Consider the following 72089-nt stretch of genomic DNA (forward strand, 5'->3'; position numbering starts at 1 on the left):
TTTCGAAATAAAACTGCACTATTTGCAAGTGTTGTTCAGGCGTGAGTCTATTCATGATAAATTGCCAAACCAAACTGAGAATAAATCACTTGACAACTGTTAAATCGGCCTCCATTTTGAACAGTAATGCCAACTTAAAGTTATATATCTCGAAAAAAACACCCTATACATAATGGCAAAACGCTTCCCGGCCCAAAATTCGAAATAATACGTCTTTATGCTCGGAGAACGAGCGCTCAAAAATGTCCATACTACACTTAATACAAAAAAGAATTAGCTCATCACAATTTTTAATCAGTATCTAACATTTACAATTCTCCCATATAAGGAAACTGGATCAACCGATTACAACAAATCTGAATATAGCGTATTACAATCTATAGAGGTACAAAATTCTTGTGAAATAGCCAAAACTGATATCACATCTATGGCAGTAGAATGATTCACAATAAATTCGTCGGGGTAGTAGGTAAAAACAGAAATTAACGGGAAAAACTATCTCTTGAATGGTTTTGAATTGATTTTGTCAGGGTGTTTCGTGTTTTTTTTCTTCTTCGTCTCCGATTTGCTCTCCTTGTCGTCGCAACTGGCGTATGACTTCAACTTGGCAGTTTTTTTCGAAAAGTTGGAGACGACGTCGTTGAAACTTTGAGATTTTCGCACTGGTATGATCTTCTTGGGCGGAGGATGGAGGTCAATGGCTTGTTGTCTCTTCAAACTAATAGAAAATTTTGGTAATATAGAAATAAACGAGTTCAAGGCACTAGGAAAAAAGTTTTCCAATAAGAGATTTCATTTTGAATAGCCTTTTTCGTTCGTCATGAAGCACCTTCTCAGTCAGCAATAGTATACCTGGAGATATATTAGGCCAATTGAAAAGTCCCCGGTCTGATGCACAGATGGCGGTGCTAGTATTAAATCCATATGATTTTTTTGTTAGTACCAACCATCAAACGATACGTGTCAAAATTTGACAGCAGTCCGACCATTAGTTTGTGAGATATAGCGTTGTGAGTGTAGCTACTTTTGTTATTTGAAAAACGATGGAAAAAAAAGAATTTCGGGTGCAGATAAAATATTGCTTTTTGAAGGGAAAATACAGTTGAAGCAAAATCTTGGCTTGATGAAGAGTTTCCGGGGTCTGCACCAGATAAATCAACCATCATTGTTTCGTATGCTAAGTTCAAACGTGGTGAAATGAGCATCGAAGACGGCGAACGCAGTGGACGCCCAAAAGAGGCTGTCACCGACGAAAAAATCTGGTCCCCAGCGACTTTTTCCTGTTCTCAGACCTCAAAAAAAAAATGCCCACTGAAAAGAAATTTAGCGCCAATGAAGAGGTAATCGCCGAAACTGAGGCCTATTTTGAAGCGAAAGACAAATCGTACTACAAAAATGGTATCGAAAAGTTGGATGATCGCTTTAATCGCCCTCGAAGGCAACTATATTGAATAATAAAATCGAATTTGGCCAAAAAAATGTGTTTTACTATGGAAGACCGTGGACTTTTCAATTGGCCTGTTATACATCTGAACTACGTTAATTCTCAACAAGATGACAATATGATCACAATGAAACCTCTTATTGGAAAACCTTTTACACTGAAGAATCCATTATTAGTAAAGAAAATAATTTCTTGAAAAGGAAAAATAGGAAAACATTATATTATTCCTACAGTTAGTTTGTCTTAAATCAAAGACAATATTATTTGAAGTAATAAAAAATTTGTATAAAATCAGCACTACCTTATTCATACAGTATTCATATCAAAAATTTATATCATTTCGAAGAAAAGGACAGCATATTTCGATGAATTTCTAATTCCATCATTAGTCTTCAATCAATTGAGAAATAATTAATTTCAGAGAATTTTATCATTTTCTTGAGAGATTATATGCAATATTATAGAGAGTATTTCAGAATAACAAATTGAACTTTAAGAATATGAATCCTTTGGTGATTTTAAGGAAAATAGTTAACATAAACCTGTGTTATGAATCTCTTAACTTTCAAGCTACACAGTGTTGAAATTTGGACAAAAAGATGTTTTTCGTCATATCCTTAACTATTTTAGCCAATTCAATTCAAATCTTTCCATTTTATACAACATCAAGATATAGAATTCGCACTTGAACGCATGAGGATTCTAAATATAATATTTATTTTGAAAAAAATCTGTGATGAAAAAAGGTATGATAAAAACTTCATTTCTTGAAACTTCAAAACCCTGCAGCTCAAAGTTAAGAGGTCTAGGACAACGTTTTAAGAAACTCTTTTTCTTGAATGCACTTAAAGATTCATACCAAAGCATCTTATTCTGAAACACCAGGTGTTTTGCTTCTTGCAAGTATGAAACTACGATAGTACCTGGAGACCTTTTCTTCTAGGAGACTCTTGCATCTGACATGCTGTACCAATCAGGGCTAAACTGCATGGATGATATCAAAATTTCGAGTTTTGGTTCAGTTGGACGTGCAAGCAATACGTTCGATTAAGATTCTGAAATAAGTAATAGTTTGGAATCACACTGACCTATTCAAATTCTTCTTCGTTGAACATTTGAGCTTGACCTCTGCCTTCTGCTTTCCCTTGATGGTTCCTTTCCTCTGGAGTTTGGGTCGCTTCTTTTTTGGTACCTTTTTCGAATCCCTGTAATTGCAGAGAAATTGAGTTTCCATAGGGTAGAGTTTCATGAGAATCTCGAAGAAATTCGTTTTTTTCTTGTGTAACAAGATCTTTCAGATATCAGGTACCAAAAATAATGTGTGCTGTTTTTGGAAGTATCATGATTTCAAAAGGAATGTACAGAATAAAAATGAGGAAACTCATGAGCAATTGCACCCTTAGAGATAACATGTATATACTAATGTGGCCTCGTAAGATTCAATTGACGAATGACTGACCAGCACTCAAAAGCTCCTAACTTCACTTGAGTGCTTTCCTCATTTTTTTGTCTGAATATCTCTGCGTCTGATTTTGTCTTTGATTTTTAGATCACAGCTGGATTGAGTTCAGCTAAGAGCAATATTTTAGTTTTGTTTTAGCGAAATCGTATGATTGAGAAGTAAACTATTGCATGAAGAGCATTTTTCTGTATTCTATCAGTAAAGATCTCAGAAACGAACTACGTATTTTCACTATTCCAGAACTATTCAATAATCTATTAAAAAATGGGCAGTAGAATTGAATTTGAAGTTTGCTAAACGAAGCAGTTTTAGTTGGCATCAGCTCACTAATGATCTTCTTGCAAAATCTAAAACTCTTCCCTGTCTGGTGAACTTGAATCCTTTTGAAAGTTTATAAAAAAAGTAGTTATTTGTATCTCAACTCCTTCAAAATCATCGCTGTTAATGTTTTTTGGACTTTCAGTGCTGAAATTTTCATTGGAAAACTTTTTCAACTAACTCTGTCTGATATCTAAAAGAGTCTCCGAATGTGTAACATAATATATTTCTGGTCCTTTCAAACTATTCGCTAATTTTGTACTCATGAGTGAAAAACTTGATTTCAACGTTTTGTTCATGGTTATTTTAACTATCCAAAAAAAAATTATCAGAATTATTGTAAAATATCCTGAAGAGGACACTTTCTTAATCCACTTTTCTGCTGTTCAATCACTCAGATGTTTGTTTTGGTGTTTTTATACAGGGTGTTCGGTAATGATATGTTAAAAATTCAGGAGGTGATTTCATTAAAGGAAATCAAGAGACCAAAACACTTGCCAGAAAAGGAGCACTAACTCCTTTCATTGGCCCAGAATTTTTCTGTGGTATAGGTAAGTGTTCCTACAAGCCAGAATATCAGGAGAAGGAAATAACTGAAGGATAAACACTCTTGCGGAATCTTCTTGAGTTGGAACATTCCAAAAAGTTCCTTCGAAAATTTGATACGGCAAGATTTAAGAAGAATCTGATTCTTAGCAGGAATATTGTCTACATCTCTTCACTGGATTTCTTACAGAGCATTGCCTCCGCAGGAAGTACCCCATGAGAATGAGTCTAGCAGAAAACGGCAAGTGCAGATTCTGCAGGCAGAAGTAAGAAAATCTAGATCATCAAGTGAAGGCATGCCTCGCTATTGCTAGCCAACGCAAAAATGCTTAGGGCAAGAGACTTGTAGAAGTGAGGCAAAAATGTTTAGTGAAAGAGACTTGTAGAAGTGAGGCAAAAATGCTTAGGGCAAAAGACTTGTAGAAGTGAGGAAGTAACGTCCTTCATCTGAACTCTACAACTAGAGGGCAAGCTTTAGACTAGGACGACTAACGACAAGAACAGCTTTGATGGGAGCACAATAGACCATAAGGTGACCCCTTTAATATAAAACTAAGACCTGTTGGTCCCAAAAATGGTAAAATATGGTGGCGATTTGTAGAAACTATCCGATTAAACATAACCAAGAAAAAAAATTGAAACGTAAGAATTAGTCCGCATCTTTGAAGGGCTATAAACTTAATCAAGGACTTATGGCATATCTTCACCAAACACCCTAAACACAAGCTGTGTTACGGTTAACTATATTTTTCGAGCCTCTAAAAGTAACCATTCAGAATCAACATTCAGTGGTGCCCATTTCAAACTGTCAAAATAAACAAGTGTCGTAACATTTGTATGCATTTAATAAATCGAAATCCATACGAAAGTAAACAACATTATATAAATGAACAAGTAATATCAACAAATAACTAAATAAAAATCCATGTCAAATGAACCGCACGATTTTTTTTCGGTTACCTGACAATGATTATCTGAGCGTTAACCTACTTGTCTAGCCCATTCGTGCTCAAATCTGCTTGTGAGATGATGCCCCAAGTTATAGGCTGACCATCTCCGCTGCCGTACCAAACCTTATGCTTCAGAGCCATCAGCCTCTGCTGCACTATGTTCAGTTGCTCGTCAACGTCTAAACCATTGCGTCTTTCGTTGCATAATCTAAAAAAAAGGTAAAATTTGTTCAAATACTTCGATCAAGAATAATTGCTAAGTCTTTACTTGGGTTGTGGCGTTCGATCTTTTCGCCTAATCTCGGCATTTAAATCTTGTGGTGGAAGAATCTCTAAAGATGAAACACTTCTTACTTCCGGTACTTCAGATTTACATGTTTCCGATGGTTCTCTGGCCTGAAATGATATTTTTACGGTTGTTTTTTCTGAGAAAGGTGAAAATAATCAAATGGAAAAAGACCTCCAATCATTGTAAAGGGTGTTTTTTTTAGAGCTATAGAACTTTGAATTGCAATAAAACAACGATGGATTATTCGATTGACATGAATTTTATTTATCCGCAAGATAATCTTGTGGTATTACATTTTAAATATGATTTTTGGCATATGACCGCCACGGCTGGCTCGGATGTAGTCCAATTTTCGATGACTTTTTCCAACATTTGTGGCCGTATATCGGCAATAACACGGCGAATGTTGTCTTCCAAATGGTCAAGGGTTTGTGGCTTATCCGCATCGACCAATGACTTTACATAGCCCCACAGAAAGTAGTCTAGCGGTGTTAAATCACAAGATCTTGGAGGCCAATTCACGGGTCCAAAACGTCACCAAACGTGTCTTTCAATAAATCGATTGTGGTACGAGCTGTGTGACATGTTGCGCCGTCTTGTTGGAACCAAAGCTCCTGGACATCATGGTTGTTCATTTCAGGAATGAAAAAGTTAGTAATCATGTCCTTATACCGATCACCATTGACTGTAACGTTCTGGTCATCATCGTTTTTGAATAAGTACGGACCAATGATTCCACCAGCCCATAAAGCGCACCAAACAGTCAGTTTTTCAGGATGTAATGGTGTTTCGACATACACTCGAGGATTAGCTTCACTCCAAATGCGGCAGTTTTGTTTGTTGACGTAGCCATTCAAGCAGAAGTGCGCTTCATCGCTAAACAAAATGAAATGGACGTAGTGCGCGATACGTATTCCGCACAGAACCATTATTTTCGAAATAAAATTGCACTATTTGCAAGCGTTGTCCAGGCGTGAGTCTATTTATGATGAATTGCCAAACCAAACTGAGAATAAATCACTTGACAGCTGTTGAATCGGTCGCCATCTTGAACAGAAATGCCAACTTAAAGTGATATACCTCGAAAAAAACACCCGTTATATAATGGAATATTCGTTGTAGCCCCCCAATAATCTAATAATAAGTAGATAGCTCATAGAGAGAGAGAGGTGAATCGTCACTAACAGAAAAGTGAGACGCACAATGCTTACACCTCGTGACCAGAGGACCAAACAAACATGTTTTGATTGGTTGAACATATAGAACCAATCGATCATTGAACAATTTCAGTATCACGTGATTTGGCTTCCCTTATCATAGGTTGAAATTCAAACATCTTTATACTCCCCCTCGTGGTCATGTGACAAGAAGCTCATTCTTTCTCTCTCTAATGTTGAAGTCAATGATTTGATCCAAAGGCGCATGTATTTATTATTAGATAATGGTAGTGCCACATGGATGCATAGATAATTCCAACTAATTGAATAATTGAATTTTTTTCTTTTGTCAATTGCTGGAATCTAGCCTAAATGAAAAAAATGTTGATAATTATCAGAATTATTTACAGTGATACAGACAATAAACAACTATTTGTTCATTATTCCACCTCTGAAGGTTTTCAGTGTTTTTCGGAGTAAAAACATGACTGATGCGCAGAAGGGATACATTTCCAGGAAATTTAGTAGGAGAAAAAAAAATAGAAGACATGGGAGAAAATTTTATTGAATACAATAAAAAGATGACAATAATGATGAGCATCATTAAAAATACAAAGCATAAAAAATAGAGTGTACAATAATATAAAAATGGTGTTTACAATGTGTCTTCGAGATGTTGCTTGAAAATAACATTGAGAATATGGTTTTGGTTCATTCAGAGTATGATACATAAATAGTTATTTAAAACAAAAATTTATAGGAACATTTTGCCACAAAAAAACAGTACACACGATTGGTTGACAACCAAATTTATCTTAAAGATCCGATTATGTATATGTTATCATTCCAGGAATTTAATGTCGAAATGTTCACTTTCCGAGTCACTCAACAACGAGATTTTCTATAAGTCCATCCAGGAGGAATTCAAATAACGCATTTTTTCTCAGCACCTTATCCAAGTCTACGTTCAGTGATGAACTCAAGTACATTGTAGACTTATCCGAGTCGAATGTATCAACCTGCCATTTGTCTTTGTTATAACCTTCCAAATCCAACGTACTGAACCACTCATCGTGTTCAGTGTGGTGAGAAGATGGCGCCATCACCAAATTCTTCGACAAGATCTCTTTCAAATCTTTCAAAACATCATCTTGCCTATTCAAGGTAGAGGTCATCAGTACCACTTTGGACGCCACTATACTTGTCCTAATGAGAAGGTCAACGTTTTCGTGCTTCAACTCGTCCACCTCGAAGATCAAGTAGGTGATGTCCGACCAAGAGTTGGCCACCTCGTTCAGTATTCCTTTTAAACGTTGCTCAATGACTAAGTACTCTTGAGACATCAGCAACTGTGGAACCAAAATGTGTTAGGGCCAGATATCTGCTATTTTCAAAATTCAACTCAAATATCGGAACGAGGTGTGACACGACAGATGGTGAAGTGAAGTAGACACAGAGAAAGCTGGTGTCTTGTTTCTATGTCCTCTCTGAAATCATCCTAAAAAGGTGTGTTGACGTCTATGATGTTTTTTTTTATGTACAATCTCTATCGATTCTTCTCTATTTCTGTTCCAAAGAGATGTTTTGTGTGGTGACTGTTAGCAAGCGTGGTGGTGTATAAGTCAGGGACCAATGAGTTTGTCTTTCTGATGTTTCCAAGAGTCGTCCCGGGATGGGGCACAACAGGATTGCCCCAATGAAGGGCACACCATAAATATTGCCTGATAAGACCTTTCCAAAGTTGCATTGTTCTCCAATTGGTTTTCTTATCATATTTCCAGATAGAGCATAGACGATTATAGTACTTCAACTTCTGTCGTTCTACCTCACCTCAGCAATATTTGTTTTACATTAAAATTTCATATGAACACATCATAAGTAGACAGACATCATCAACCTATCACATTCTGGTTATTGCTAGTGGTTGCAGGTTAATTCAACACAGACACAAGCATTATTTTTCCAAAAAGCGATTTTCATTATTGCCTTTAAGCAATTTTTCAGGAAGTACGATATCATTTCTTTAATATAAAAGCTTCCGAAATGATTTAAAAAATGCTAGTGATATTCTGAAAGCCTATCCAGAAAATTTCGAGTCTCCGAGTTATTCCCTGACAAAGCTAACTCTAACCTCGTGGTTACTCCGCTTTTGTTGATAGAAAGTAGAAAATAGTGAAGAGTCAGATGAAAATATCCATTTTAGCTGAGCACCTACCTGGAGTTTTTTCTTGCCAATCTTTTTACTCTTCGAGAATTTCTTCTTGCCACTGATTGTCGTGAAATTGTCATCTTCGGAATCTGAAGTGCTCTGGGAGCCATACTGAGACTTGGACTCGGAGAACGAGAAATAAAAATTGGCCTTCCTGATCTGAAACAGTCGAAGGAATGATTACACTAACGGTCTCTTACTTCACCAACATAATTGTTTGAATTATTGTGAAATGGTGGCTTATTTACCGGTGCTATTTTCCTATTGGGCACATTGGGCTTGACGTGGTAAGTCTGCCTGTGTCGAGGAATACGAGATTTTCTGCGCACCTTGGCATTTGGTGCTGGATCTTGGTTCTCGTTGTGTATGATACGTGTTTCTGGTGTAGATGGTGGTACTAGGAGTCCACAATCTCCAATTTCTTCTGGGTCACTCGATGAGCCAGCATCGCTGTAAAAATTTGATATATTGCAAAGAGGTGCAGCATCAAATGTTGATTTTTTGGGATGTGCATGGTTCAATAAATGTCTTGATAAAGGTAAAACCATCAACGATGAATATTACATCACTTTATTGGATCGATTGAGTGCAGAAATAAAGAAAAATGTTGTCAAATGCAAAAGACAAAAATTCCGATCCACTAAGTCAATGCTCCTTGACACAAATCGAAGAATATCAGCTTTTCCAACTGCTGGATCACCCAGTTCATTCTCCAGACCTAGTTTCCAGTGATGACTAGATTTTTGCAGACCTCAAAAGTATGTTCCAGAGAATCTTCTCTGGAGCATTCTTCACTTTAATCTTAAGATGAAGATTTAATTAAGGAGGCTCTGTTTCACTGCGACCTAATGGTCAATCGTGCCCGCCATCAGAGCTATTCTCTCCATGACATGATTTACAGCTCGCCTTCCAGTTCCAAAGTTTTAATGAACTCCAATTTCTGGGATGGCTTCAAGAAGGCTGAATCCTCCCATTAAAAGTTTCTTGTCCAAAGCAGGTTTTGCGTTGGCTACCGATGGCGAGGCATTCCGTCATCAGGTGATTTGGAGTTTCTTCCTCCTCCCCACAGAATCTGCACTAGTCATTTTCTGTTAGACCTATTCTCATGAGATGTTTCCTTAGGCGACAATGCCCTGTGAGGAATCCAGTGAAGAGGTGTAGCATATTCTTGCTAAGATTCAGATACTTCTTGGATCTCGTAGAGTCAAAGTTTCGAAGAAGCTTTTTGGAGTGATCCAAACCAGGAAGATTCCGCCAGAGTATTTCTCTTTCGGTTTCTTCCTTCTCCTGAAACTCCTTCTTGTAGGTACATTTGTATAATGCTCCAGAGGAAGAAATTTGGCTCTAATGAAGAAGTAATTGCCGAGGTTGAAGCCTATTTTGAGACCTTATCTTTCTACAGAAAAGGTGTTGAAAAGTAAATATACAACTCACCTAGAATAATCGCTCAAGTCTATGTTGGTTGGTTCATCAGCACAAGATCCACCTTCATTCAGCCTGTTCAATATTTTGACTCTCAACTTTTCCTGAAACATAAAAAAACGTCAGTTGCTTTCCATTTCGCCCATTCGAATATCCAAACTTCTAAATCCCTAAGTCTCTAAACGAAAACACTGTTTGTTGAAGTAGACTTTATTGATACTGTACAAAGAATGCGATAGCCAACAAGAGAAGAACATTCAGGATCGTCAGTACAACATGCAATTTGGTACTTGCGTCCCACTTTTGCAAAGTCAGGCATTGCACGCTTTTGTGCTCTTTGGTTACGACTATTGTCGATTGGGAAGTACTTTCCACGAGTAATTTAGTTGCTGATTTTCTAACGATGGCTCGACGTACTTCCTTAATAGCCTTCAAGGCCCTTTGGATCCGTACCTTTCTGGGTTCTTCGTCGTAGAAGTCCAGCAGGGTCTGGCAGAAGCTCTTTCCCATCTGTTCGTAGTCTTGGGCGGAGAAGTGAGTTGAGTTTCTTGAGCCCATTGTCGAGCCGGCGAAGGAGGCTTCGAGGGTGTAGCTGTTGGTGATGCCCATCATCCACATCACTATCCTGCCCGTGCCTTCTTTGCCCTTCTGCACCCTGAAGGAGCAGTCTTCGAAGGAGAACTATAAATTTTGACGTTTTAGGATTTCAAATTAGTCAACTCTAAAAGCAATGCAATTGGATTTTCAGAATTAAAAAGATGATGTTCATTGTCTAGTATCTTCCATTCTTCAGATTCAATTTTTCTATTGAAGATGATTGAAAATGGAAAAATGAAAGACATAATTCAAATAAAACAGGCCAACAAAATGAAGATTAATCTATCGGCTATAGAGAGAAGTTTCTAACGGGTGTTTTTTTTCGAGGTATATAACTTTAAGTTTTGGCATTACTGTTCAAGATGGCGACCGATTTAACAGCTGTCAAGTGATTTATTCTCAGTTTGGTTTGGTAGTTCATCATGAATAGACTCACTCCTGAACAACGCTTGAAAATAGTGCAATTTTATTTCGAAAATAATGGTTCTGTGCGGAATACTTATCGCGCACTACGTCCATTTTATTTTGTTTAGCGATGAAGCGCACTTCTGGTTGAATGGCTAGGTCAACAAACAAAACTGCCGCATTTGGTGTGAAGCTAATCCTCAAGTGTATGTCGAAACACCGTTATATCCAGAAAAACTGACTGTTTGGTGCGCTTTATGGGCTGGAATCATTGGTCCGTGCTTCTTCAAAAACGATGATGGTCAGAACGTTACAGTCAATGGTGATCGGTATCGAGCCATGATTACTAACTTTTTCATCCCTGAATTGAACAACCATGATGTCCAGGAGATGTGATTCCAACAAGACGGCGCAACATGTCACACAGCTCGTGCCACAATCGATTTATTGAAAGACACGTCTGGTGACCGCCTAATTTCACGTTTTGGACCTGTGAATTGGCCTACAAGGTCTTGTGATTTAACACCGCTAGACTACTTTCTGTGAGGCTATGTAAAGTCATTGATCTATGCGGATAAGCCACAAACCCTTGGCCATTTGGAAGACATTCGCCGTGTTATTGCCGATATACGGCCACAAATGTTGGAAAAAGTAATCGAAAATGGGACGTCGAGATTGGACTACATCCGAGCCAGCCGTGGCGGTCATATGCCAGAAATCATATTTAACATGTAATGCCACAAGATTATCTTGAGAATAAATATAATTCATGACAATCGAATAATCCATCGTTGTTTTATTGCAATTTAAAGTTCTATAGCTCTAATAAAAACACTCTTTACTTAAAATTAGGATCTAATCAGCCAAATTTATACCAGAAATTGTACCTGAATCAAAATAATCTAGTATTCTGTTATAATGTAAAAGAACTCTCAGTTAAGTAGGTAGATAAGTAATATGGTTTCACCATGTCTTACCTTTTCTGACGAATTTTTGTGTAACATGAGAGGAAATATCTGCTCTTGTAGACGTTTCTCATTCTGTTTCCTGTTTTCACAACCATAAATGAAGATGTTATGTTTTCTCGAATGACCATGAAGATCACAGTACATTGAAACGCCACATTCTTCTATGAGCCTGGAAAAACGAATTTCCCAATGGTGAAATGTTTCGCAGTTTTCTACCTATCCTAGCAATGGAGCCATCATCTTTTAAAACACCTGTATATCGTTGTAAACCATGGGAAAGGCGCATAGAGAGAGATAGAGAGAGGAATCGACTCTAACAGAAAGGTGATACGCACTATGTTTAAACCTAACCTAACTTGATTGGAATAATTGGTCTTTCTCACCTCCTCATCATCAATTTCGTGTACCAAATCGAAGGATACGCCTCTCTCATAACAGTCCTGTACTGCCTGTTCAAATCTTTCCCAGAGAGGGAACATCGGTTATTGCCCACAATCACGCCATCTGGGTTCAACATTGGCACGATTTTGAAGATGAACTTGTCGCGAAGTTCTTTGGCCGGAGCACAGTCGCTAGTGAGGAAATCTATGATCCCTTTCATCATCCAAGAAGATGGGGTTTCACCAGGATGCACCCTGGCGGTGAGCACGATGGCACGCTTCTTCTGTAAATTTAGGAGAAATATAGAGCTTGCAAAAACGAGGAGACTCGGTGATTTTAGAAGAAGGTACGAGGAGAAAGGCATCAAGGAGGTGACTTAGATTTAGATTTAATTAAGGAGGTTACGTTTCACTGCAACCTAATGGTCTATTGTGCCCCCCATCAGAGCTATTCTCTCCATAACGTGATCTACAGCTCGCCTTCCAGTTCCAGAGTTCTGATGAACTCCAATATCTGGGATGGTTTCAAGTAGGCTAATTCCTCACTTCTATAAGTTAAGTGTCCAAGGCAGGTTTTGCGTTGGCTAGCGATGGTGAGGCATTCCGTCACCAGGTGATTCAGAGTTTCTTCCTCCTCCCCACAGAATCTGCACTCTTCATTTTCTGTTAGGCCCATTCTCATGAGGTGTTTCCTAAGGCGGCAATGCCCTGTGAGGAATCCAATGAGGAGCTGTAGCATATTCTTACTAAGATCCAGATACTTCTTGGATCTTGTAGAGTCAAAGTTTCGTAGAAACTTTTTGGAGTGATCCAGACCAGGAAGATTCCGCTAGAGATTTTCTCTTTCGGTTACCTCTTTTACCTGAAACTCTTTCTTGTAGGTGCATTTGTCTACACCACAGAAATGTTCCGGGCCGATGAAAGGAGTTTGTGCTCTTTTTTGGCAAGTGTGCTGGCCTCCTCATTCCCTCTGATTGATGATGATGTGACTTCATCACTTCTACAAGCCTCTTGCCCAAAGAATTTGTTTGCATTGGTTAGCGAAGATGAGGCATTCCATCACCAGGTGTCTGGAATTTCTTCCTCCTTCCTTCAGAATCTGCACAAGTCGTTTTCTGCTGAACTTATTCTGATGAAGTGGTTCCTGAGGTGACAATGCCCTATAAGTAATCCAGTTAGGAGGTGTAGCATATATTCTTGCTGAGATCCATGTACTTCTCAGATCTCGCAGTATCGAAGTGGTCGCTATGTGCTCAAGGAGGAAGGTTGTCCAAAATCATTTGTTATGTCAAAAAACATCGATGCTGTGCAAAAACTGATGATGCAAGATCGTCATGAGATATGCCTTGAGATAAAGGCACGTTTGCACATTAGTTCTACCTGCATATATTCGATCTCGAGTTGGACCTCTCATAATTTGACAATCGTTCATAAAGAGTCTCTTGTCAACTGTTGCAAAGAAATGCTCAAAGTAGTGCTTCAAACGACGTTTATAAGATAGTGACTGGTGATGAATTTTGAATATATGTATGCATATGGGTCCGAAACTAAACATGTAATCGGCAATGGACTAGTTTAGTGATGTTGATAATACTATATTTGACACGATAGAATTAAAATATAGAGCAAAACTGATAAATCAGTGAAAAATCAATAAATGACTGAGAAATTGATTATTTAAATTTACGTTTTTTAGCGCGGAACGTCTTTGGTCTCTGACGTCACGGCTCTTGCCTGTGATCGCTACACCATAAATTAAGTTTAAATACTTAGCCGCGCCAAGGCTCTCGCGCCGTTTGTAGTTGTACAGTGTAGTTTTAACTCGAGTTTTGTTTTTATGTCACCATAATGGAAGAAGGCTTCGTGAAAGGACAAAGTGACAATTTGCCTAAAAGAGATATATTCGCAGTGATGGAGTTTTTTTCTTCAAATCCATCTTATGTCAGTGCAGAAATAAAAGGAGTTAAACTTTTCAATTAAGTAGCTACTTTTGAGTTTGCTTCATCATGGTTCAACTTATAACGATGATTTATTTAAAAAACGTTTCATGAACATTTTGTAGTTGAGTACTGGTTGTTGAAGTCTATCAATGGCAAAACATATTTATGTGAGGAGTAAAAAGTAAAAAGAGAAAAAAGTAATTTATATGTATGTATATAGTAAGTTATTTCAGCCATCGTGTAACGAACAAAACACGACACGAACGGCACAAGTGATTGTACACCAATGAATAAGTAAGCACTCTGCCAATACCAGTCGTCTAGTGTGTGACGTCACGCCACTTACACGTACTATGAAATTATTCTTCCAAGCGCAACTTCAAAGTCCCATAACTTTTTCATTTCTAAAGATATTTCAATGATTCTTCCACATTTTTGTTTCATTTTACAACAAAATAATGAAAACTAGTCCATTTTCGTCAACTCATTATCAAAAACTCCCTCTTACCCTATTCTCTTCTTCCTCCTCCTGTGGATTGGTGATCGTAATGTAATCGACGTTATTTCCAGCCAGACTCTTGCACAACAAACGCAACGTGGTGAACGTGGACTTGACAGGATGGTTGGATAGCTCAGACAAGTAATCTTGCAGGTTGGTGTAGGTGTACGGGTAGCAGCTTGCGAAATACACGGTGTCGCCCTCGTGCGGGAAACTGACGGTGAAGGTTAGGGTGTAGGTCATCTGCTGGTCCTCCCCCTCCTCCGTTCTGCAAAGAGACGGATACGGGATGGCAGTGTTGAGAGTTGCGCCACTTGCTGGAGGCCGTGTGAGTACCTACTTACACATTCTCATTGCAGAAGTAGGTTATCTGATCGCCGCACCTCCTCCAACCGATCGAGTGGAGCTGGGAGTCCTTTTCCGAGTACATGAGCGGACGCAGTCCGGAATTGTACAGGCTGCCGTCTTTGGTGAAGTTCACTATGGAGAACCTGAAACGTGGGACAGTTTCAACCAAAACTGAGGAATGGAAGTTGGAATATACTGTAGCAAACCAAGACAAACAAGCCACAAGGCTAGGGCTGATAGATGTTGAGAAAGCCTCCAAAAAGGACTAGCCTACTAGATGGAGATGGCACACTTCATTGTCAAAACTTGCAAAATAATAAGAAACTCCTAAAGATATAGAGATGTTTACGTCAAAATAGATGACGCCGTAACTACCAACAGACAAGTAGAAACAGGAGTGTCCCAAGGTTCAGTTCTAGGACCTCTACTCTTCAACATATACACATATGACATCCAAAAAAACCCAAGAAATCTGTTAGCCATATACAGAAGACAATAGCACTAGAAGACATAGACATCAAATGGAAAATCCACATAAACGGCAAAAAGGGTCAGGCTATTCTAAGTCCATTATAATCTAGTGTTATACCTCCATCTATTCTTAGATTGCTGTTGATCTGAAAAAACCATATAAAACACGCTATGGATAAAACAACCTCAGCAACAAGCAGACTTTACTCAATCTTAGAAAGAAAGAACCAAAATAACCAAAAAGGAAACTGAGAATGTTTAACTCAATTGCAAGTCTTCATCTAGCATATGGATTGGCAGCCAGAAGCCATATCAAAGAAATACAAGTGACAGAAAATGAGCTATTAAGAGCTGCAAAGAAAATTCCGTGGTTCGCAAAAAAATCAACACATCCACAATCGCTGAAAGAAAAATAATTCAATGTTATAGTATCAAAAATTGAAAAATACTACCTAAAAAGATACATATCCTGAATATTTGCTAGAAATTTAATTAAATTTTGAAAAAGCTTGAAAAACTAGCAATCCGAGGCGCTGACAAGTGCAACTACTAAAGCTTATCGAATATGTAATTCGACAATTCCAGAACAACCATGCCACAAGACTAGTGATATTAAATGTTAAGAAATGCTTTCAAGAAGGACTAGTCCACCAGATGAAAATGGCTCACTATACTGACAACACTTGCAAAATTATAAGAAACTACCAAAGATATAGAGATGTTTACGTCAAAATAGATGATGCAGTATCAACCAACAGACAAGTAGAAGCAGAAGTCTCCCAAGGTTCTGTTCTAGGACCTCTACTCTTCAACAAATACACATATGACATCCCAAAAACCCAATAAATCTGTTAGCCACATACAGACGACTGCAAATATAGGGTGTTTTCTTTTGAGGTATACAACTTTAAGTTGGCATTACTATTCAAGATGACGAGCGATTTAACAGCTGTCAATTGATTTATTCTCAGTTTGATTCGGCAATTCATCATGAATAGACTCACGCCTGAACAACGTTTGCAAATAGTGCAATTTTATTTCGAAAATAATGGTTCTGTGCGGAATACGTATCGCGCACTACGTCTATTTTATTTTGTTTAGCGATGAAGCGCACTTCTGGTTGAATGTCTACGTCAACAAACAAAACTGCCGCATTTGGCTAATCCTCAAGTATATGTCGAAACACCGTTACATCCAGAAAAACTGACTGTTTGGTGCGCTTTATGGGCTGGTGAAATCATTGGTCCGTACTTCTTCAAAAACGATGATGGCCAGAACGTTACAGTCAATGGTGATCGGTATAGAGCCATGATTACTAACTTTTTCATTCCTGAATTGAACAACCATGGTGTCTAGGAGCTGTGGTTCCAACAAGACGGCGCAACATGTTGCACAGCTCGTGCCAAAATCGATTTATTGAAAGACACGTTTGGTGACCGCTTAATTTCTCGTTTTGGACCTGTGAAATGGCCTCCAGAATCTTGTGATTCAACACCGCTAGACTATTTTCTGTGGGGCTATGTAAAGTCATTGGTCTATGCGGATGAGCAACAAACCCTAGATCATTTGGAAGAGAACATTCGCCGCGTTTTAAAGTTTAATAGCTCTGAAAAAAACACCCTTTCGCACTAGAAGACATAGACATCAAATGGAAAATTGAAATAAACGGCAAGAAGAGCCAGGCTATTCTTCTACAGAAAAGGAGTCTAGATCTAAGTCTATTATAATCTAGTGTTACACCTCCATCTATTCTAGAATTGGTGTTGATCTCAAAAAACTGTATAAAATATGCAGTGGATAAAACAAACTCAGAAACAAACAGACTATAGCCAATTTTTGAAAGTCAAAATCAGAAAGAGTAGAAAAGCTAATAGACAATAAGAAAATCGAAGCATTTGAAGAATTTCGCAGAATGTTCAAGATTTCTCTTGGAACAAGAGTCGAATGAAAGGGTGCTAGACAGAGTTGAAGCAGATAGAGTATTGTCATCTATTGAAAGGCCCAAAACTACTTGTATAGAATAAAATTCTGGAAAAGCCTAAAAACATGTTCTTACCGATATAGGAAGTTCTTCTTCATGTTGGTCACTCGAAAGTAGAACCATTGCATGTAGCGCTGGGTGTAGAGGTCCGACCTCAGATAAAGCTCGTAGTAACTCGGAGTTAGACGAATGGCCCTTGCTAGATTTCCAGATTCGAATCTAGACTCAAACTTGAGGGAGTTTTCCTCTGGACATATGTTGGTTGAGAGGAGATACTTGCTACCACCTACGCTTGAACGGCTGAACTGCAAAAAAAACGTATTGGTCAATTAGTTCCACATCATGGTCGATGAGTCAAGTGGGTAGAGCTCGTGGTCGAAAGCGAAGAAAGCATCCCAGACCATAACCAAGCCAAGATTGATGGCCAGGAAGGTGTTGCTGTATGTTTGGAGGAATTGGCTCATATGAGCTGCTCCTCTTTGATAAAATGCTCAATTCTGGCCTTCACTTATGAACAACTAGACCGTTTGAAGCTTTTGAAGCTGGTGATCGAACAGAAGCGGTTAGCTTCTGGAGAACACGAAAGGAACTTGACTCCAAGTGACTACCACTTGTACCTCTCCATGGCCAACGCGCTTAGTGGTACAAATTTGGCCTAAATAGAGGATGATTGTAATACTTTTCATAAAGCATTAAAATAAAGGGAAAAAATCAAAGACATTTTACCAACTTGAAAAATTCTTCAGTAAGCCGATATGTTTCATATAATAGAAACAATGAAAAAAAAAAACCTTTTAGTGAAATTACTCACATAACTAACGGCACTTATTGGTGCATATTGGTAGACTATCAACCCGTAATCCTCTCCAGAAGGTTTTGGTTGCATTTCTAATCCAGTAGGCGTGTAGTAAGGTTCAGGCTGTGATGGAACAGTAGTGATGTGATCCACAGGCTCCGCTAATACCTAAGAGAAAATTACTATTATTCAAGCTCAAGATTTCATCAATGTAAGAAGTTTTCACTCACGATCTTCAACTTCGTCATTTTATACAGGTGATTTCTTACCCCTGTTAAAAAGACCTTGGAAAACACGATGGATAAAAAAGAATGAAATTCTTTTATCCAACATAATGTATAGCTCCTTTCCTTTTTATTATAATTGGAAATTCTCCTACCTGACACTCAGTTGGCCATCTAGCTGGCTGGACTTGGAAGTTGCTCTCTCTGTTCACGGCAAAGAGGTCCTTGGAGCCTATTGACTTGAGCCGGATCTCGCTGTCATCGCCTTCTTCCATATCCAGTGGGGACTTCAAGAGATAACTTGCGAAATAACCAGACAATTTTGGAAGCAACGGGAATAAATTGGCTTGAAGATCTTTCACGTTAACATTGCTGCTATCTGAAAAAAAAACATGAATACCATATCCTGATGAACAACAAGTTGGAAGAAATCCAGTATCGAGTAGCAATAGACGACCGAAAATTTTTGAGTTGAATACAACATATCAACTGAAGGGTGTTTTTTTTAGAGCTATAGAACTTTAAATGGCAATAAAACAACGATGGATTATTCGATTGACATGAATTTTATTTATCCGCAACATAATTTTGTGGCATTACATTTTGAATATGATTTCTGGCATATGACCGCCACGGCTGGCTCGGATGTAGTCCAATCTGGACGTCCAATTTTCGATGACTTTTTCCAACATTTGTGGCCGTATATCGGCAATAACACGGCGAATGTAGTCTTCCAAATGGTCAAGGGTTTGTGGCTTATCCGCATAGACCTATGACTTTACATAGCCCCACAGAAAGTAGTCTAGCGGTGTTAAATCACAAGATCTTAGAGGCCAATTCACAGGTCCAAAACGTGAAATTAGGCGGTCACCAAACGTGTCTTTCAATAAATCTATTGTGGCACGAGCTGTGTGACATGTTGCGACGTCTTGTTGGAACCACAGCTCCTGGACATCATGGTTGTTCAATTCAGGAATGAAAAAGTTAGTAATCATGGCTCTATACCGATCACCATTGACTGTAACGTTCTGGCCATCATCGTTTTTGAAGAAGTACGGACCAATGATTCCACCAGCCCATAAAGCGCACCAAACAGTCAGTGTAACGGTGTTTCGACATACACTTGAGGATTAGCTTCACACCAAATGCGGCAGTTTTGTTTGTTGACGTAGCCATTCAACCAGAAGTGCGCTTCATCGCTAAACAAAATAAAATGGACGTAGTGCGCGATACGTATTCCGCACAGAACCATTATTTTCGAAATGAAATTGCACTATTTGCAAGCGTTGTTCAGGCGTGAGTCTATTCATGATAAATTGCCAAACCAAACTGAGAATAAATCACTTGACAGCTGTAAAATCGGTCGCAATCTTGAACAGTAATGCCAACTTAAAGTTATATACCTCGAAAAAAAAACACCTGTTATATAGAAAAGGGTAATAATTTAAAACAATTTAAATGATTAGAGAAATTTCATCAATGAAAGGATATTTCTCGCAAATTCAGTATATTCCCAATATTAGTTATAACTATATCTCCCATGATCACGCAAATGTGAAATAAAATAAGTACATATGGTTTACCAACATGCATGTTGAATGAAAAAAAATTTATAGAACTCTGACATGAACAGATTCATATTGGATTTTCAGTATTCAAAATCAGCCATAATTTTATATCGCTCCACAACTTTTTTATGAATATATGTAGAAGGACAAAGTAGTTATCGAAAAAAATCTCCCTGTGAAAACTATATAACACAAAATGATGTATGGTACAATATTCTCCTCCAAAATATTCTTTTCCTTATGATTCAGAATTGGGAATTTCGAAAAATTTCAATCCGAATTGGTATTCTACAAGTTTTAAAAATTTCAAGTGTACGTAATGTTTTTCCTGGACGAAATCAAAAATTTCGTGAAGAAAATTCACCTAAAAACATCGGCTTCTATCCTTTCCAAAAGTAGATCCGCGCACACAAAATTCTCCTAAACGTCAAATTCGATCAGTGAATGTTTACATCATACCGCCCACAACCGACTTCCTATCGCAAAACAAAGTTAAACATCTGTTGTGAAGTTAATCCTAATAATTTAATTTGCATCGTAAAGTATGCCAGAACAGCTTGGCAAGTGTCCGCAGAAAAAATGGGATTCGCATCGTTGATAAAAGTCAATTTTCTTTCTTTACTCATATCGCAACTTGTTCATTATTTTTAAGGATGATATATTCAGTCAGTTTTCATCTGCTTGCGTTCTAAATATGCTTGTTTGGTTGAATCCAGAACACAGGTGGTATTTATACTGGTAATACTCAATATAAATTTATTCGCGGATAATACATATACTATTTATCATTAAATGTGGAGAAAGCTATTCAGAAATTAATCCATGTATCCATGTGCAGAAGCCTTGAGCTCACATATCATCGATTCTAAGATAGTACTAGAGTGCCGAAGGAAACTCAATGAAATAAGCAAAAAAAAGCAAGTTCTGTTTCAGTCTGGGTGCTCAGGAATTGGTGGAAATGAAGAGCTTAACACACTTGCTAGAGAAGGAGTACAACCTCCTTCTACTACCCCAGAACCTTTTTGTGGTATAGATAAATGTACCTACAAGAAAGAGTTTCTGGAGAAGGAAAAAACCTAAAGAGAAACACTCTGGTGGAATCTTCCTGAGTTGGATCATTCCAACAAGTTTCCTTGAAATTTTGATAATGCAAGGTCTTAGAAGTATCTGAATCATAGCAAGAATATACTACACCTCCTTACTGGATTCCTTACAAGACATTGTCGTCTCAGAAAGCTCCTCATGAGAATGAGTCTAGCAGAAACAACGAGTGCAGATTCTGCACGGAGGAGGAAGAAGCTCCTGATCACCTGAGGAAAGCCTCGACATTGCCAGCCAACGCAAAAAATCCTTGGGACAAGAGACTTGTAGAAATGAGAAAGTAACCTACTTGAAGCCATTCCAGATACCACCACCAGGGGCCCTGGCTTTGCCTTATTTATATGAAGTTTTTTTAGGGAGCCTCTATTATTGCTCTTAGGCATATTTTCTGACAAGTTGATTTTTTATCTCTGGCTATTCCAAAAACATCATATTTCATGAAAATCAATTCTGGATAGAATTGGAGAAATCGTAGAAACCAACGTCTAGTTACAATCTGCGACCTAGAAACCTCTGAAGATGCTAAAGGCAGTAAAAAGCCAATTGTCAGGCGAAAAATTGTTTAGACCACAGCTGAAAAGCCTCTTATGTTCAATTTTGTCGAACAATCCGGCTGTGAAAACCTTCAATATTATTTAGGGTGTTTTTTTCCGAGGTATTTAACTTTAAGTTGGCATTACTGTTCAAGATGGTGACCGATTTAACAGCTGTCAAGTGATTTATTCTCAGTTTGGTTTGGCAATTCATCATGAATAGACTCACGCCTGAATAACGCTTGCAAATGATGCAATTTTATTTCGAAAATAATGTGCCGTAGTTCCCGATTTTCATAAACGAATTTTGTTTAGCGATGAAGTGCACTTCTGGTTGAATGGCTACGTCAACAAACAAAACTGCCGCATTTGGAGTGAAGCTAATCCTCAAGTGTATGTTGAAACACCGTTACATCCAGAAAAACTGGCTGTTTGGTGCGCTTTATGGGCTGGTGGAATCATTGGTCCGTACTTCTTCAAAAACGATGATGGCCAGAACGTTACAGTCAATGGTGATCGATATGGAGTCATGATTACTAACTTTTTCATTCCTGAATTGAACAACCATGATAACCAGGAGTTGTGGTTCCAACAAGACGGCGCAACATGTCACACGGCTCGTGCCACAATCGATTGATTGAAAAACACGTTTGGTGACCGCCTAATTTCACGTTTTGGACCTGTGAATTGGCCTTCAAGATCTTGTGATTTAACACCGCTAGACTACTTTCTGTGAGGCTATGTAAAGTCATTGGTCTATGCGGATAAGCCACAAACCCTTGACCATTTGGAAGGCAACATTCGCCGTGTTATTGCCGATATACGGCCACAAATGTTGGAAAAAGTCATCGAAAATTGGACGTCCAGATTGGCCTACATCCGAGTCAGCCGTGGCGGTCATATGCCAGAAATCATATTTAAAATGTAATGCCACAATATTACTTGCGTATAAATAAAATTCATGTCAATCGAATAATCCATTGTTGTTTTATTGCAATTTAAAGTTCTATAGCTCTAAAAAAACACCCTTCATTAAAGCTGGAAAGTTATTCAGAATGGTGATATGATAGGTTCTTCTCAATATGAAATACTCGAAGGAGGAGCTGGTTCGAAAGTTTACGCTTTCAATTGTCACATTTCAATCATTATTCAATATTAATTCAAAAATAATTCATTTCAGCGTTAAAAATTGAAACAATAGATGATAACTCAATTTGGTGATACGAATCCAAAGCCTGGAGTATAATTCTAGTACCACTGGATAAAAAATCTTGAATTTTTATTAATTTCCTAGGGTGCTTTAAACTAATTTCAAGATTTGGTCCCATCTTTTCATCCTTCGAATAGACAAATTGAGAAGAGATCTTCTAGTATCGATGAAGCATATATTTCATCTGTTCCGACTGGTACCTGAAGAGGAATTGTATGGAATGTTAAAAAGGCGATTCCACTCACCTCTGTATTTGGTTTCGGTGTCCAGTTCCATTGCTTCAACCTACGCGAGTTGACAAAGAAGTGACATCAGCTCCATCCCATGTTTGAAGTTTCCACGCTACCTAGGAAACTGACATTTTCTAACTACCTTCGAACAATCAACTCTCGCCGCAACTATCCTTCTGCTTACTTTGGTTTTCGTGCGGTATTTTCACTTCTTGATTACGAGAGATCACCATGAGAACGGTAGAATCGATAGGGGATAAGAAGCGCTTGGATCGCGAATCTGAAATCGTTGGAAATGTAGTGAGTGCAAGTTCCCAATTTATATAGAATAGGTTCACTATTTACTTCACTTGAATCGCTCTTTCCAAGTGCCAAAATAGATTTATCTCCGGTTGATCTGCGTTCCGACAGTCATAATGAAAATTTATTATTGCGAGTGTGGTTTGTCCACAAAAAAACAGCAATTATTATTTATTTATTTTATTTTTCGAGATTTTATTGCAGGAAATTTAAACGGAATGATATACTAACTGACTAAGAAACTGCAACACACAGAAGGAGCTGTTTAAATTTTATTTATTTATTTTTTTGTAAAACATCGTAAATGATTGAATTTGGAGAAAAAATCGTGAAGGTTTTTTCATGTGAAAAATTTCTGTTGCTTAAATATTCTAGTCGTTCTTTGCAAGTTTTTTTTAATTTTACGATAAACCAGCTGTTCGAGGAGATCCAAAGTCGATGTTCAGTTGTTAAAATTCCTAGAGCACGTATACGCGGAATTTTTCGCCAGCTAAGAGAATTTGAAAGAGGTCGAATTATTGGTCAACGGAAGGCAGGGTTGTCATTTCGAGAAATCGCTAACCGTACGAACAGAAATCCAACTACTGTTATGAGATGTTGTCAAGCGTGTGGTTTGATAATTCCCAAAATCGAAGAAGAGTAGGCACCGGACGTCGAAGGGGCACTAATGAAGTTCAAGATCGCCGTCTAAGACTTATGGCCATTAGAGACCGATTTGCGACAACTCGATCTTTGGCCGATGAGTGGTTAGGAGAACAAGGCCATCCTGTACCTATCCGAACGGTTTACCGCCGGATAAGGTCTTTTGGACTGCAGCATTATCGACCCCATCTTGTGTTATCTCTGACGGTTGAGCATCGCCGGCAACGATTACAGTGGTGCAGAGAACGTCAACATTGAAATGTGGAATGGCATCAGGTCGTCTTTTCTGATGAATCTCGATTCTCCTTGGGTGCACATGATGGCCGAAGAAGGGTTAGACGACGTCGGGGAGAAAGACGTGAACCTCAGTTTGATGTTGAGCGTCATGTATACCGGACAGTAGGCGTTATGGTATGGGGTGCTATTGCACATGCAAGTAGGTCACTTTTAGTCTTTATTCAAGATAACATGACAGCGCTGCGTTACCTCCAAGGAATAGGGGAGTCATATGTTCTCCCTTGCCTTAACCGGCCAAAAAATCCAATATTTCAGCCAAATAATACCCGACCTCATGTTGCCAGAGTTAGTTTAAACTTTTTCGAAGCGACCCATGTGAATCTTTTGCCATGGCAGACCAGATCCTCCGATCTTTCGCCCATAAATAAATAAATGTTCAATCTCCAAAAAATTGCAGCGACAAAAAATATATTTTTAGCGTCGCTGCATCCAACAACCGATGTTTGGGGACTGAACAAATTACAACATTTGAATTTCATGCCAGGAATAAAGCCACAACTTGACTTTGACCTTGTTTCTCACGGAAAATAAGTTATCGAGGCGAAAAGTTCTTATCAGAAAATATTTATATTAATTTGAACTTTATCAAAGAGTGGAATTGAATCCAGAAAGTTTTCTCAATCAATCACATTTCCCCTCTTCATTTGAATACGTCTTTACAATTTGAAAATCATAACATAATTTTAGTTTTCAAAATACTTTTTGAATTTGCAGTAATTTTTGGTTTTACAATCAAAATGAAATTTCACAGAAGCCTGAAGTTGCTGTTTCGAAACTGAAGACTATATTTTATTTTGTTCGAATATATATTTTTGTTTCATCAGGAAAAACAAATTTTAAACTGCCGGACGGACGGGCAGAATCTGTCTTGAGGAAGGATTCGTCATCATTGTTTCGACCCTTATCGTTTAGTATATCAATAATCAGACATCCTATATTGACATACCTAATTCAAAATAGGCACGTATAAATTTTAGCCCATTCTCAGCTAAAAATTCGAAGATTACAGACATTGTGTGAAAAAATGATGGAGCAATCTGTTCGATGACAAGCGCTCAATATATGATACATTCAACTTACCTCCAAAAACTTGGAATCCTCCTCTAAGCCATATTAAACAATAATTCGACGTTTTTTCTAATAACTATAACTTTCTGACCACAAATCCAATTTTCACTCTAAATAATACACCTGACAGGTAGATAATTAACCTTTAGTTACGCAGGTAGTATAACTATTGTCTAATAAATAGCTATCTACTATTTTCATGAGTCATTTGTCTATCACCTGGTAAAACTCAGTTAATCATTTCAACAATTTGGCACGTATAGTAGAAATAGTTGAACTGACAGCAATTTGAAGTATGGCTGATTAAATAACAATCAGAACTCATTGCATCCTCGATGTGCACTTGGAGAATTCACTGTTATTCCAAACACAGTATACAGGAGGTTCCTGAAGTACGTGTGAAAACTTCAGGAGCATTTTTCCATAGAAGAGGTATTGAAAAGTTAGAGGAATTTTGGAATACAGTGTCATTCTCAAAAGTAACTACACTGCGCAAAAAAAGTAACGCACATTATGGAAATCTCAAATTTATTCTACAACTAAAGGTGTTCTCAATGATAATTATTTTTATCAGAATTATGCATGCATATGTTATCCACTTTCAACGTTTTTCTTCAATACAGATGTTTTTTCCCAGCAGGAATAAAAAAAGATGAGATTATCAGATTTTGAATGTATTGCCTCCATTCTGAAATCAGTTGTTCTCGATCAATTCTAGTGATCAATAGTTTTTCTTTCGTTTGATTTTCTACACTCGATCGCTATGCAACACGAAACACGCAATTTGACCCAAGAGGAATGTGCCCAAGCGGTAGTTTTGCGAGAAGAAGGGTAGACATACACAAGAATTGCAGAAAGGTTTGGAGTTTCCCATACAAGTGTGTCCAGAATGTTGCAGCGATTCAGGGAGACAGGTATGAATGTCCGAAGACCAGGACAGGGTAGACCACGGGTAACAACTGCCATTCAAGAACGTAACTTGAGAGTTTCTTCGTTGAGACAACGGTTTGCAACCGCTCGCCTCCTTCAAAATCAGCTTGAGCAAACTCATGGGGTGCAAATTAGCACTCAGGCAATAAGATATCACCTCAGAGAATATGATTTAAGGCCTCGTGTCGCGACAAGAGGCCCAGCTCTTACCCCAGCCCATCGAAGGGCGCGTTTGGATTTTGCGAGAGAGCATATCCATTGGGAAGAGGCTGATTGGGAAAGAGTTCTCTTCACAGATGAGTCTAGATTCTGCCTCTACCATTGTGATCGACGTTCCCTTGTATACAGACGTCCACATGAAAGATATGCTCAGTGCAATTTCCTGAATACTAGGTACTGGTTTCGGGGGAGGATCGATTATGGTATGGGGTGGAATATCTTTGACTGCTCGCACAGACCTAGTCGTCGTTGATAATGGAGCTATGAATGCTGATAGGTATATAAGGAACATTCTTGAAGAGCATGTAGTGCCATTTGCCCCATACATTGGTGAAAATTTCATTTTTATGGACGATAATGCCAGACCGCTACTCTTCATGACTTAGGAATCCAACTCAGAGAAATCTGGGAAGGATTAGATCAGAACATTTTAAGATCACTCATTTTGAGTGTGGACCGTCGTTGCCGAGCTGTAATTAACGCAAGGGGTGGAAATAACAAGTATTAAATCACTTATCAGCATTCCAGTATTTTGAAAATTGTTTATTTCTCTTCTTTCACATAAGATTCGGTGAAATCCTGAATTTTTCTTCGATTTAATGTGTCTTGTTTCGTTCAAAACCTTCCCGAGAGAACATAAAAAATAAGTTATGAAGTCAATGTAGAGTTAACTTTCATTGAAATTGAGATTTTCAGAATGTGCGTTAATTTTTTTGCGCAGTGTATTTTGAGGAATAAAGTCGAATTTTTTAAGAAAAAAATGTGTTTTTACTGGTTTGGACCAGGACTTATCGAGTAGAGTGTTGCCTATATTATTGTTCAATTTTGTGGTCTCTAATGTTACAATAGCAACATGAATGACGAGGGCTCAAAAGTTCTTGATGCCAAGTTGGCAGTTTTTTTCTCAAATTAAGAGACTGGAAATCTCATAAAATGATATTCATGAATTGGAATTTATTCTAAGATGTCCAAAAATCAGCTGATAATTATAAGTGACTGGTTGCATCCTTGCGTTTCATTTCTTGGCAGCCAAAATTCAGAATAAACATTTATTTCAACAACACGATGAGAGAAGCTGTGACAATAAAGTAGGTATATAGTATATTAAAACTCATAGGCTTGCTACTTGTTTCTTATGTGTTGGTTTCCATTCTCTTAAATGATTAAATTGAATAATTCTATTGAAAAAAAAAACGAAATGAAGATTTTTATGAAAAAGTATCTTCTATTTTCAACCGAAAAAGTGAAAAAATAGGTTTTCTTCGAAAAAACAAAATTTGTCGCGTCCAAGAAAACTGAACACCCTGTGTGACTAAAAATATTTTTATTACGTAGTGATCAAGTAATAAGTTATCTCACTAAAAAGTTGAATTTCTGTCTGTTGCGGGACCATATATCATGCACTTATCTATATATCAAAAAATTTCGATATGTTCTTATTTCCATCATTATGATTCCGAGCATACGTAGCAAGAAATTCAGTAGAATTCTCAAAATAGGATTGGTAGATGAACATAGTCACGAAAGCATTCAGAAAGAATAATGAGGTGGCCATGTTTCGTAGAAAATGCCTTTCCAAGTTGAGAAAACTTAAATGAAGTTATGATTTAACGTTTGGATAACATGTAGAAATGAAATTTTGGGATAATTATCTACCTGCCATTGCTTTGAAAAGTGTGATGTTATGACACTGAAGGTTTGGTAGCATGTTTGAACTCTATACTTCATTTACTGTAAATTACTTTAGCAACGTAGTATTCAAACCATGAAATGTGATATATTGAATGCAAAAGTTAATCAAACTATATCCATATTTCATTCGATCAGGTTCCAAAGATGTATCGTAAATTCGAAACAAAATATAAACAATTGAAATGAAACAATAAATTACCTGATTGCAATATCATATCTCTTATTCTGTTACTTAACTGCTTTAAAATAAGAACTGTCATTGGAATTGTACCACTATTCTTCATTTTTATAAACAAGTCTCTTAGCTGGATTTGTCAACGCCAAAAACCTTTTTAATGATTAAATCACTTTGGATTTCAAGAATGGGTTGCAGAATAGTAAAAAACAAAGATATATCCCTCAAATTTCACTGGATTTTTATGTGTAGGTAAGGTATGTATTCAACTGTGTACCTTTTCCACATAGAATACGTGTTTTCTGATTGATTAACCATGTGAACCACAGAATATCTTTCGGACTGTCCGGTTTTTGAGAAATACCTACCAAAAGAATTTTCGTCGAATTAAAAGCATTTACAATAAAATATCTGTGCTTTAAAAAAAAACGGTTCAGTAAAGAGCGTGATATAAAGGTTTCAGGAATTTTTTGAGCTTATACAGTACCTACTATTCGTAGTCCAATCCTAATACCAGTTCCAAATTTCATAGAAATCAGATAAGAACTATAGAAGTTAAGGATCCTATGAGCATTTTGCGAACATTGACCAACAGACAGACTCGAAACTGCATTTGGCCAGAGTATTATGGATTCGTAGGCAAAAAAAAACCTACCTACTTTCAGTAGCATCGAAAGAAACATGTTTCAACACTAATAAAAATCGCTGCAGGAAAATTTTTGAAGAAAATCCTCCTTTTCGATATCAAAAATGGGAAAAATAGGTAAGTCTTGTTCCTCCCAATTATCGCAACAACTTGATACATTTTCTTCAATTTTCACCCGAAAGTCAAAAAATCCTCAAGCAATCATGAAAATTCAATTCCTTCAACAAAAACAATTTTTTTTTTCAAATATAAAATTTCCATCATGTACTTTTTCAATTAATTTCGGCCTCCTAGAAATAGAAACTCGATTAGTCATAGTGTGTCATATTTTGTAACAGGCACTACCACTTCCCCTCTATTGATTTCTGATTTTCGTTTTCAGCGAATCGAATTTGCTTCTTATCGTATGCTTACAGGTTGAATAGGGAGTTTTTCAATAGGCTGTTTCCCGACAATTCATGCGAAAACTTCTACTTTAACTATCTATGCGTGTTTCCCAATTCGTTTAAGTCCATCAATTAACACCTTCTATTATTAGATTCTATGCATTGAAAGTAATTACTAAATTTGGTTTGATTTTTTCAATTTTCTAGTTACTTTTCATTGAAACTTATCTTGCAGAAGGTATTTATTAGATTGTAATGTATTACACCCGTCCTAAAACCAATTGAAATATATTTTATCATTTCCGATACTATTATCAAAAATGTAGAATTCAACACTGTTTTTGACAAAACGTATTTCCTACTTCCAAAAAACGATAATCGGGCGGAAGACATCTCAAAATTAATCTATATGGGCTATCTGGATTTTGCTCTTACACCTCATACTTCCATACACAAGTTCTTTTCTTTGAGGTGAGTGGAATAATATGTTTTATTCATTAAGCTTATTAATTAAGTAATTCTTGTTTTTTTTTATTGTTATTCTATTGGATATCTTGTTTGGGTACTTCACATCAGTCAGAAAATCCCTCTTCTATGATATTTTGGAAACACTGCAACATAACCTCATTTTCTACAATCGAACTTCAAAGTCGATGTAGTTTTCCTTATGTTCACACCTTTTTTTTTTGAAAAACATAGGTTGATATAAAAACTGACTGGTTGATATCATTCAATTGAAAGATAATTCAATAATAATTGAAACAACAAATTTTGTTAAACTTTCAATATTAGTAGGAAGTGAATTAACCGGGAAAAAATGGGTCGAAAAGTAACTATTGCTGCTGCCACATTAAACCAATGGGCTTTAGATTTCGAAGGTAACCGAGATAGAATATTACAGTCAATTTTGGAAGCCAAGGAAATGGGAGCCACTTTCCGAACAGGTCCAGAACTTGAAATAACGTATGAAAATAAAATAATATGTTTTGATGTTCCTTTATACCAGTCCATACTTTCAGAGGCTATAGTTGTGAAGATCATTTCTACGAAAGTGATACCTTCTTACACAGTTGGGAAGTTTTATTAGACCTCTTGACATCACCACTTTCCAAGGATATCTTAGTCGATGTTGGTATGCCAGTGATGCATAAAAATGTATGCTACAATTGTAGAGTGATATTTCTCAATCAAAAGATTCTTCTAATCAGACCTAAATTAATGACTTGTGATGAAGGGAACTACAGAGAATCTAGATGGTTTTCTTGGTGGAAAAAGGTATATTTGTTCATTTGAATTTTGAAGGACACTCGAGTTCTCCTTCACATTTCAGATTCGGGAAGTTGAGGACTACTACTTGCCAAGAATGATTTCCATAGTCACTAATCAAGAAGTAGTTCCATTTGGTGATGCCGTCATCGCAACACAAGATACATGCATTGGTAATATTAGTTCGCCAATAGTTCCTTATATTATTTCATATAAAATTATTTTAGGTTTTGAAATTTGTGAAGAATTATGGAATCCGATGAGTTCCCATATTGGTATGGCTCTTGACGGAGTAGAAATTATATGTAACAGCTCTGGTAGTTACACAGAATTACGTAAGGCCTATGTTACTGTGGACCTTGTAAAAAGTGCCACTCTGAAAGCTAAGGGCTGCTATGTATTCAGCAATTTGAGAGGGTGTGATGGACAAAGAGTTTATTTCAATGGCTGTTCTTGCATTGCTCTGAATGGTGAAATAGTTAGTAGGTCTAAGCAGTTCTCCTTAGAGGATGTTGTAAGTTCAAGTTTTTCATTTTATAATATAATAATTTATGAAAATTTACGATAAACCCTTTTACAGGAGATAACAGTTGCTACTATTGATTTAGAGGAAATAAGAACTCAAAGAAATCATGCGAGATCAATGGCACATATGTCATCAGGTAGTCCAAGTTATATCAGAGTACATGCAGACTTTTCATTGTGTCCACCTAATGATACAACTTTAAGTTGTTCCTTACCGTTGGAATGGCATTACCTAAAACCTGAAGAAGAAATTGCACAGGTTGGTTATCTTTCAATTTGTTGTGTAACAGTTTTATTATTGCATTACTCAATTCTTGAGTTTATTTTTTTTGACTTACTTCATTTTTAAATTATTCAAGGGGCCAGCTTGTTGGTTATGGGATTATCTTCGAAGATCGGGGCAAGGTGGTTTTTTTCTACCTCTTAGTGGAGGAGTAGACTCTAGTAGTACAGCTTTAATAGTTTATTCCATGTGTAAAATGGTAACTAAGTATGTTCAAGTTGGCGGTGAGTTGGCAATAACAATATTTTAATTATTTGTTCAAAAGTCTTGCACCTCTTCAGTATTCAGAAAATATAATGAAATTTTATAATTATAAGAGGAGTACCTTTTTGACAATTTTATAACACTGACATAAGTCAAGAGTGTTCGTAATCTGAATCCACTATGAAAGTTTCAAGGTTTTAAGTCATTTCCTTTGGGAATTATCGTTTTTTACATACGCACGAACAGATATTCTTTAATTTTTAATAATATTCGATCTTGGAGTTTCGAAAGTTTGAAAAAGTTTTATATAATACTACTAACAAAGGAGTGTGAGACTTGAAAGCGAGTGTAGTATCTACAGATAGTATCTACATTTTACAGATAGCAAGGTCTTGAATGATGTCAGACGAATATGTGGTAGTCCAGATTATGTCCCAAAATCGGCAAATGATTTGTGTAATCATATATTAGTAACATGTTACATGGGGACTGAAAATTCTTCAACGGAAACCAAGGAGAGAGCAACACAGCTGGCTGCTGCAATTGGAAGGTAATTTTATTTCTCTAAGTATCGTAATGAGTTTATTACAGCACTAAAAACAGTGCTGTAATGAACTGATTAAAGCATTATTTTCAGTTATATTTTTCGTTCTGTGGTTGTCTACACTGATCCGATCTTATCAATTTCAACACTCGTCAATTGTGAATATAATATGATTTGGATATAGTGAAATGATTTGCAACATTATTCCCAATTTCTGTTGATTCTGGCGGTGTTAATCGATTTCTTCAGACATAATTCACGAATTTAATGCGTAATTATAAATTAATTCAAATTTTGAAACGTACGATTCAAATTGACATTCCGTAAACTGTCAATTTTCGTAACAGTGACACCAACTGCCAAGATACAATACAAAAGTCAATAGGATGTATAATCTGAATTTTTCATTGAATTTCGATAATATTTCACAAAACTTGACTGAAATAGAGAAAATATCGTCTAATACTCGTTGCAGAAGGCAATTCCAACACTCAAGCATTCGAATTTGTGTTGAAATAGGAGCCCAATCTGCAACTTGTTTTAGAATATACCATTTGATCCATCATTTTCAATAATACATCTTCGAAAGTATGTCAAGAGCATTACATAATTCTATAATTTTAATCACATGTTACAGACCATGAATTTTCACATTATTCTCGTTTCAAATAAATTATGACGCTTTGGACTGATCAATGATACTCTGTTTCAGTTATCACATGGGCATTACTATCGATACAGCTGTAGCAGCTTGCCTACAAGTGTTCACTTTTGTGACGGGTCATTTCCCAAAATACGAGTCTAAAGGTGGATGCGCCAGGCAAAATCTTGCCCTCCAAAATATCCAGGCACGTTTACGAATGGTCTTTTCCTATCTATTTGCCCAATTGATTTTATGGACAAGAAATCGACCTGGAGGCCTTCTTGTCTTGGGTTCAGCAAATGTAGATGAGTCCCTGAGAGGTTATATGACCAAATATGACTGTTCAAGTGCTGATGTCAACCCCATTGGTGGAATTTCCAAAACCGACCTCAGAAGATTCCTCCATTTCTGTAGGCAGAAGTTTTCAATACCGATAATTGAAGATATTATAAAAGCGCCACCTACAGCCGAACTGGAACCACTGAATGAGGGAAAGTTGGCTCAAACAGACGAAGAGGATATGGGCATGACGTACGCCGAGTTGAGTGTATATGGTCGGCTCAGAAAAATGCATCATTGCGGACCGTATTCGATGTATTGTAAATTGGTGCAAACTTGGTCGTCTGATTTTACGCCAGAAGAGGTCGCTGAAAAGGTTAAACACTTTTTCAGGTGAGTTGAACTTCCAATTTTGTTTTATCTCTCATTTCGTCAACATGTCGGTCTTTTTCGAATACTGCAACAGAAACACCCAATATTTAGGGGATTACATCTATTTTAATCACAATAAGCCATTTTTATTATAACAGAAAAAACATTCTGAATCATATGTTCTTTATGTCCACCAATATGGGCCATATATAAATTATGTACGTATATCTTTTCCTTATTTCATTATTAGTTCCTTTTTTCAGAATATTATTTTTTCATCGGCACATGTGTTTGTTATTTTTATTTACAAATGGTCTAAATTATCGAAATCAGTTTTGTATACGTCATTTTATAGGGTGTCTCACAGAAAGTAATCCATGGGCTTTAGGTCCTGCGATCTTGGCGGATATCTGTGCCGAAGTAAACCCTAATATTCAGGCACAAGTAACTTATAATGAAATAAGGAAAATATTTGATTTATGTTTCGAAATAGTTTGTTTCAAAACCTCCTTGATTTTAAGAAACAAAATCATATCTATGTCTCCAGATCAAGGCATACTGTCACAATACGGAAAATTATGAAGGGAATAGAATTGAGATAAATAAAGTACGCTGCAGATCGCTTACGGTTCAAAATAGAAAAATAAAATGGTATTTGAAAAAAATTAGAATTAAAACATCTTTCAGCAGTTTTAGCAGACTCAACAGTTGTTAATATTCTATGAATTTTCTGCTAAACGCATTCAATCAGTTTCTGCTACAGAGCGTATGCTACGGAGCGGTCGCCATCTTTGGTAGCGAATTTATTTTATGCTACTTTTTGGTAACATTTTGAGTAACTGACATTAGTGACAGTGATTTTGGGACGAAATTTAAATTTCAAATATAGCAATAATGTAATAATAAATAGTAATAATACCGAAATTAAACTTGGGAATTAAAATTGATATTAAAACAGAAAAATATCTCTCATCATAACATAACCTTCAAGAAGGACCCACAGAACCTATTGCTGTCAAGAAAAAGAGCAACCCGTCCAGCAGAGAATACTAACGTTATCAAACTGATACCCATCAGTAGCGGAGCTTCTTACGCTATCGATCTTTCTGCTGGACGCGTTCATTTACTTGTACAGAACACCGTTTACAGAATGAAAAAATATTCGGCCGTTTTCTAGAAAATCGGGAATACCCAGATAAGTGAACCACCCTGTATATAATTATGTGATATATATGATGCATTGACTCCGGCATTTTTGCAGGTGCTATGCAATAAATCGACATAAAATGACTGTGATTACTCCAGCATATCATACAGAAAGTTACAGTCCCGATGATAATAGGTTTGACCTAAGGCCTTTCCTTTATCGGGCCAACTGGTCTTGGCAGTTCAGAGCGATAGATAAGCAGGTAAATAATTGGAAATTGTTGTCACGAAAAGGTAAATTCATATAGCATTATTTTCAGAAAGAAATTTTTGAGAAGAGTAGGAAAATAGATACAAACTCCACCTTCAAAAAAAGTATTAAATGTAGGGCAGCTGTACCTGTTTAATTCTTGGCACCATTTGATGAAAAATATCAAGTTCCTTAGCACCAATAAGTGCATTTATATGTTTTTTCTTTAATTCTAATATAAAAGAAACTTTGTTATCTATGTAGATTCGATTTTATCCATTTTCATTCCTATATTATTCCATTTGAAATGTATTTTAATTTTATTATATGTTTTGTATAAAAATGTTTTTTCGCATCTGATTTCTATATATATTATACTTTTATTGGGGTTGCTCCATTTTTAGGAGTCGGTATGTAGTTATGTGTTATTAAATTTTGCTTCTAGTTAAGGTGTTTTTTTATTAAAAAAAGACTGTCATAACAATTTGGAAATTACAGTGATCAAGAGAGATTGAAGAAAAATGTTTAAGATAAACTCGAATTAATCATTTTTATCTTCTATGGAAATTTTTTGAGATAATATTAGTGTTTCAGGGGATTGAATTGAAAAAAGTTTGGGTTTCTTGTTCAATAGTATATAATTTAATTGTATAACAATATTAGGAAAGTAGACTTTTCTACATAATTGTGAAAATATAAATACATAAGTTATTACATTTAATCTTGAATTGATAGATCAGTATTAAAGCTAATTTTTGTTTACAAAAAGCATTATTTTCAGTTCATAAACAGTCAAATTTTTTTAAATACTGTTATGTAACAAAATTTAGTATTTCAAAAAACAATGAAATAATAAATAGATACGAATTGGATACTCAGGAAGTTACCAAGTCAATTTTCCACAATTTATCTATATAAAGATTAAGGTACTTATAGTAGATAAATGCCTAAAAATTTTCTATGTACAAAAACACTAACAACATTCATTCTTCATTTATAAACAACTTACTCAGTTAACAAAGTATAAAAGGATTTGAGTAAAAGATATATTGCAGGAAATTCGTTGCCATTTAAAAGAAAACGAAACAAGGATAAATCACAACATACTTTTAGATATTCTGCAGCACCATAGGCGTTATAGGCTATCTTTGAGCCTCATATTCAGAAACGGGCCAAAGTCCAGAAAAAGTGATCCTAATCTATACAAATTTTGGATAATATAGAAAATCATCACTCTATTCACGTATTGGAATTTTCAATTATGTTCGATAATTAGATGACATAATTTTTTTTCCAAATTCTAGCCTCGTTTCTGACAATAAAACAAAACCACTAATCTAATTCCTTAATCTAACCCCAAATCCATACACCTGATTGCACAAATAACCCGATATTTTTTTCAAGGGAGATGTTATTTTGTTTGTTTTTTTAGAACGCTGCTCCTACACCTGGAATGAAAATATTCATCGTGAATACGTTGTTTTTCTTTGAAATTTGATCTTATATCACAGAACGAAAGTTACAAACGATAATTTCATAATTCACGGACGTAACAAACTATGTACACACCTTTTCTACGATTAATCTTACCACTTCGTAACAAGAAGAACATTTCAGGAAAAGAGTAATTCAAAACGTTCTTACGTTTCGAATCAATTTTCTGCTGATATGTTTGGTCCGCAAAAGAAATCGTAGTGACAGTATCATTTGTCGGTATGCATGTAGTACTTTGCCAGTTTAAAGTGGCCACCGAAGGCCTCCAAACAGAAAGAGATCAAACCAATTTTCGAAAATTTTTCAACGTTTTAGCCTGAATTAAAGAAAGCCATTCAAGTCTTTCTTCAATCAGATGTTTTAAGGTGAATATTTTTATGTACGCACTTGTAGGAGCATGTTAGCAAAATTCGAATTCGTGAATTTGAAGTGTCTTTTGTCATAGAATTTGAGAAGGGCTGGACTATATGGATGTTTCTCTTTCAAATGGATGTAATGGACTTCTGGTTCGCTAGTTGTGTGACCACATTCTTCACAAACGTATACTTTGGTTCTTCGTTCTTTGTAGGCGTATTGGTGTTGTACTCCGTGGACTTTGAGACAGTGGGACTCTAATGAACATCTCTGCGTGAAGGACTTCTCACAGAGGCTGCACTTGTAAGGACGTACACCTGAAAATGAGAAAATGTTGAATTATAACTGCTTCAATTTTTCACGAGTTCAAAATTCAAAAACAAACCACGAAGTGTCGAATTTTTGAATGAACGAGGGTTAGAATGAGCCTTCTCTACGACAATTACACATCATGTTCTCTAATTCACCTAATCATTTAATTGAAATTAATGGAATATTTCTATAAATATCATTTAGTCATTTTGCATTGAAAAATGTGGGTTGGCAGCACTGTTTTCTGCATCAAAAATTTGACAGATGATAGATAAATCCGTGATAGGAGTACCAACGTATAATAAAGACATATAACTGTAATCTAACTATGTAATCTGTGTAAAACAGGGATATTCCCGCACGATTTTGTTTTACAAGGTTTGACACTTACCTGTGTGAGTTCTAGTGTGTCTCTTCAAGTCGAAAGTGTCATTGAAACCTTTGCCACAGAATGTACACAAGTATCTTTTCACATCTGAATGACACTTCATGTGCCTGTTTAGAAGTCTCTGCAGTCCAAATGTCTTATTGCATACTCTACAACAGAAGTTTGTCTGACCATCTTCTGTCGTTATAGCAGCAACCTTAGTTTTGTCTTCCGTTCTAGCTGTATGTCTAACATTCTCTTGATTCGCCAGTGGGTTCTTGATTCCATGTCCTCCATTCACAAATTCCAACTGAACTTCTGAAGGTAGACCAAGCTAAAATATAAAAATAAGTTAGTATGAAAAGGTTGATTAATTTCAGGAAAGCAAACATCTTGATTTGGGCATTGCAGCGATAACTTTATACAGAAACTAACATGGGTGATCAAAGTTTGACCAAGAAGGCAACATCTTGAATCTAACAGATTTTCTAATGAAATCTTCTTGAGAAGATAGAAGCTTAATTATTCACAATAGATCAGATCTTTCATTAATGCTTTGATGAAGATGGATATGGAGAAAAACAATCTATTTACAAGTGAAGTGTAATTTCTTTCAAATGTGATTGAGTTGAATTTGAAGTGGTAGTGAAGCTTGAGATTGAGTTTTTAAGTTGAAAAGAAAGTACTGATTGATTTGATCAAGTTAGTTTCTTAGTTACGGTCGATGGAGTCTTGGACCACAAACAGCTTGCCTGAATCAACGTGTTGCTTACCCTTTGTTGCAAAACATTTACCCTTCCTTGAAGGGATGGTGTCTCGCTGCTTGTGCTATCCCTTCTCCCACTCACATTAGCCGGTGGACTTAAAGAGCCTCCATCATTATGCGCACCATCCAAAGAACAGCTAGCAGCACCAGGTGAAGGTAGACTCATCGTCGTCGGCGAGTCTAGATCCAACGCGCTCCCATTGAAGGACAAACTAGGTGACAACAGCTGCTGCTGCTGGTGTATCTGCACTTGAAGAGACTCGTTATTGACTGAACTTGGATACGACGCTAAGGAATCAGAGTAGAGCTTGGAGAATTGGTTGAAGTTCCTCCCTTCGTAATTTCTTCCTAGGATATGATCGTTGAAGGAATCGATTTGATCGACTTGCTGTATTTGTGAGGATTCTGACGTTATGGGTGATGAATGAATGTTATTGGAGATGATCTCCTCGTTTTCATTATCTCCAGTAGGCAATCTTTGAAGGAACGACGATAGATCTGTTGCGTCTGATAGGCTCTCAAGCAAGGCGTGTTCAGCGGAGCTTGAGAATGTTAGGGTGGCTGTGAATTGTAGTGGATCCACAACTCCTCCAGTTACCATATCCACCATCATGGAATCTTCGTATCCGGTGTAAGGTCCAGGTAGGAGTTGATTGATGGAATCTATTTTGCTCTCGTAGAGGTCTAGATCAGTTTCATCTTTCATGACTATTCCATAAGAGGCATTCTGTAACGTAGAGTATTGTTTGGGCGGACTCTGACCCCCATTGGCGTTCAGACTACCTAGATCTTGTCCGTTATCACAGTCCATATGATTCAATAAATAGCTAGATGAGAAGGTACCATTGGCGTTGTAGTTATTACCGTTGTTGCCGCCTTTCAGCGATTCGTAGAAGGGTGGTAAACTTCCAGTCGGAGGACTGCTCGGACCGTAGTTCTGCCTTCCATCACGTCCTGGATTCATGCCACCACCTCCAGTGCCGCTCCCAAGGGAGCCTCCTCCACCGCCCCCAGTTGAACCACCGGAGAAATTGATGGTGCCTCCCCCACCCGAAGAACTGTTTTGGGATTGGCCACCACCACCTTGGCTAGGCGCGTTACCCCTACCATGACCAGCTGCCGCTGTCATGATTTGGGGTACCTTTCCAGCCATCGTTCTTACAGAAATTGCAGGTTTGCTGATTTTGGAACTGTGACTACGTCTCTGCTCCCTCAGCTTCTTCTCTTCGTTCTCGTCTTCCGTTTCTCCTTTCCTTTTGGGTATGTGGTAGTCTATTGGTTGTTCTTGCTCCGGCTCTTGGACTATCAAGGCTGATAACCTGGTGTCTAGATCATCTTCTCGCTTGGACGTCGTCTTCGGGGTTCTCTGTATCACAGAGAACTGTCTCACTGGTGGGGTCACTTTGGGTTGCGGAGTATCTTCAGGTGGTTTCTTGGCTTCTGGTATAACCACTTTATCCGGTGGTTTTATTGGGGCGTACTCCTTCCTTTCAGCTCTTGTCAAGACGTGGCCTCTGCTACCATACGGAACGTCCCCACCAAGTATGGATGATATGAACCTTCTTGGTGGCACTGTTTCTGTAACTTTCTTCTCTTCTGGTGGTGGAGTTGGAGATTCAAGGGCTTCATCTTTAGGCTTTTCTTTCTCTGTTTCTGAAAAGGATACCAGTGTTAATATGGTACTAGATCAATTTGGTTGGTGGATTGGTTCATTGGGAACATTATTTCGATTGAAATATGGAAATACTGGCATGTCTCTAAAATGAGATGAAAACATTGTTCCTGTCAACAATTTTTGCTTAATCCGCCATTGGAATCAGCTCAACATATGACGCTTGACGTGAAGAAAGATTTGAAAAACACAGACAGGAAACTAAATAAGTTATTCATGATACGGTATGTTCCAACAGAAGAAATGAGAATGCATTTTTTAAAAATTTGTTAGGAAATTTAGCTTCCATAGTAAACACGCCACTGTTACCAACATTCTTTGTAACGGGTGTTTTTTTTTCGAGGTATATAACTTTAAGTTGGCATTACTGTTCAAGATGTCGACCGATTTAACAGCTGTCAAGTGATTTATTCTCAGTTTGGTTTGGCAATTCATCATGGTTAGACTCACGCCTGAACAACGCTTGCAAATAGTGCAATTTTATTTCGAAAATAATGGTTCTGTGCGGAATACGTATCGCGCACTACGTACATTTTATTTTGTTTAGCGATGAAGCGCACTTCTGGTTGAATGGCTACGTCAACAAACAAAACTGCCGCATTTGGAGTGAAGCTAATCCTCAAGTGTATGTCGAAACACCGTTACATCCAGAAAAACTGACTGTTTGGTGCGCTTTATTGGCTGGTGGAATCATTGGTCCGTACTTCTTCAAAAACGATGATGGCCAGAACGTTACAGTCAATGGTGATCGGTATAGAGCCATGATTACTAACTTTTTCATTCATAATGTCCAGGAGCTGTGGTTCCAACAAGACGGCGCAACATGTCACACAGCTCGTACCACAATCGATTTATTGAAAGACACGTTTGGTGACCGCTTAATTTCACGTTTTGGACCTGTGAATTGGTCTCCAAGATCTTGTGATTTAACACCGCTAGACTACTTTCTGTGGGGCTATGTAAAGTCATTGGTCTATGCGGATAAGCCACAAACCCTTGACCATTTGGAAGACAACATTCGCCGTGTTATTGCCGATATACGGCCACAAATGTTGGAAAAAGTCATCGAAAATTGGACGTCCAGATTGGACTACATCCGAGCCAGCCGTGGCGGTCATATGGCAGAAATCATATTTAAAATGTAATGCCACAAGATTTTCTTGCGGATAAATAAAATTCATGTCAATCGAATAATCCACCGTTGTTTTATTGCAATTTAAAGTTTTATAGCTCTAAAAAAAACACCCTTTACTCGAAACAAAAAGAATCGAGAAAGGCACTTCAGCAGCTTTTGATCGTTGGTTCATTCATGCGCTTTTTGAGAACGAAAGAATTGAAGAATTTTTTTGGTTCAAGTGACGCGATCAACATAAAATTTTGTATGAAGCATGGAATTGTTGTTTCACATCTAAATGCAACAGTTCATTTCGATCTAACTGGTAGTTTCTAAATTTTCAAATTCACCAAATTCCCGGTTCAAAATACGAAAATTACGTATATAACGATCCAACCAACAATCATTTTATCTTAGTCCCTTATATCGACACGATCTGAATCTTTGGACTGTCCAATACGATTTAACCCTTTAAGACAGAATAAGCCTTCTACTATCTCGTTCTTTTCCATATAGACAGTCGCGTTCGAAAGGTAGGGTCCCACAATACCACAGCTGGTAACAGAAATCCTTGCTGGCCTTGAGATTTGAGAGTCAATCGGAGGATCCAGCGAGTTTCTCTCAACTTGCCCTGTATAAAGAATACGAGTAGTGATGTCAAGGAAGTATTGATTCTTTAAATAAAACGCCATTTCTGAACAATACAAGCCTGTTGAAAATGCCTGTAACTAACACAATAGCTTTGTGTTTGCAATTTTTACGAATGGATAAATATATACGAAGAAGGAAAAATTTTTGATGATGTTCTCGAGGCTGCCAACTCTACTTGAGGCAAGATACGGACTTGAAATATGTTTTAGATCACAGCTCGAACTATAAAAGACCTTTGTATTTGAGGATGTTGTGACCAATATTTTAGGAGATATAACGATTCTTGAAAAGATTTTCAATTTTCACGGATTTTTTCCAAATTTTGAGTACAAATTTTCATAAATTATGAGGTCTACGAACAATTGGTAAGCGAGGTTGGAATGAACGATCCCCAATTAGCCGAATTTCGCACTCACCCGGAAATTTTTTCGATCGAAAAATTTTCGTAAAATTTTCCCTTAGAAAATTGAAAAAAATTAAAAGTTCCTTCATGGGACCATTGTACCATTTTATTGATTGATTCGACTATGTAGAGCTTGCAGTTCAGCGATTAGTCCATTATTTCAGAAATTATAGGTTGTAAACTGAAATTTGCAAAAAAAAATTGATAATATTCTTGAGTCTGCCAACTCTTCTTGAGGCAAGGTACGGACTTGAAACCTCAATATGTGTTAGATCACAACACGAACTATAAAAAACGTCTTTATTTGAGGGGGATGTAAACAATATTTTAGGAAATATAACAATTATTGTGTAGACATTCAATTTTTACGGTTTTTTTTCCAAATTTCGAGTTGAAATCATCATGAACTGTGAGGCATTCGAAAAATCGGTAAGCGGGCCCTCCCTGAAATTCTGCTGAACTTCCCTAAAATTTGAAATACTGAGGCTAAAATAATAACAAGATTAGCTGAACTATAATTTCGCTTCACTTTGGCCACCCCTGTTGTTGAAAGCTGGCGTCGCCACTGAATTTCAGCCATTGCAACTCATTTTTGTAGAATATTTCTTACCAACAGCTTAGTTTAATTTCTAGAAGTACCTCTATTCGACCAACTGTGTTTTTTTTTGTTTGAATGCAATTAATTTAATTTAACCGTTTTTGAGTGTTGTGATATTCCAAAAAATTATACCCTACAAGTTAACGATTTTTATTCGAACATAAATACACCTATACGCATAAATATATCTTTTTATAATAACATATTCTTTGATTCGCTCGACTTGTAGTTGTAAACTCTCAATTTGGTATTCATTTAAATTCAAGGATGTACAATGAACTTGGTTTTTCACGTTATAGAGGATTATTCAATTCCCAGCTAGTTATCATTCAGCCGGATACGTGTATAAAATAATAGGCTGGGGACTTAGATTAACAGTTTCAGATTGAAAAAGGCATAGCATCATCATACTAATAAGCTTGAGCATTCCCATTAAAATGTGAGAACGGCCCAACAAAAGATACCGCTTCTTGTAGAATGCTGTCTGGGGTACTGCTTATATCGCAAAGTACTGAAAACGGTATATAAAGGGTGTTTTTTTTTATAGCTATAGAACTTTAAATTGCCATAAAACAACGATGGATTATTCGATTGACATGAATTTTGTTCATCAGCAAGATAATCTTGTGGCATTACATTTTAAATATGATTTCTGGCATATGACCGCCACGGCTGGCTCGGATGTAGTCCAATCTGGACGTCCAATTTTCGATGACTTTTTCCAACATTTGTGGCCGTATATCGGAAATAACACGGCGAATGTTGTCTTCCAAATGGTCAAGGGTTTGTGGCTTATCCGCATAGACCAATGACTTTACATAGCTCCACAGAAAGTAGTCTAGCGGTGTTAAATCACAAGATCTTGGAGGCCAATTCACAGGTCCAAAACGTGAAATTAGGCGGTCACCAAACGTGTCTTTCATTAAATCGATTGTGGCACGCGAGCTGTGTGACATGTTGCGCCGTCTTGTTGGAACCACAGCTCCTGGACATCATGGTTGTTCAATTCAGGAATGAAAAAGTTAGTAATCATGGCTCTATTCCGATCACCATTGACTGTAACGTTCTGGCCATCATCGTTTTTGAAGAAGTACGGACCAATGATTCCACCAGCCCATAAAGCGCACCAAACAGTCAGTTTTTATGGATGTAACGGTGTTTCGACATACACTTGAGGATTAGCTTCACTCCAAATGCGGCAGTTTTGTTTGTTGACGTAGTCATTCAACCAGAAGTGCGCTTCATCGCTAAACAAAACAAAATGGACGTAGTGCGCGATACGTATTCCGCACAGAACCATTATTTTCGAAATAAAATTGCACTATTTGCAAGCGTCGTTCAGACGTGAGTCTATTCATGATGAATTGCCAAACCAAACTAAGAAAAAATCACTTAAGCTGTTAAATCGGTCGCCATCTTGAACAGTAATGCCAACTTAAAGTTATATACCTCGAAAAAAAACACCCTATATAAACTTTGCATACTTTCCCGTAACTATAGTTATATAACGCACATACGTATTCAATGAAAATAACTTTCATGTTCAATGTAAATGAAGTATTACTTCCTGAATGATTGACCCTGCTCCTACTAGTTATTACAACAGAATTTTCTTGCGCGAAATAATATTGAAACTTCTCAACTTAGTATTTATCCCATTCAACTTTTAATACAGGGTTAGAACTAGAGGACCACTACAGGGATATCGAAAACCGTTAGAAAGACAGGGTGGCTTAAATTACAAAAAAAATTGCGTTATTTAGGGATGAGTGAGTTGATGTTATCAGATCAGAAATATCTCCATTGGTTCCCGAGATATCTCGAAAAAAGTGCAAATCAAGATTTTCTTTTTTTTTTCTGTATAACTCATTTGCTTTTGGAGATAACTTCACGAAATTTGGTTTATAGCCATTATCCAATATAGAGATACTGATAGTGTCTGCAGATTTTGTTTGTTTTCCATTGTTTCAGAGACGCGATAGTCAAGTGATGATTTCACATAACAACTTTTCAAATTTGCGTACCTATAACCGATATTTGTAGATACATTTTTGAATTCGTAATTTTTTTTGTCACCTCAGAAAGAAAACCAATGTGGCATTCAAAAGAGAAAAAAATTAACTATCACGTCTCTGAATCAATGGAAAACAGAAAAAAATCTGAAGACACCATAGAATCTCTATATTGGATAATGACTACCAACAGAATTTCTTGAAGTTATCGCCAGAAACAAATGAGTTATAGCCTCGCCAATTCATAAAACAGTATAGAATTAGCATAAAAAAGGCAATTAGAGATAATTCAAAATCACTATTATAGAATACTTAATCATTTTAGAAAATACAATTATTATTAATCGTTCCTCGAAAAAGGAACTATTTTGAAGATATTGAACGATATAAAACCAGTGAAAATTCTATAAATAGAGTAATAAATAATCTACTTTTTTACGGGAATATGTCAAATAAGATTTTTTCGATCATTGCTGCAGAATTAATGATTCTAAATTGGAATTTTAATGTACCACTTTAAGACTCATTCTGCATCTTTGTATGAGAATATTGCGCAAAATGGAGTGAATCACATAAGGGAAAATGAATACGATCAGGAATAACTACTTTCCTTCATGTAAATTTTGTTCATTCAACCAAACCTTGAGTCTAGATGTAAAAGTGGAAGGACACCTGTACACCAACCTACAATACTTGAATTCATTCCTACTTCGATTGATTATAGTAGACCGTGATTGAACTGAGAGATTGCTCAAGCGACTCGATAATAACCAACGTAAAAACGACAGTGAACTTGCAGGCTTGTTTCCTTGTTTATCCAACTCTATATCTTCTATTTATTTCGTATCAATTAAATTCTTCTTATAAATGGAAATTCGAATTTAAGCTGCGTTCCCACGTCTGTTTTGATGAGAGATTGATGACTGGTATTTGCTCATTCTTGTTATTTTGACACCCTACATATTGGATGAAAGAAGTACCAAAAATTATAATTCATTCATTCATCAAAGCTTACTAACTGGATATTTAAAATAATTTGGATTTTACCTCAGAGTAAACATAGATAGAGGTAGCATATGTCATTTTCAGTAAGCAAATTTTGTCCCCAACATGAACTGTCAAATTTGACATGAAGCGCGCGGAAATGAAAACGTATCAGTGATAAGATATTTCACTCAATTCGCTAGTTTCACCACAAAGAACGCACTTCTTATGTCCCATAGTGAATCAACGTTTCATATTAACTCAAAATATATTGAAATAGATACCTAAATATATCAGAAATTCAGAAAACAAACCTTAAGCACGCCAAACGACGTGAAACAACCGATGACACTAGGAGAGCAAAAGTTGCCAAACCTTGGATTTCAGGAGGTAGATACAGAAAATAATAAATATTCTGCTTATTATAAATTCGACAATTATAAAAAATATCGGATTCTAAATATTCAAATCTACATATTTAATCGTGGATCACTGAAATAAATATATTTCATTCAATATAATATACATTCATAACGATATAGTAGAATTGTGGATTTGAAAATAAATAACAATCCGACAACGTAATCTAACCATGTTGGGGACATGCAACAATTGCGTATACTCCCTCTATCTATGTTTATTACTCTATGGATTTTGCTGAGGATTAGGTACTAGTGAATTGTTTGACATTTTTTTTCTCTTAATTGGTAGCAAATTCGATAAAACTACAAGAAACCAAAAGTTGTAGTACTGGGCCAAAGCTCCTTTTCTTGAAGTTCTGTTTATAATTCCGAATCACATTCCCAAAACTCCATAAAAATATACACCAATATGTTTTTTCCTGATTTTGAGCCTTTAAAATTCCTAGATCGAATTCTTCTAACATTTCTCCTCATCTCTGAAGCACCTTCAGACTCCAAACTAGGTTGAACTAGTGACAATGACCCACTGCATCAAGATTACATAGGTAGATAGCATTACATCACTGATGCAGTTCAGAGAAAGTTTCGTTGAGAGAAGAGAAACTCTCCACTCATTCAAACGCATTTGTTAAGTAACCGAAAGATTGAGTAAAGATTATTGATCCCTGAACTTAGCCTTGACTGTGAAGCTCTATGCGATATAGACGCTTGTTTTACAATTTAGGTGAATGTTAAAACCGAAATAAGTTTTACACCGCTGTGAAGATGGACACGCCTGATAGCATGAGAATAAAAAGGCTTTAATTTATTATCCATAGAAAAGTTCCACAAAATTATACAGGTGGAATTCCATTTTAGAGATTTTTTTAGTATTGTCTTTGTGAGAAATTATTTCAAATAGGTATTAGTATTGATTGGGTAGGTAATGAAATTTTGAACCTATTTTATCATGAATTTTAAATGGATTCTTCATGAATTAAATCCAAACAATAGTTTAATTTGTGTTGTGTGAAAATTCACAATGATTATGAATCTAGTGACTAACTGTTCGAAAAACTTTTCCAGATGAATGAATCTCTATTTCAATTGTAAGCGATCCCATCATTGCTTGTCACCATCTGAAAATATCATTCATCATTCCTTCCAAAAACTATTTTATTGTATGCTCAAGGGACAAGAGCTTGAACTGTCCATTATTATTTCACTGTTGGGGTCTATTGTCAAAAATTTCAGCAAGCCCACGAAGCACTTATCCTAAAACAGCCTATTCTTGCGGCCTTTCTTATAGAAAGACCCACAAAAAAGTGTTTCACTTTCTTTGAGGATCTTCATCTAACCTTCCGTTCGGTGTTCATCACCAATTTTTCTTTTCGGCAATTATAGATTATGTAGTACGATAACCAATAAATATAAATTGGAACTAAATATGCAAATTTCCAGAATTCTGGTTAAAAATTACTGATTTATACCTATAAATGTTATATTATGCTGGGTGCCTTTTTCGTGCCTATTTTTTGGCAACATTTTTTACAAATGGCTGGAAACAACATGTCCTTTTCACGTTTGTTCATTCTACAGATTCTAAGACATAAATTATTAAAATATCAGATTATTTCAAAAGAATAAGAATTAAATTTTATTGGTGAAAAAGCCTGTGCCTTTTCTCAAGATGGCTGGAAGCACCATGCATTTTTCAAGTTTGTTCATTCTACACATTTTAGGACGTTAATTATCAAAATATCAGATTATATTAAAGGAAGAAGAATGAAATTTTGTTGGTGAGATAGTCTGTGCCTTTTTTTGAGATGCCTGAAAACACCATGCCTTTTTCACGATTGTTCATTCTACAGGTTCCAAGATTATTGGTAGATTATTAAAAATGCTTCGTTTCAGGGACAAAGATTAGAACAACGTCCATGCAATTTGATGCCTGATTTAGACATTAAAACAGGCATGGTGGCATACGAATACGAATTAAGTTTTAAATTTTAGGCACCGTCAATCAGGCTCAGAAACAGGCACTGCCTGATTTAGACATTAAAACAGGCATGGTGGCATACGAATTAAGTTTCAAATTTTAGGCACCGTCAATCAGGCTCAGAAACAGGTACTGCCTGATTTGAACATTAAAACAGGCACGATGGAATACGAATTAAGTTTTAAATTTTAGGCACCGTCAATCAGGCTCAGAACCAGGCACGAAAAAGGCATGCTGTAATAAGGGGTTTAAAATAAATGGATAAATATTTCCCGTCTGGAGGTTCCCACAATGTCAAGAACAATCCATAAAAATAAAAGAAGACTCCGAGACTCGTTACACCGCCTTAATTGAGCTCATACCGATGACCTTGGAAACTCCATTTTCAAACCACCATGAAATTCACGAAGCATTACATGTTTCAAGGCAAGCAGAGCGTATAATTTTGAGGGAACAATGATCTTTTACATTTCGTGAGCTTTGGCGGTTGAGTTGCCTTCGTTTTATATATATAAATTGTGTCTGCTACCTGTTCCTAGAAGAACGGACTCGCGTTGAGCGCGCTATACTTAAGTAGTGGTTTTTGCGCAGATGCTGCTTGCGCAACCAAGCTGGTTAACAGATCGGCTCTGCAAGGTCAAAAACATTAAATTTCGGTTAGGATACCTGAGATCCACTATACGGTATTTATATTTTAACTGTTTTGTGATGTCACTTGCTGTGGGGATTAGTCGACATTTATTTATGGTTTAAGATTTTGATTTTAATACGTGAGATTCCTCACAATTCATATCGACAGTTATGAGGGTGAGATAAATATGCGTTTACAATTAACAGTCATACTATATTAAGTATCAAGAACTGTAAGCATGCTTTCTTATTCAGAGCTACATTCTGAAGAGAAAAAAATTCGAAACGTGCGTAATTCTTTAAGTTATTCATTATATTTGATTATTAACTTATTATCTTTGGGATTGTATTTTAGGTGCTGAATATTTATATATCAAAAGTAAAGCTGTTTTAAGTTCTCATCAAATCGAGAATTTTGAAGCAATAAAATACAAGACAAAAAAAATTTAAAAGTTGTGAATAATCAAATTTCGAACCGAACATAACAAACCACCCTGTATGTGCACTTTCGATGAATTGTTTCTTGTGACCTTCAATCAATTTTCCTTGTATTGAATTATACTAACGTAACGTTCAGGTGTTTAAGTAAAGGTCATGTTCATAGTGTCAACTTTCATTCGAGTCAATTGTCTTAAGATCAAGAAAGAAATATTACTCGATGGTGTTGGAGAACACAAATATTGTGACTTCCTGTGGGTTCGATGTTGTTTAAAAGCTGTGTGTATATATCACACCTGTTCGAACACAAATGAACATCCTATAATCAGGTTCCTTAAAAACTTTACCATAAACGTATTATGCCAAATGGTTAATGAACTCTCATTGTTTCTTGTCTTTTTCTTCATCTTCTAAAGATGGACAAACCAGCAATCATATTCAATGAATTATTAATCAGATCGTCTGAGACTACATTGTGTCTCGTTTTTTTCTGATACGAATTTATGGTATTGTAGATGCTGCTGTACCTATTATGGTATCTTTGATTGATATGTTCGATCTTCTCAGATACCATATCTTGAAGTGATTTCTATCGAAACTCTTATAGATGCGAAATTATATCAGAGTTTTTGTTAAAATATTCTTTAACATATCGATAAAATTTTCAATTTTGGAGAATAAAACCATTGCTTTTAGTTTATGAAAACGAAAGAAGTTATTAAGATAATACAAAAGAACCTTCTCATTCAAAGCTCTGTTTTTCTAGTGAAACATAATACTTTTTCTATTGAGTCTTTGTTTAGGCACAGGTGGTACATTATTGTTCCTTTGTATAGGTAGCAATAGCTCTACATAAGGTCCAGACAATTATACGACTATTTTTCTATTTGACTCAGGTTGTTCCAAGTATTCAATTCTCCTATTCCTACAAGAAATCATAATCTATTTGCATTTTTAAGTATAAGTCAATTTTAATCCACTCATTTGAGGTTAAGGAAACCACAATTCCGTCCACAGAGTTTTTATTGACTTTTAACGCCGTTTCGACAACAATGTTGTGATCTTCTGGGTCCAAACTGCAGCTTAAAGTAATTTACTTTTAAGGTCGATAAATTTAACAAGTATTTCTTTTGTTGCCTAATACATAGAATGTCGGCTATACAGGTGTTTCAGAATATGATATTGATCTTTCGAGGTGTGAATTTTAGGCGCTTTTAAGAAACGTTCCTAAATCTATGTGGAAGGTTTTCAGTAGGAATTATACAATTTGAATTGGTGATAACGGCAACACTGTGTGTTTTATGACATTTATTATGTCATTTGTCTTTAGCAGGTTAGGTTATTCAATCATGGAAAGATACACACTTTAACAAAGTGTAGAATCAAGTTTTCCAAAATCAATGTACATTTGCGAATATTGAGACGAATTGCAGACATTATTCAGTTACTAACTATTTGTTGTATTGTAGACAAATTTGAAAGTCAATTTTCTTTACATAATACAAGAGTAAAATTGAGTCGTACTTGGTACTATCATTCGATTAACTGAATACTGTCGTACATGAATTCTTCCAAAACAATTTCTGATGTATTCTTGAATAAGAGCTTATTTTGATAAAACAATTCAACAATTTCTAAACGTTATTGAAGCGTGTATATTTCCACGATTAAATGGCTTAACATACTGAACATAAACGACATAAGAAATGTCCTAAAATAATACACAGTGTTGCCATTATAACAATTTTATTTCTATCAGAAAAACCTTCACTGCCAAACCTCTTAACTTTTGAGCTGCAGGCTACAGGGTGTTCGAATTTCAATAAAAACAATTATTTCATCACAACTTTATAGGTATTTCGACGATATTTGGCACACCCTTCGAGAATCAATGGCAATTATGAAGTGAAAGAATTTTCAAATTTTTTTCCTATTGATATTCGTACAGGACGTCAGCTAAATATTTTTGAACATATATTTTGCATGTCACTTCTTCTCAGGATATAATTATTTTTAAAATCCGCATTCATAAAAGGGTAAATATTATCTCTTGACATTTTTTCGTTCCTCCTGAGGTTTCCGATGAAAAAAATAAAAAGTATTGAACTAAGAGGTTTGGATCATAATTTCATAGAATCTTTTCTTGTTAAAATCATCTAAAGATTAACACCCTCATTCTGAAACATCCTTTTTGTTACTTGGCAGTACTATAATATCTCACGCAAGGTACATGAATGAAATTTTTTTCCGAATATGATTACTTCTTTCTTCTCTTGAATTGAATTCATTTTTAACATCCTCTACTCCTTTCAACAATTCTAAGAAAATTCCAACTTCCTAATCTCCTGTCTGATGGACTTCACGCTTCTCAAACTGTTCATTGTTAACTAGAACTAATCTCCTGAAGAAAAGGATTTAGAATGAACAGACCAGATGACTTGGACACAAGACATGCCATCAGTATCTTCTTTGAATACCAACGATACCTTATAGGGTGGTTTGTCTTCAATATGCGCGAGGAATTCTTGATGAATGCGCATCAACAATTCCTTCAACCTGCAGAGGAATTCGTAGCAACCCTTTTTTTTAATGATGCTTGAACTGGTTTTGAGTAGGACCCTAGTAAAGACAGGTGAGTTTGTCGATTGTTACATACCTGATTTTTTAGGTACTATCAGCGATAGGGGTTGAGGTTCCTCTAGTTGAAAGTCCTGTTTAGCTGCCAGTAATTCGTGGTACTCAGCCAACTTCAGCTGTTGCTGAAGCAGCCGATTCTTAATCATGAAAATCTTAGGCATCTTGGTTGTCGCGATTTATCGTAATCCAAATAAGAGTTTTAAGATCACTTCACAAAAAACGTTTTGTCACTATGTGGATCAGCACAAAGTCTCACTGCACTGTTGTCAATAATCCAAAAAACTCGTAAACACTAGTACTTCAAGTACTACATAGCTAGTTGGTCACACAGTCGAGTGGCAACATGGGGTGTTCTATCTACATCATCCTCCGATAAAGTCCTTGCATAGACTGTTGCCCGATGACCGCTACAGGATGGAGGTACACAAACCGTTGTAAAAAACTCCCCTCCACTCCCCTGGCCGGCCTGTGGAGGTTACTTATATTCCGTCCAACTTGACATTGGCTAGTGGTGTGGTGGGGGTACAGACGTTTTGTGTTATGTGCCTACACCATGGGATACCTTCCCAGCGCAGCCAACTACCTGTGTGATCTTGGATACCTTCTTCTCAGCCACTTCGCTTGTTTCCTTTTCCGGTTCCATGATTGTCGTGTGGTCTACAAGTGCTTTGCGATGTTCTTTTCGTTGTTTTGCCGGGGACACTGGAAATTTGAAGTTACGCTAGTTGACTAGGATTTGTACCGTTGGATTGTTCAGTAGCGTTGACGGTTTTCGCTTGTTTTTTTTTGATTTGGGATGATGGTTTTTTTTCATGCGAAAAGTTACTCGGTCAGAAAATCAACTCTTGCCAACCAGAAATTCTAGTTTTATCAGCTCGCGAGTCAGTGACTTCCATGAGAGATTGTTATCTATTTATGGTTTTGTTTTTTGGGAGTTTCTCGTTTCGCGTGTATCAAGTTTGAATTATTCAAATTAATTGAGTTGATCAATATGAAATTTTGACTACAGAAATCCGTTAGAAATATTAATCGTTGTTGGGTTTGAAGAAAAAAGTTGATTTGAGAACTTTTTAGGTCGGTCCCTTCTCCAATTCTGAATTTTTTAACGCAAAAACAAGTTATATAGGTATACAGGGTGTTGCCAAATAACCTTGGAAGTTTTAAGAGTCTGAATCTTTATCAAAAATCAAGGGGCGTCTTTTATATAAACAAAATCTCTTAGGTATATCTTTGAAAGGTTACAGATTTCCAAAAATGACAAAAATATCTTTTGATTATTTTTTTATTGCGAAAGATTTCGGGGAACTTGGCAATTTGTAGGCATGTTTCATTAATGAAAGGCTACCTTTAAATATTATTCAATTCTGTTGAGATCTTGCAAAGGGGTGAAACTTTCCACTTCATTGCGTTTTTTACCAGAACTTTTCAGAGGAACTAAATTCCTCAATTTTGAAATATTGGTTGAAAATAACGATTTATTGCAAACTTTTTATAATTCCTGTGTTGTACCCTCAAAATATCAAAACGTGTCTCCTCAAAATAAAATACAACTTTGTGCCTGAATGGATTTTCTGTAAATGGAATCGATAAAATTTAGTAGGTGGCTGTCACGTTTTTTTATTGGTAGAATATGAAAAATTTTTGGAAACTTATAACTTTCGAAAGAAAGGCCTAGGTTCTGAAAACTTTCGTACTTACTTGTAATACCTTATATAAAATAAATATTTCCAAACATTTAATTCGCTTTTAAATGAGAGACTTCAACGATGGACTAAGCGACGAACTCAAAAGGAAATGTTTATTTACCGCTCCATACTCTATTGAATTTATACGTAAATAAAACATAATAAAATATTGCACGCTAGTTTTATTCCATTTCTATTGAATTCTATTTGTTTTCAACTTGGGGGAGAAGTTTTACAACACTAAAAATTGTCTACCGATTGGTGTGGCCTTATGGTTCTTCTTCGCTTATAAAAAGTTACTAACTCATAGTACGTTATTTTTTTATGAATGAAATAAGTACATTGTATATCTTGTGGTGAAATCGATTTGTTTATCGTCAGGTAATCATTACGTATGTCGGTTTCATATCAACTTATCTTTCAAAAATATGTTTTAGAATATTTATAGGAAAAATACTTGTGTCAAAAATGTAGCCTGATTAAGCCACAGTGTGGCGAAACAATAATTGCTAATTACTTTGTTTTATTTGAATAAAAATTAATTTCCGACCTAATCCAGCAAATAAAGGAGAAAATAGTTGAAAACCAATATTTTTACTGTAATCATAGTGAATATTCATTTTGTCTTGTTATTTTATTTCCATATCATAAAAAAGAAATATACATAACAAATAACTTTATTATATAAGTGTGCAATAATAATCTCGTTGCACCTAAGTTAATATTCTACACAAGTTTTTGAAGAGTATTTCGAAAATGAGAGTTTATTCAGTTAATCAATTATTTTTCATACGAATCGATTAAAAAAACTTTATTGATTTACCAACCATGTTGTATAATTTCAATTTATTATTCCTCACATTATATGACCGCCCTGTTGCAGTAAGTACCTATATTATGTAAGTACCTGAATAGGGAAAATATAAAAAAAAAACATTAGGTATATTACACTGAAAATTTAATTCCTTGAACAAAAACTAAAATTTGTTGATCTCTCATTTATTTGTTTTACATTTTTAATTTATTATAGTAATCAAAATATAAAATATATGCAAAAAGCAGAAGAAATACTATAAAAAAAATAATGGTTTTGAAAGAATCGGAGGCAAATGTTACCGCACTTGTATTTTTTAAAGAACGAACCTTGCAAAACTACTATTAGAGACCTACTCTCCTACAAGTTTCTACCTGAAAAAAATTGCTTTTGTCGGCAGCCGATCATTGTGGTACCCACCTGCAATAATGTGCTATTTTGTTGAGAATTCTAAAGCTTGTGTTAAGCGTGCTCTCTTGGAATAATTTTAGAAACAAAATAGAGAATGAAGGAGATAAAAATAAAATAAAATATCGGACATATTTCATAAAAGTATTATTATTTAGGTATACCTATATGCAGAACTGTTGTAATGTATGAAATGTAGTTCATAATGGTTGTAGGTTATTTTATCTGATGACAATTCGAGTGATTATTTTACGTAAACAAATTAAATTACCAGCAAGTTTAATCAGTTACGGAAATACGAGCGGAAATATTATTTCTTATATAATTTGTGTTGAGAAGGTTATGCCATTCAATCATGGAAAGATACACACTTCAACAACGTTTTGAAATTTATAATTGTTTTATCGGAATCAGTTCTCATTTGTGACTGTTTTTTTTTTATTTGTAAATTATATCATCGTCATTGGAACACAATAAATAATAACTATTTCACAAAATTATCGTTTTTAGTACAGCAAAAAAACTTCTAGTCTCATCGGATATTCGACATGTTGAAGACGGATGAAATAACTCTTTTATGAAGTTTAAAACACAGCAAGTCTAACTTCTGTTCGCCTATAATCCATTCATCAGCTGGCGAATATGAGCTTTATAACTGTCTTCGCAATTTTTTTTAAAACACCATTCTGCCAGAACCACGGGGAATGTACACATATATTTATATCAGTGGTCAAGCCAGCAAAAGACGATCGTGGAATTCTCTGAGAGACAAAGACGGCCATAGCCCCGGCAACCAGTCATCCTTGTCGGGGCATGATGCTTTGTTATTTTGACACCTGTATGTTTATCAACCATACGCATAATTTCACAACAGGTGCTTGAAGACGTAACATCTTGCGGTTGGATTATGCATAGGTACAGTCTGATATGGAAGAGGATTAGTTTGCTCGTTTTGAATATGTCGACTTGACCGTTATACCGACGCGTCGACTCAACGGTTTCAATTATAAGTTGATGTTTTGGCGGAACTCGGAAAAACCTTGGGATATCGTAAATTAATAAACAACACGTAAAAAATTGTATATGAAATCGTCGATTTTGTTAGATCGGCGAATATTTATTTCTGATCATCGCTTGGTCACTCGTTGAAGTCTCTTTGGTAGGTAACTGAATATTAGGCAGCCCCATAGAGTAATAAACATAGATAGAGGGAGTACCTATACGCAATTTATACATGTCCCCAACATTATTACGTTGTCCGAGTGTGATATATTTTCAAATCCACAATAATACTACATCGTTAAGAATATATATTATATCGAATGAAATATATTTATTTGAGTGATTCCCGATTGAATATGCAAATTTGAATATTTGGAATACGAAATTTTTCCTAATTGTCGATTTATAATAAGCAGAATATTCATTATTTGCTGTATCTTCCTGCTGAAATCCAAGGCTTGGCAACTTTTGCTCTCCTAGTGTCATCGTGTTGTTTCACGTGGTTTGGCGCGCTTGAAGTTTGTTTTTTGAATTTCTGATATATTTAGGTATTAATTTCAATATATTTTGAGTAAATATGAAACGTTGATTCACTATGGGCCATAAGAAGTGCGTTCTTTGTGCAGAAACTCGCGAATTGGGTGAAATATCGTATCACTGATATGCTTTAATTTCCGAGCGCTTTATGTCAATTTAATAGTTCACTGAAAATGACATATGCTTCCTCTATCTATGTTTATTACTCTGAGGGTAGCCCCAAAATTTAAAGAGAACAGATATTCAAGCCTCGTGCGAAATTTCATGTTGATCGCTTGCCAAAACCATAAAAAATTCAGGAAGTAGATTCATAAAAAAATTAACCAATAATTGGAAAAGAAATACTCAATGTTTTGGTCATTACAGATTATATCTTCCAAAGATTTTGCTTGTATTCATATAAAAAATTACCGATTCGTGGAAAATAGCATTATAATAGATCAAATCGCATGAAACGAAGAAAAATCATGAAGAATAAACGAATTGAAAATAACTGATATAACAATTTCAAGATCCCTGAAATGTTTCAAGTTGATCACATCATCAGATGCACTAAAAATGGAAGAAGAGGAATATTAAAAAAGAAATTCCCATTTGACATGATCTGCAGAATATCGAATATGAATGTTGTGTTCAATCAAGACGTTCCTACTGATAAGGTTTGAATAGAAAAAGTGTCCTGAAAAGAAACTAAAAACTCTTAAATTTAACGGCCAAACAGCGTTCGGGGAGTAAACACCGTTCGTATTTACGAAAAAAAAAGTGTAGAAATCTACTTTTAATTTCGTATTTGTTCAAGAAACTGTAATTCCCAAGCTTCCTTGGTGCCCACGCCACTGATTCAAGTTCGTCGCTTGATCGATCGTTGAAATCACCGAAGTAACTGATACGTTGTTAAGAGCTTCGTGTTATATTTTTCATCAGAGACAACCCCAATTTAGATACAGGTTAGAAATCAGAAATGTTTAGGCACATAAATGAGGTAAACTAATGAAAAACTAACCTCATTCGAAAATTATCCTGTATAGAGCGGCCGGATGAATAGAATTGATGTCGACCTCTAATTTTTCTTCAGTGAGTCGAACGCTATCAATAGAGATCATTTTCGTTTGAAATTCGAAAATTACAGACATTTGATGGGGCATTTTTTATAAGCGAAGGGGAACCATAAAGCCACATCAATCGGTAGACAATTTTTAGTGATGTAAAATTTCTTTCCCAGGTTAAAAACAAATATAATTTTCTCATCCACAGCATTAATTAGAATGTTATCATCCTTCTAATAAAACAGAATCAATTCAGTACCTACGCCAAGGTATTAAAACGAACCAAGATAATTATTAAATGCCAAGGCAAATCGAGAAAAAAAAACAGCCGAGAAAAATACCAGCAATTCCAATTATAATTCCTCCATATTTACATATAATTTTCCAACAAATGCACGGAGCAGAATTTCAAAACCATATATAAATGCAACAGATTAAATGTCACACACCATATTACTTAACTGGTAAGAGAAGCTAGGAAAGCTGATGTCATTGAATTTATTGAAATTGAAATTGTTTTATTACAAAAAGTTACTGTACCTAGAGTGGAGTGAATTATACAGTTACATTGTTTGTAACATATATTCCAGTGAGGTAAGTGCACCAGAGCACCATTGAACTTGGCGAACGCGCGTCTAGGAAACAGCGATGCAGCTGGAGGTTGGTATCTCTGCTTGCTGGTGGGGGTATTATGCAAGTTTGAATGTCAATTTCAAGTTTACTATCAAATCAATTCAGAACCTACGGATCAATCGCTAACAGATGATTTTGTTATGTAATTGAAAGGAGTACCAACTGTATTTTGAAGAGTTGGAGGTCGTTTTCTAACTATTTTTAATTTTGTTGTGTTAGATTCATTGAGATATCATCGATTGGATGGAGTTGTAATAGTTCATTTCAAGTGGAACAAGAGAAAAATGAAGATTCAGTTTGGTGTCTATAACTTTTCAATTGAAGTTAGAGAATATAGTGATACTAAATTTTTGAATTAGTGTACTTACTTGACGAAAACTCAGGTTTTTCGATTCCTTGTCGATCTTGAGAATTGAGCATTCTACAAACGACATTAACCTCGACATTAACACCGTATTTTGCATGAATTTTAGATCTTGAGGCTTTTTGAATTCAGTTAGTTCAGTTTATAACGGGTGTTTTTTTTCGAGGAATATAACTTTAAATTGGCATTACTGTTCAAGATGGCGACCGATTTAACAGCTGTCAAGTGATTTATTCTCAGTTTGGTTTGGCAATTCCTCATGAATAGACTCACGCCTGAACAACGTTTGCAAATAGTGCATTTTTATTTCGAAAATAATGGTTCTGTGCGGAATACGTATCGCGCACTACGTCCATTTTATTTTGTTTAGCGATAAAGCGCACTTCTGGTTGAATGGATACGTCAACAAACAAAACTGCCGCATTTGGAGTAAAGCTAATCCTCAAGTGTATGTCGAAACACCGTTACGTCCAGAAAAACTGACCGTTTGGTGCGCTTTATGGGCTGGTGGAATCATTGGTGCGTACTTCTTCAAAAACGGTGATGGCCAGAACGTTACAGTCAATGGTGATCGGTATAGAGCCATGATTACTAACTTTTTCATTCCTGAATTGAACAACCATGATGTCCAGGAGCTGTGGTTCCAACAAGACGGCGCAACATGTCACACAGCTCGTGCCACAATCGATTTATTGAAAGACACGTTTGTTGACCGCCTAATTTCACGTTTTGGACCTGTGAATTGGCCTCCAAGATCTTGTGATTCAACACCGCTAGACTACTTTCTGTGGGGGGCTATGTAAAGTCATTGGTCTATGCAGATAAGCCACAAACCCTTGACCATTTGGAAGACAACATTCGCCGTGCTATTGCCGATATACGGCCACAAATGTTGGAAAAAGTCATCGACAATTGGACGTCCAGATTGGACTACATCCGAGCCAGCCGTGGCGGTCATATGCCAAAAATCATATTTGAAATGTAATGCCACAAGATCATCTTGCGTATTAATAAAATTCATGTCAATCGAATAATCCATCGTTGTTTTATTGCAATTTAAAGTTCTATAGCTCAAAAAAAAACACCCTTTACAAACGAAAATGACAGATTCTTCGGATCATTTTAAGAAAAAAAAGTCCTAAAAACAAACAAACTTTTGTTTTCGAGATACGTGGTGTTGAAATTCGATTTTTTTCATCATAGCACACTCCCTTCACAAAATATTCAAATTTGGCATAGATATTCCAATTCAAAGTTTTCACCATGTGGTATGTTTATTTTGAATGCCAATCTATTTATGCTGGATCAGTGCCCGCTTCTTTCTTCTCGATCCTTTTTTCGTGGACTACTGGAATTTTAGAAAAATGTAAAAAGAAACTTTGATCCAGTACTACAATTTTGATTCTTATAGTTTTGTCATTTCTGCTACCGATTTCGAGATAAAATTTCAAACAATTCTCTAGTAAATCTATTTGACATACGTTGTCTGTATTTTTCGATAGGTGAACGAACGCTCATAAAGCAAATTCAAATTCGCTTCGAATTACCTCGAATAGTATCGCGTTCTTTTTGAATTATGATAGATGAGTAGGCTTCTCGGCATGGTACAACATCTTGTTGGCGCAGTGAATGCTATCTGAATGCTTGGGGACGCTACAGGTTCATAGAGAATTGATTAGCTGAATCTATGTGCGATCGTGAGCATCGGGATCGCTTGAATATTCAACATTGAGTTTTACAGAGATTTTATCGGGAAATAATCAGTGTAACTTCGTTAGATCCAAGCGTTATTGTCGTTTTATTGATAGTAATGCAGATAAATTACACTGACTTGCAACTTTTATTGTCGATGAATTAGAGAGATTCGGTTTGGTAGGTTATCGCGATTGTTACATCCGTCCATCGATTGAATGTGTGGTGTGAACTGTTCTGCCGATATTCGTGGAAATCCTTTGAAATTAACCGACTGATTTAGGGATTCACGGCTTGGCTTGATTTTCAGGCTACTTGGCTTGAGCTTGACTTGAATTTATGTCAATCTCGAATCAAGTAGTAGGTTTTCAATCTCAAGTCATGTATTTATTTATCAAGTATTTGAATCATATCAATCTACTTGATTTTCAGCAGTGTCACATCAATAAAAAAATGATGAAATGATAAGGGACCTTGCAAAAAACACTTTTTTTTACATTCATGCAAAAAGCAAAACTTTATTGAACTATATTTAGTGGAAAAAGAAGTTCTTCATTGCACTAGTGCAATAAAGTTTTTATTGCACTCATCTGTCATTCTGCTTCAACGTTCTGTCACCAATTGTTCATTCACTTTCAACATTGAGGGTAAAAATAAAGTTTGAGTTAAATTGTTCGTAACGTATTAGTTCCTGTTTCAAAGTAAATCGATATTAATAATAAAGTATTCAAGTTGCGCTTTTCATTTTCCTACACCTAGTGCCGCACCTCAATAAATCATTTTTTGTTTTTTGCATGAACGTAGAAAAAATGTTGTATGCAACTCGTGCAAAAATTGTTTATTGCATTTGTTGCATAAATAACTATTGTTTTATACTTATTGTATGAAAGAATCGAAAATATCAACTTTTTCGTAAAAGAAACATAAATTAAATCACTATAAATCATAACATAATCAAAAATAATAAAAAAATGAAGTTTCTCAATATTGAGAAACCTCCAGGCTTCGTTTGATTTCATAATTTTCCATCCAGGACCTAAGACACATGAGGCATCTCATAGATTTTTGCCCTACTTATTGTGGGTTTTTGCAACTGTAAGAGCAGCACTGGAAAATTGTCTTTCAACAGGAGCTGAAGATGTTGTTAAAAAATCCTTGGCCATTTTGTCCAAGTTTGGAAAGATATTTCTGAAACTATCAAAATCTACCAATATATTTAATAGAAATTTGAGAAAACTACTAATAAAGTCACACTGGCGAATGCTTCAGTCTCTCGGCGCTCGAGGAATCCCCTTATTATATATGCCGTGCGACGCGTGCATATCAAGCTCAAGTAATATCAAGTAGCTTGATATCAAGTCAAGCAATAAATATCTAAATTCAAGTCAAGTCAAGCTTAAGTATGTAATTTTTCATGAGCTTAATTTGCAAGTAGAGTAGTTGGTTAAAATGACAAGCTACTTGGCTTAATGAATCCCTATTCACCAAGCAACTTGGTTCCAGCAACAGACAACTTTCAGTCGGTTAAATTATTCAATCACCGAGATTAAAAAAGAAAAAAAGGTACGAAGTTAGTGATGACGTCACACACCGCCATTTTAGTTCTCCTGTCAGTGTTCGGAATCCAAACAAACAAATTGTCATTCAAATTAGTACGTTGTCGTTGAAGAAATTGGCTTATTTTGATGAATAAGATTATTTAAGGAACGATTTTACTATTAATTGATAGACAGAAGGAACGAGATTATTGCCAGTAAGTTCGAACTTGAAGTTCAACTAATAAACACGGCTTTTTATAAAATCTGGGGAATGATACAGGATTCAAACTTACTGTTATTAACTTCGTTCCTTCTGTCTATCAATTAATACTGAAATCGTTCGTCAAATACTCTTATTTATGAAAATAAGCCAATTCCTTCAACGGCACCGTGCTAATTTGAATGACAATTTATTTGTTTGGATTCTGAACACTGACAGGAGAACCAAAAATGGCGGTGTGTGACGTCACACTAATAGAGCGTATTATAACCTCATTTTTATGTTTGCCTTACGTAACGTTACACCACACACCAGCCAACCTGACTAACCAAAATACCCGACCTCCAGCTAAGGTCGAAAACCTTCCAGTACCATCTACTCCACATTTTCCAACAGTGAAAACCTGCCGATAATGATGGAACCAATGGCGAAACAGCTCTATGACAATAGAATGCCGAGACGAGATCGGCAAAACCGAATACCTGTGGCGATGGTCGCGGATAGCCTTGACATTGGTAGGCGCGCATTCCCAGGACCCGTTGGGGCCCCGGCAAGGCTCTAGAAGCGGCCCCCTCCTATCGGGACCAAACTAACGTTGGTCGGTTATAACCACAACGGTGAGGTGTGTGAGTCGGCGTCATCTGAACCGGAATGGGTTTATTTGCTCATAAAACGAAATTGGGCTTCGATTTTTGAACGGATAGGCAGGCTATCAAGGTCTCATCGCTTCATGGATTCGTGGATTATTCATTGTCTTTCGAGGTGAATTGGAGTGATTATTTTTCTCTTTTTGATATTTTATAAATATCAGTCATCAACCTATCACACTTTCGTTTCCTATTTGAATTTGAATTTGAAAGTGTTCCGAATGTGTCAGGTTTCTTGGACTGCAGGTTGGAGGAACCTCGTTGACTATGTAAAGGGTGTTTTTTTTAGAGCTATAGAACTTTAAATTGCAATAAAAAAACGATGGATTATTCGATTGACATGAATTTTATTTAACCGCAAGATAATCTTGTGGCATTACATTTTAAATATGATTTCTGGCTTATGACCGCCACGGCTGGCTCGGATGTAGTCCAATCTGGACGTCCGATTTTCGATGACTTTTTCCAACATTTGTGGCCGTATATCGGCAATAACACGGCGAATGTTGTCTTCCAAATGGTCAAGGGTTTGTGGATTATCCGCATAGACCAATGACTTTACAAAGCCCCACAGAAAGTAGTCTAGCGGTGTTAAATCACAAGATCTTGGAGGCCAATTCACAGGTCCAACACGTGAAATTAGGCGGTCACCAAACGTGTCTTTCAATAAATCGATTGTGGCACGAGCTGTGTGACATGTTGCGCCGTCTTGTTGGAACCACAGCTCCTGGACATCATGGTTGTTCAATTCAGGAATGAAAAAGTTAGTAATCATAGCTCTTTACCGATCACCATTGACTGTAACGTTCTGGCCATCATCGTTTTTGAAGAAGTACGGACCAATGATTCCACCAGCCCATAAAGCGCACCAAACAGTCAGTTTTTCTGGATGTAACGGTGTTTCGACATACACTTGAGGATTAGCTTCACTCCAAATGCGGCAGTTTTGTTTGTTGACGTAGCCATTCAAGCAGAAGTGCGCTTCATCGCTAAACAAAATAAAATGGACGTAGTGCGCGATACGAATTCTGCACAAAACCATTATTTTCGAAATAAAATTGCACTATTTTCAAGCGTTGTTCAGGCGTGAGTCTACTCACGATGAATCGCCAAACCAAACTGAGAATAAATCACTTGACAGCTGATAAATCGGTCGCCATCTTGAACAGTTATGCCAACTTAAAGTTATATACCGCGAAAAAATTAACAATACCGCATTTTTGCGGATCTGCAGGATTGATAATTTTTATCTAGCGGATTTTCGGGATTTATATTTTGGTGAGGTATTGGATTCCCTACAATGAACTATCTACTATAGCATTCAATAGCATGATGACGCATTTACAGCGCCCTCAAAAGTTACCGACTTCAAGTCAGCTTTCAATGTTTTCTCATACGAGTATTATGTAATAAAAAAGGAAATAATAAACCTCATTGTGAACATTGCATTGTTTCCAGTACTCGGAAAATATATATAATACTCATTATTACATAAATAACAATTCGAGAACTTCTCTTACAAACACCAATACCCATTTCCAAAAGCCACAAACTGCCCATATAAACACATCTAAACATAACCGCAATGTTGGTTCATCATCTTCGAAATGAATAATTTCAAGATAGCGGCACTTCTCGAATTGAACAGACCGACTCGTGGAGATTAATTCGAGGCAAAAAAAGAATCAAATCATCTATCGCTCCGCGCGCTCATCATATGCCACACAATGGGCACACAAGAACGTAGAAACGGCAATTTAAAAAGCAAATGCTCTCCCTACGACATTAGCGTAATTTAAATTCGCTTTGAATTACCTTGAATCGTATCGCGTTCTCTTCAAATTACCAGAGATGAGTTGGATTCCCGGCATGGTACAACATCTTGTCGGCGCGGTGAATGCTGAGCGAATAAATAGTTCAGAAGGCTGTTAGCTTGATTAGCTGATTCTATGTGCGGTAGAAAATTCAAAGAGAATATCGAAAAATAATTAGGAAACATTGATGTGAAGTCTGGAGGTTTCCTCATTTTTTTTAGATATTCTGCTAGAATATTCTATGGTTCTGACTCTGCTGCCATTAACACGAAATTTTGCTCCAAGCTTGGAATTACTTTTCCAAACCGGCCAGGAAGGCGCTTGTTGAAACTTGTATCATTCCATTTCAAGTAATGGCGTAGTTTTTACTTGTGAAATGTCGAAATATGACAGCTTCAAAAGTGACAGCTACTATACAGGGTGTTTCATTGGGAAACGGAAATACTTCATAGGTGCATAGGTGGCACCAAGGCGGTTCTGGAGATACCCCATTTATTGGGTCTTACTGTCTTCGTAGCCGAGATACAGGGTGTTTTATGAATTTTACCCGTTTCTTTCTGAAGCCATATCAAACGAACCACCCGGTATATTTTCTTCATATTTGGCAAATATGTTCCTAATTGAGAGCCCAACCGTATCAAGCAATAACCGACTTGAAAATCCAGGTCCGGGCTAACAAAAAATTATGAATCGTTTGAATCCTCGAAACAACACCCTGTACATCGGAATTTTGAAAATCAGTTTTAATATTCGGAAACACCACTAAAAACTAAACTGAGATGTGTACTTCAAATTTTCGCGCAGACAGTTTTACTGCAGAAATTTTCAACGTAAAAGTGAAGTTTTCAAGAACTTGGATACCTGAAAGTGGTTTGAAGTGACTTTTAACAATGACTTATCAAAAATATTGAATCCATAATTATTTCAAGATTACTTTGTAATCAATTTTTACATTGGTTTTCCTTTTTATAGCTGTATACCATTTCAGTTTTTATTTTTGAGTTTCTCTCTCAGTCTCTCGTCGTTTCTCATTACTGCACAAATTTTCAACGAAAACGTGAATTTTTTAAGAATTTGGTTTGCTGGAAGTGGTTTAAAGTAACTTTTAGTGATTAATCTGTGAGTTAGTTATTGAGATCATAGTCCTCTTTTGTGTGTGAAGTCTATTGCTTCTTTCAGCAGAGCTTTTCACTACTGCGAATAATCATAAAATTTCGTATTCCATCAAGTAGGTTGACAACCATCACTTTGACAGAAGACTATTGTTGCTTAGAATAGTTCAGATTAATTAATTATTTAGTTATTATATTGTTTTGTTCATAATTGTTTCAAAATATACGATATCACCCTAATGCAACTCAATTTTCAATAAATATAATAGAAACTGAAATAGTAAACAGCTATAAAAAGGAAAACCAATGTAAAAATGAATTACAAAGTAATGTTGAATCAATAATGAATTCAATATTTTTGATAATTCATTGTTAAAAATCACTTCAAACCACTTTCAGGTATCCAAGTTCAAAAAACTTCACTTTTACTTTGAAAATTTGTGCAGTAAAACTGTCTGCGCGAAAATTTGAAGTACACATCTCAGTTTAGTTTTTAGTGGTGTTTCCGAATATTGCAACAGATTTTCAAAACTCCGATGTACAGGGTGTTGTTTCGAGGGTTCAAACGATTCAAAATTTTTTCTTAACCCGGACCTGGATTTTCAAGGCGGTTATTGCATGATACGTTTGGGCTTTTAATTAGGAACATATTTACCAAATATGAAGAAAATATATCGGGTGATTCGTTTGATATGACCTCAGAAAGAAACGGCAAAATTCATAAAACACCCTGTATCTCGGCTACGAAGACAGTAAGACCCAATAAATGGAGTATCTCCAGAACCGCCTTGGTGCCACCTATGCACCTGTGAAGTATTTCCGTTTCCCAATGGAACACCCTGTATAGCGGGCTAGTCAAAAAGCAACCTTTTATAGAAAAATCCTCTGCTTCTTTCCGAATACGGATGCTCAGGTTTTCCGGTGAGTTGGACACATCGTATATAATACGCTGGTTGTGAGCCAAGATCAAGGAACTTCTAAGTTTTTGTTCCCAGAGAGAGCCACGAGCCATGTACGAAGACTTGTGAGAGAATTATCGAACCAAAATGAATTATTTAATAAGACATAATTTACACTGCCACAAGTATCTATGAGATAATATCGCGCATTATTTATGAATCTAACTGTATGTGGTATAAAAGTGGTATTAATGTGCATGAGCATTTATGAGAACTCTTTCTTTTATATACCGAGTTGATTCTGTACCGAGGAATTGTCTAATGAGGAAGTGTTTGTCCTCAAGAAATATACCATATATCATTGACATTGAATGATATATGAGGTGTGTTCGTAGCCTTATGATCTGAAAGTTTTATCGTATTTTTAAAATAACTAATTGTATATCCATAGAATTACACAGTAATATTCTCATTATTTTTATAATACCTATATTATTACTTCTCGAAAACTAGAAAAAAAATAATGTACTGATCGCCCAACTACAAGCTCTTTCGTGATCTATATAATCGAATCAATTAATGAAATGATACAATAGTCCCATGAAGGAACTTTTGTTTTTTTCAATTTTTTAAGGGAAAATTTTACGAAAACTTCTGGACAAATGATTTTTTAAGGTGAGATCGAAATTCGGCTAATCATGGATCGTCAATTTCGGCATCGCTCACCGATTCTCCGTAGAACTTTCGGTTTTGAGGAAATTTGAACTCGAAATTTGGGAAAAAATTGAATTTGCCTACAAAAATCGTTATATCTCCTGAAATATTCGTCACAGACCACCCAATAAGAACGTTTTTCGAATATCAAGTTACGATCTAGAACATACTGAGGTTTCAAGGGCCTTGCTCACGTACAGAAGAAGTTGCAGCCTCGGGAAGATCATAATTTTTTTTCTCGAAAATTTCAGATTTTTACTTATAATTTCTGAAATAATGTACTGATCGCCCAACTAACAGGTGTTCTTTTTCGAGGTATATAACTTTAAGTTGGCATTACTGTTCAAGATGGCGACCGATTAAACAGCTGTCAAGTGATTTATTCAGTTTGGTTTGGCAATTCATCGTGACTAGACTCACGCCTGAACAACGCTTGAAAATAGTGCAATTTTATTTCGAAAATAATGGTTCTGTGCGGAATACGTATCGCGCACTACGTCCATTATTTTGTTTAGCGATGAAGCGCACTTCTGATTGAATGGCTACGTCAACAAACAAAACTGCCGCATTTGGAGTGAAGCTAATCCTCAAGTGTATGTCGAAACATCCAAACATCCAGAAAAACTGACTGTTTGGTGCGCTTTATGGGCTGGTGGAATCATTGGTCCGTACTTCTTCAAAAACGATAATGGCCAGAACGTTACAGTCAATGGTGATCGGTATAGAGCCATGATTACTAATTTTTCATTCCTGAATTGAACAACCATGATGTCCAGGAGCTGTGGATCCAACAAGACGGCGTAACATGTCACACAGCTCGTGTCACAATCGATTTATTGAAAGACACGTTTGGTGACCGCTTAACTTCACGTTTTGGACCTGTGAATTGGCCTCCAAGATCTTGTGATTTAACACCGCTAGACTAATTTCTGTGGGGCTATCTGAAGTCATTGGTCTATGCGGATAAGCCACAAACCCTTGACCATTTGGAAGACAACATTCGCCGTGTTATTGCCGATATACGGCCACAAATGTTGGAAAAAGTCATCGAAAATTGGACGTCCAGATTGGACTACCTCCGAACCTGCCGTGGCAGTCATATGCCAGAAATCATATTTAAAATGTAATACCACAAGATTATCTTGCGGATAAATAAAATTCATGTCAATCGAATAATCCATCGTTGTTTTATTGCAAATTAAAGTTCTATAGCTCTAAAAAAAACACCCTTTACAAGCATTTTCGTGATCTACGTAGTAGAATCAATCAATAAAATGATACAATAGTCCCATGAAAGATTTTTTTTTTTTCAATTTTCTAAGGTTTGGTATAGAAAATTTTAGGAAGTTGTTTACAACTCCAACCACCAATCACAAATGGTCCTTGGGATTGATAATTGCGGGATTGATATTTTGGTGCGGGATTGGATTCCCTCATTTTCATCAATTCTTCTTCTTCTTCTTCAATCCTTTAAAGACCGGCGAATACATCGAATATTTCACTTTAGATTCGAACATCAGAAGGAAGTTAACAAATGTGCATACTCGTATATAACGCCAGATGTGCATCATCAGAATCTCAAGTGAAACAGTTACTGTCAACGTATCTCAAGAGTCGAGTCGCATCCTTAATAATATCAGAAATGCCAGTTGTTTTTACATTAACAGATGCGCGCCGTGTATAGTTATTTTCTGCATAGTTGAAGCGGATTTGCCTCATGCTTAAATGCTTCGAAATATGTCGGAGGATACAATAAAAGCCAATTAAATCGTGCTTTACCCGACAAATTGGCCTCACAGTCAGGATCAGAATCTTCCTTGGTGTACGGGACTTTTTTGCAAGTCTTCATTACCCAATGCCGTGGTTTCAATCGAAAACAGGACTTTATGGCTAAAGTGATGAGTATTATTACTTCATTCAGGAAGAAGAGGTACTTTGTAATTAAAAGTGTGTTGTTCAATGATTTTAGTCCATGGATTTGAACTATCTGAGGATGAATTACATTGTACATAGGCGTACAACTTTGCTTCCGACGTTTTTTTCCGAAATTCGAGTCTTCATTGTAAAAAACTGGTTATAAATTTATGATTCAAAGTATTGTCCATCGCTGGCCAATACTTTCTCCTATCTTTCGGGCAGTGTACGAATCCCGCGATGAAAAAACTGGTCATCTTCTGAAGCGATCCACAAATCGATCCAATTTTTCACTTCTTCATAAGACCGGAAGTGCTGGTCAGCCAGGCCGTGTGCCAATGATCAAAACAAGTGATAGCCTGGAGAATACGACGGGTGAAGCAGGACTCCCCATTTCAACATTTCTAAGTATGTCTTGACCACTTTCGCAACATGGGGTCGAGCATTGTCATGCCGTAGAATCACTTTATCATATCTCTCGCTGTATTGCCGTCATTTATCTTTCAATGATTGGCTCAAACGCATTAATTGCGTTCGATAAGGATCGCATGTGATTTGTTCAGACAGTTTTAACAACTCATAATACACTACGCCGAGCTGGTCCCACTAAATACTGAACATGACCTTCGAATCGTGAATATCCGGTTTGGCCGTCGATGTGAAAGCATGACCGAAATATCCCCATGATTTTCTGCGGTTGGGATTATCGTAATGAACCCATTTTTCGTCTCCAGTCACAATGCGATGCAGAAGTCCCTTCTGTCTTTGCCTTGCAAGCAGCTGTTCACAAGCAAACAAACGCCGTTCAACATCTCTCGGCTGCAACTCGTACGGCACCCAATTTCCTTCTTTCTGAATCAGTCCTATGACTTTCAGGCATTTTGAAATAACTTGTTGCGCCACTCCCAATAATTCTTCCAATTCTTGTTACGTTTGACACGAGTCTTGATCAAGTAATGCCTCCAATTCTGCACATTCGAAAACCTTCTCTCTGCCATGCTGGTCTTCGACGTCAAAAACATCGTTCTTGAAGCGTTGAAATCACACTCGGCATGTTTTTCCACTAATAGCGGCCTCACCATATGAATTTTAGAGCATTCGATGAGCCTCAGCCGCAGATTTCTTCATATTAAAGCAGAAAATTAAAACCTCCCGCAAATTATGAGAATTTGGCTCGTAAGCTGACGTGTTTAATCGAGAATATGATTATACTCTATGATGCAGACACAAATCGATTAATATTTCGATGACGTTATGTTTAAGAATAACTAAGCTTATTGTATGACATCTACGATCTATTTATTTCGACTACCAATTACCGCTACAGCCATCTATTGCAAAACGGCGGAAGCAAAGTTGTACACCTAATATCATACTTCCATTTGTTAAATTTGAAAATAATATCATTTTATAGATTTTCGTTAACTTCGCAAACTTTTTAAACGTCAAAAAATTAATGGACAAACTCTGAATAAGTTGACTTCCTTGTAATTTACTACGATGATGTAATGCAGCAAGCCATATAATTTTTCCTGCCATCTTCTAATGATTCCTTTCAAGTTCATGAAATTTGTTTCACGGTCATGCTTTGCAGATTGTTCCCAACCATATAATATGAGACAGTTATGCTACGAAACATCACAAATAAATTGACTTGAACGATAAATCATTCAAAGTTCTATGGATTTTTCGGAAACTACCATAACATTATGATGAATCTCAGAGTAATAAACATAGATAGAGAGGACATATGTCATTTTCAGTAAGCAAATTTGTCTCCAACATGAAAAATCAAATTTGACATGAAGCGCGCGGAAATGAAAACATATTAGTGATACGATATTTCACTCAATTCGCGAGTTTCTCCATAAAGAATGCACTTCTTATGTCCCGAAGTGAATCAACGTTTCATATTAACTCAAAATATTTCGAAATAAATATCTAAATATGTCAGAAATTCAGAAAACAAACTTCAAGCGCGCCAAACGACGTGAAACAACCGATGACACAAGGAGAGCAAAAGTTGCCAAACCTTGGATTTCAGCAGGTAGATACAGAAAATAATAAATATTCTGCTTATTATAAATTCGACAATTAGGAATATTTTTAAAATAAAGATATACCAATATTATTATATGTATTATTTTTCCATAATCGTATTTTAAATTATTTTTGCCAACTCATTTTCTGAAAAAAAACTGAGTTCCTTGGCACCTGATTAATTGAAAAATAACTAATCAAATATAAACATCTGCCCTATTATGGAGGTAGTCCGATCTGAAAAAGCCAAATCGGAATCTGGTAGGTTCAATCAACAGCTGCGTTCGCAAAATCATTGTGATGCTCCACGGGTTATTATTAATTAGGAAATTGTTCAACCCCATTCTGAATTTTTTTATTCAAGCAATCCCTAAAAGATGAAACCTGTAAGCATATCTCATCCATCAAATTAACGACAACATAGAAAAGTAAAACAGGTTTTGGTTTATTATTTTGTATACAGGGTGGCCATTTGAAAACGAAACAGACGAGATTACAGACGAAAAAAAGTTTTTCGATAGAAATGCTCGGACAGGTCGATTTCTGTTTCGAGGGGGACAACTAAGATGTAGGTTACGGACACATAGCGCTTCAACCCTTGCTACTACAACCCTCACCCCCAAATTTTGAATAGGGAAGATGGGGTGAGTGATACCTCATTTGAAAGGTATTTTTATACTGATTTCAGCACAGTAATTGTTTTTTCATTTTATGCATTAGTTCTCGAAATATTCTTAACTAAGTATTTGAAAATGAAGTGGTGTTTTCATGGCACTTGTAGTGTTTTGTGAAAAATCGACATTTTGAGCTTCAAAACAACCATGACTGTGGCTTCCTTCCTAACTAACTAACGCATGAATATTTCGAGAACTGATGCATAAAATGAAAAAACAATTACTGTGCTGAAATCAGTATAAAAATACCTTTAAATTGAGGTATCACTCACCCCATCTTCCCTATTCAAAAATTGGGGGTGGGGGTTGTAGCAGCAAGGGTTGAAGCGCTATGCGTCCGTAACCTACATCTTAAGTTGTCCCCCTCGAAACAGAAATCGACCTGTTCGAGCATTTCTATCGAAAAACTTTATTTCGTCTGTAATCTCGTCTGTTTCGTTTTCAAATGGCCACCCTGTATAATCAATCTTTGCTATCGTTCGAAAAAAGAACTGTAGATATTCCGCAATCATTAAATTAATCTTCGATTTTTTCAATCATGTAAAAAGTTGAATATTACATAATATCAATCAACATTGTTTGAACTCGA

At 36.3% G+C, this 72089-nt stretch overlaps 3 protein-coding genes across 9 annotated transcripts; 1 reads left to right on the forward strand and 2 right to left on the reverse strand.

The window, feature by feature from the left end:
- Positions 1–273: 273 nt before the first annotated feature.
- LOC123684306 (cytosolic carboxypeptidase Nna1-like) lies at positions 274–25629 on the reverse strand. Of its 4 annotated transcripts, XM_045623512.1 has the most exons (18): positions 25368–25544; positions 23064–23328; positions 18562–18785; positions 18198–18350; positions 17462–17691; positions 14931–15077; positions 14596–14854; positions 12151–12431; positions 11777–11936; positions 10251–10478; positions 9810–9901; positions 8624–8825; positions 8382–8534; positions 4989–5116; positions 4761–4928; positions 2533–2649; positions 2368–2428; positions 501–718 (listed from the first exon to the last, which is right to left on the reverse strand). In XM_045623512.1, exons 2-18 carry the CDS (start codon positions 23092–23094, stop codon positions 695–697), a joined length of 2658 nt encoding a protein of 885 aa, XP_045479468.1. In that variant the 5' UTR covers positions 23095–23328; positions 25368–25544; the 3' UTR covers positions 501–694. The 4 variants fall into 4 exon arrangements, with proteins under 4 accessions (XP_045479467.1, XP_045479468.1, XP_045479469.1 ...); XM_045623511.1 differs by lacking the exon at positions 2368–2428 and having other exon boundaries at positions 274–718; positions 25368–25629; XM_045623513.1 differs by lacking the exons at positions 501–718; positions 2368–2428; positions 2533–2649; positions 4761–4928; positions 4989–5116 and adding an exon at positions 6712–7515 and having other exon boundaries at positions 25368–25556.
- Positions 25630–30038: 4409 nt separating this feature from the next.
- Positions 30039–35362, forward strand: LOC123684444 (glutamine-dependent NAD(+) synthetase). The gene is made up of 10 exons (XM_045623713.1): positions 30039–30366; positions 30423–30678; positions 30734–30842; positions 30897–31183; positions 31250–31453; positions 31554–31701; positions 32063–32231; positions 32938–33540; positions 34781–34928; positions 34986–35362. Exons 1-10 carry the CDS (start codon positions 30221–30223, stop codon positions 35070–35072), a joined length of 2157 nt encoding a protein of 718 aa, XP_045479669.1. The 5' UTR covers positions 30039–30220; the 3' UTR covers positions 35073–35362.
- A 172-nt stretch (positions 35363–35534) lies between these two features.
- Positions 35535–52258, reverse strand: LOC123684315 (transcriptional regulator ovo-like). Of its 4 annotated transcripts, XM_045623530.1 has the most exons (5): positions 51767–52258; positions 38216–39861; positions 37467–37776; positions 36797–37080; positions 35535–36363 (listed from the first exon to the last, which is right to left on the reverse strand). In XM_045623530.1, the coding sequence occupies exons 1-5, from the start codon at positions 51906–51908 to the stop codon at positions 36358–36360; spliced, it is 2388 nt and encodes a 795-aa protein (XP_045479486.1). In that variant the 5' UTR covers positions 51909–52258; the 3' UTR covers positions 35535–36357. The 4 variants fall into 4 exon arrangements, with proteins under 4 accessions (XP_045479486.1, XP_045479485.1, XP_045479488.1 ...); XM_045623529.1 differs by having other exon boundaries at positions 35535–37080; positions 51767–52256; XM_045623532.1 differs by having other exon boundaries at positions 35535–37080; positions 38291–39861; positions 51767–52251.
- Between the last annotated feature and the right edge of the window lie 19831 nt (positions 52259–72089).

This window comes from Harmonia axyridis, chromosome 7, assembly GCF_914767665.1.
Source record: "Harmonia axyridis chromosome 7, icHarAxyr1.1, whole genome shotgun sequence".
Taxonomy (NCBI): domain Eukaryota; kingdom Metazoa; phylum Arthropoda; class Insecta; order Coleoptera; family Coccinellidae; genus Harmonia; species Harmonia axyridis.

Bases quoted from the DNA above. Each gene is read 5' to 3' on its own strand.
- LOC123684306 (XM_045623511.1), bottom strand. From the start codon at position 23,094: ATGGAACTGGACACCGAAACCAAATACAGAG. The intron at 8,826-9,809 runs GTGAGTTGTATA...AAATTTTTACAG, and splicing joins GACTTGAGCGATTATTCTAG to CGATGCTGGCTCATCGAGTG. The intron at 5,117-8,381 runs GTAGGTGCTCAG...ATATCATTTCAG, and splicing joins TTGGCAAGAAAAAACTCCAG to GCCAGAGAACCATCGGAAAC.
- LOC123684444 (XM_045623713.1), top strand. From the start codon at position 30,221: ATGGGTCGAAAAGTAACTATTGCTGCTGCCACATTAAACCAATGGGCT. The intron at 30,843-30,896 runs GTAATATTAGTT...AAATTATTTTAG, and splicing joins AACACAAGATACATGCATTG to GTTTTGAAATTTGTGAAGAA. The intron at 34,929-34,985 runs GTAAATAATTGG...CATTATTTTCAG, and splicing joins TCAGAGCGATAGATAAGCAG to AAAGAAATTTTTGAGAAGAG.
- LOC123684315 (XM_045623529.1), bottom strand. From the start codon at position 51,908: ATGCCTAAGATTTTCATGATTAAGAATCGGCTGCTTCAGCAACAGCTG. The intron at 37,777-38,215 runs GTAAGCAACACG...TTTATATTTTAG, and splicing joins TAAATGTTTTGCAACAAAGG to CTTGGTCTACCTTCAGAAGT. The intron at 37,081-37,466 runs GTAAGTGTCAAA...TCTCATTTTCAG, and splicing joins ACACACTAGAACTCACACAG to GTGTACGTCCTTACAAGTGC.